We start from the raw sequence: 63,587 nt of genomic DNA, 5'->3' as shown, positions 1-63,587 counted from the left end.
ACAGACATTCACAGTAAGCTACATACACCGATACAGACATATGTTCAACATTGGAAGAGAAAGGATGGACAGTGAAGACAAGAGGAGGATAAAGGAACCTAAAGTAAATCTAAATTGATAAAATATGTCATAGTTGCTGTGATCCTTACATGTTCATAAAAACCTCCTTTTTGTGAGTTTGGGCGATTGCTTTTTGAACATTGTTCAATTTCAAATTACATAAAAACACTTTGACATGTTTTATCCTACATAAGATAATCAATAATTTGGCCTTCAAAGATCAACATGATTTACATTGTCCCAACGAGCACGGGTATGGTGCTAACAAACCTAGACACATAATCGGGCCGAACCGGGATTCGAACCCACAATCATATGTTTCTGGCGTGAACAAGGGACGCAACTCTGCACAGCTAATCGCGGCGCCATAGACGAGTGGGCCACCCGTGACCCCTGTACTGCAGGAAACTAATGTCAGACATGGTTAGGGGTTGACCATTTGATATTCCGGGGTGGGTCGGGGACTAGGATTTTATCGAAAAAATATATTGACGCTAAAAAAAAAAAGCCTGGCACAAAAATAACAAAGTTGCTCGTCTTGGTTGCCATGACGTCACAATCAAATGACATCACTAATGGCTCTGCTACTGAAGCTGTTAGCAGTACTTTTTACATTTAAGACACTGCTTATTACTGTCTAGAAACGGAAAAAGTTGGAAGAATGATGTTGGATGATAAATAAAATCTCACCCTCGTGTCTTTGGATATGAAATATATCAACACTTTTATCAACTCAACCCTCAGAGTTTTTCCACTTTTATCAACGAGTGTCGATATATTTGATATCGAAAGACACGAGGGTGAGATTCTCTATTTTGCTGTATATGGAAGATATTTCGAATATCCACTTGATTTGATATAGGACTGATGAACTGAGTTTGCACACATACAAAACGAATGAATGAATGAATGAATGAATGAATGAATGAATGAATGAATGAATGAATGAAAAGTACTTGAAATAAACCAAAGCTTTCCATTACAATACACAACTGATTGCTAAGCATCCTTTGAATATTCACTGTTAAAATACAACATATAATACACCGTTATCCAAAAGCACTTTACAATAAAATAAAAGGGGGCACTGAGCATAATCTATGCTGTACCACACTCAAATCCAAGCTGGTGTTCAAGAAAACTGATCCACCTTGCCTAAGGTGCAGTCAACTGGCTCACAAACAGAACTGAACACACTGTGTAACTCTCTGACCAGGACCTTGTTCCAGGAAGGGATCTTACATAGACAAATGACCTTACATAAACTAATAATCTTACATAGACTAATAATCTATCAGGTGAAATGGGCTTAACATTGTGGTCAAGATTATTCCACTTCTATTGTGACGTGTGTGGCTGCTTGTACTAGCCTGGACTAATACCATTCTTATAGTGCAAGCCCACGGTGATACCATCCCACAGTTTAACATGAATACCCTGCTCAGACACAGCATACCAACAAGTACCATTTTCTACAGCGATAGAAACTAACATTTTTAGTCCACTGGTCCTTATAATAACATATAGCAAACCCCTTAAAAATGGCGAATTTCTACTAGTCCTTATGATACGTTAGTGAGTGTGTGAGTTGGTTTAACGCCACTTTTAACAATATTCCAGTTATATCACGGCCTGTCAGCTTAATGTGGGAGGAAAGCCCGAAATGATGCAGGTCTCAGACATTTACCAATTCGGTGAAACCCATGAGCATGGGTATGGTGCTGACAAACCTAGAAACATAATCGGGTCGAACCGGGATTCCAACCAACAATCGTAGGTTCCTGGCGTGCCCAAGGGACGCAACTCTGCACAGCGAATCGCGGCACCTAAGACAACTGGGCCACCCGTGCCCCCTATGATACGTTAACTTTTTGGTAAATGTGGCAAGCACTATAGGACTAGTGCCAATTTCTATCGCTGTTTTAACGCCTTTTGGTATGATGTGGATGGATGGAACCACTGACCTGCCCTCCAGGCACTCTATCCACTACACCGTCAGTCACTTTGTGGAACTAGGCCCTAAACATCATCTGACTACCATAACCATACAAGTCTTCATCAACAGTTATAAGTGATGCTGACAAGGATGAACATAACAATATGATTACTATACAGAATAAATACAATAATGCATATAAATATTACATAAAAAGTTGTCAAAACCATAAGAATAAAAACATGCTATACCTTCTTCTCTGCCTACATGTCTAGTCACAACACAGTAAGCTCTTAGTGCTAAGACCAGTCTATCTCCTACACAGTCTTACAATACTTGTAGTGCTACCAATACCATCATTAGGTGTGCCGGATACGAGTGTACATCTTCCCGAGGCAAGAGAGTTAACTGTCTATAAAAGTCCAGTTTCCACCCTTGCCGAACTAGGCTGAAATTCCTGGGCTCGATCCTAGCGCCTAGTCAAGATGATCTGATTGATAATCAAGATCTATTGTGATAAAACTGGTCTTAGTCGCGAAATGCATTAAATTACGTGAGCATCTTGATTAAAAACATGAAAAGATTTGGAAAATATCTGTTGGTGGTGCACGTTTTGCAAATCCTGCAATCGACCGAAATCTGCATGACAGTTTACGAACCGGATGTCGATTTCATTGCACGATTTTGATTGGACTATGCATAGACTCGTTAGTCCAGCCAAAATGTATCTCCATAATACCAGCCTAGTTAGGCAAGGGTGGAAACAGGACTTTTATAGTCAGTTAACTCCCTTGCCTCGGTAAGATGACGACAGTAATGACTCCCTGAACATTCAGTGCACATGATACCTTGCTTAATACGAGTATAAAACAAACCGATACAACTATATATAATCATAAGCATGTACACATGACAGGCACAACATAGAAAATTGTACGAAAATAATTTGCAAAATACTTTTTCTACTGTACAAGGGGTCTCAGGCCCTTAGAAATATGAACTCAAATCTATTGTATGTTCAGGTTACCCCTTTCAGGTCTGTAGCCTAGCTTTCTGTTTGTTTGTTGTTTAACGATTCATTCAGCAATTTTCCGGCCATATGATGGTGGTCTGTAAATAATCGAGTCTGGACCAGACAATCCAGTGAATCACATCATCAGCATCGATCCACGCCTTTGGGATACGATGACATGAATTAACCAAGTCAGCAAGCCTGACCAGCCGATCCCGTTAGTCGCCTCTTAAGACAAACATAGTCGCCTTTTACAGCAAGCATGGGTTAATGAAGACCTATTATACCCCGGTTTCTGTATTGTTGGATTCAAGAACTCTGTATTCATGATAATCCTCCTCCTAAAGTTTCGTGTTCATCCTTTCAGTTTTGGAGAAGTGGTAAAAAATCAATTTCAAATAAAATGATAAATAAGGGCTCAAAGATATAAAAGAATCACTACGTAGGGTTAAATAGTACTGTACATACTCTTGTAGATACTCCCCTAGGCAAAACATGAGCACTATTAATAGATCACGGTCACATGTTAGGATGGATGAATCAGAAGTTCATTAACAACAGTAACCTCACCAGCAGAAAGAAGCACAACTCAATCTCATTAAAATCAGATCTTGTTCTTATAACTCAAAACAAAGATCTGAGGACATCCCATTTCGGGACAAGTCAGACCGAAGTTTTGCGACCTTTGACTGACCAGTGGAATGACTAACAAGAAGTTGACAATAGCCAATCAGAAGGCAGCTTAATTGAGCTTTACGGCACGGGTTTCTAACTGGCAACTACACTTCGAAACATATTTTGACATGTACTCTATTTAAAAATTAAAAACTGAACAAACGAACATTCTGGAAGGGCAAATAGATGGCCTTGATTGTATGAATACAGACATAAAACCCATAACTGTCATTCGGAATACTCTGTGTTTTTATCGAGGTTTCACGATCCAAAATCACATTCCAACTGTCACTTTTATGATCTGATAAGCGATGTTCTGATTGGTCAGATGAAAGGTTGTTTTGACATGACACGCAATGGGATGTCCTCAGATCTTTGCTTATAACATAGCGATAGCGAGAACTAAGATATGATTTTAATGAGATTGAAGCACAACTAAAAGATTTGATAAATAAGTCTGATTCCAACCAGGGACATCTCGACAAGTTCTCCATGAAGGGGGAGTTACAAATCAAGCCAGTAAGAATGGGACCTTCTAGTAATGCCACTTTGAACAGTATCCAGTTACATCACAATGTGTCAGCTTGACGTGGGAGGAAAGTCACAAGTGATGCAGGTCTCACACGTTTTACCAATTTAGTGGAACACCCTCCAGGAGATTTAGATTCCGAGATGTAACCCAGGTATACAGGCACTTCTGTGATAGTTTTACAGTGTTTCATTCATCAGCTTCTACTTCAAGTCCCGCTGTGAGGCAGAACGACTGGCTAGGTCCACGTAAGTGCTGCCGATCTGTCAATTACTGCTATCCACTGTGTTGGAAATATTGTCAAGAACGCTGACTCCAAGACCGTCTCTTTCATCTGGAAGGAATAAACATGTAACCATTATTAACCAAAATTTGACAGAAAGGTATCACAATGTGAAATGTTCAGTTTATGAAATTGACAAACCAGTAGCAAAAGTTTGTTTGTTGTTTAACGCCACACTCAGCAATATTCCAGCTATGTAAATAATCAAGTCTGGACCAGACAATCCAGTGATTGATATTATCAGCAGATCCACGCTATTGGGATGTGATGACATGGATGAACCAAGTCAGCGAGCCTGACCACCCGATTCTGCTAGTCCCTTCTTAGGACAAGCATAGTCGCCTTTTACAGCAAGCATGGGTTCCTGATGACCCATTCTACCCCAGAACTTCACTTAAACAATTGAAAAAAGCCTATATACATTATTTGGATTAGAAAAGAAAAAGTTACAAGTATCCACATCTAACTGAACATGCTATATGTAATAGTGAACTTTTTGAATAATAGAGAGTCCTGGCCAGGGATGGGGAAGAACTAGCCTCGGCTGTAACTCCCACAATGAAAGACTGTCTGAAGCCAAAAGTTCAGCCTGTTACACCGATTCAAAATATTACACCGATTCAAAATATTACACCGATTCAAGATGTTACACGTCAAGATGTTTCAATAGAGAGTCCTGGCCAGGGGTGGGGAAGAACTAGCCTCGGCTATAACTCCCACAATGAAAGACTGTCTGAAGCCAAAAGTTCAGCCTGTTACACTGGTTCAAGATGTTACACGGCAAGATGTTTCAATAGAGAGTCCTGGCCAGGGATGGGGAAGAACTAGCCTCGGCTGTAACTCCCACAATGAAAGACTGTCTGAAGCCAAAAGTTCAGCCTGTTACACTGGTTCAAGATGTTACACGTCAAGATGTTTCAATAGAGAGTCCTGGCCAGGGGTGGGGAAGAACTAGCCTCGGCTATAACTCCCACAATGAAAGACTGTCTGAAGCCAAAAGTTCAGCCTGTTACACTGGTTCAAGATGTTACACGGCAAGATGTTTCAATAGAGAGTCCTGGCCAGGGATGGGGAAGAACTAGCCTCGGCTATAACTCCCACAATGAAAGACTGTCTGAAGCCAAAAGTTCAGCCTGTTACACTGGTTCAAGATGTTACACGGCAAGATGTTTCAATAGAGAGTCCTGGCCAGGGATGGGGAAGAACTAGCCTCGGCTATAACTTCCACAATGAAAGACTGTCTGAAGCCAAAAGTTCAGCCTGTTACACTGGTTCAAGATGTTACACGGCAAGATGTTTCAATAGAGAGTCCTGGCCAGGGATGGGGAAGAACTAGCCTCGGCTATAACTCCCACAATGAAAGACTGTCTGAAGCCAAAAGTTCAGCCTGTTACACTGGTTCAAGATGTTACACGGCAAGATGTTTCAATAGAGAGTCCTGGCCAGGGATGGGGAAGAACTAGCCTCGGCTATAACTCCCACAATGAAAGACTGTCTGAAGCCAAAAGTTCAGCCTGTTACACTGGTTCAAGATATTACACCGATTCAAGATGTTACACGTCAAGATGTTTCAATCTGTGAAACTTCTAATACAAACTAAACCACCTTGCACTTTATAATAAGAATTACCCGGTACCAGGTCAAAGATACAGTAATGGTTAGTCAAAAGTGCAAATACAGAAATGTGAATAAATTGTTCACTGTAAGCATGCATATATAACTCAAACAATCAACGCAATCATGTTAAAAAGTAAACATTAGGCTGAAAAATAATAATCATAGTCTTGGTTTTCATGCACTGCCCGCATAAAGTCTGCTACATGTTTTGGTTTTACTTCAATTTAAAAAAAATTAAAATGATCTTATTACTTAAAAATAAGGTTGACGGTACACACTGTTTATTTGGTTACATACTAGTTTGAACAAGCAACAAAACAACAAAAAGGGTGCCTGCACTATATTTTCAAAAGTCATTGCCTGAGAACCAATTCTTTTATTCATTTTTTTTACAGACTTAAGCTTAAAGCCTGATATTAGACTAACAAGCAGGAGTGCATCTAATGTACTGTCATTCAGTTGTTTCACAATTCCTTGTTCTCTGAACAGTATTCCCGTTATATCACTGTGTCAGTTTAATGCTGGAGGAAAGATAAAAATCAGGGTTTTACGCAACACAGAAATGTGTATCCAGTAGGTCTGTTACAATTCACTCACCTATTCGGTGAATTGAACCATATCCCTTCATGAATTGAATTTGTAAATCGTGGTCACTAGAATCGAATGTTTACCAAAAAATAACTCCATCTGGGTTAAAAGGCTTACTGTCTATAACGCTCTTCAATTATTTGGACCCAAAAAGTAGCGTTGAAGCAAGCAATCACTGTATTTTCTGCAACCATGAATATGCAGTCATGTGCATTTACATACCCTGTACCTAAAAATATCCGTAAGAACTTATTATTTGCAAAGATTTCTTAAAAAAGACGACACTCCTATGGATTTAATTTGACAGTAATGTGTGCTCACATTTGAGCAGATACTAGTCCCTGGATAAGTGAAGAATATAAATGTTGTTGTTGTTTAACGCCGCACTCAGCAATATTCCGGCTATATGACGGCGGTCTGTAAATAATCAAGTCTGGACCAGACAATCCAGTGAGCCCGGATCTTCAAGAGGCTATTAACACCAACGTTGCAGTGGAGAAAGGGATGGAGATGATGATGTCAAAATGGAGCAATGGTGGTGAAAACGTGCAGGGTATTTATAACCCAATGGACAAATAATACACTAAACCGAAGATGATCTGACAAAAGGATTCATCTTTTTGGTAAATACCAAACTGCAGACGATTTGAGGATATGATGAGGATGGAGAATGAAGGTTACTTGTGACAGGATTTGAGGACATGAAAACATGCAGAGTTTTGCACCAACATGAACATAATGAAACAAAACAAACATTAACAGATTTGGTCACCATCATATTCCTTCTTAACTCTTTTCTTTGGGACTCCCGCTGCAGTAGGAACAATGACTCCAACATATTACATGATCACACTTCCTTTCTGAAAGTTTTTGTTTTGTTTGCTTAAGGCCGCACTCAGCAATATTCCAGCTATATGACGGCGGTCTGTAAATAATCGAGTCTGGACCAGACAATCCAGGGATTGACATCATGAGCACCGATCCACGCAATTGGGATCGATGACATGCATCAATCAAGTCAGTGAGCCTGACCACCCGATCCAGTTAGCTGCCTTTTACGGCAAGCATGGGTTGCCAAAGAACTATTCTACCCCGGATCTTCACGGGTCCTATCTGAAAGTGTTCTCTTCGTAGGTCATCTGTGTTAACAACTGGAGTAACTGTTCAATGTGAGACCCTATTTATGCCAGAGCAGTGTTTATAACGAAATCACCAGGATAAGCTTGAAGGAGTGGTTGGAGAAGGAAAATTTAGAGGTGAAATGGTGTTGCGCCCAATATTATTTGCAATATTCAGCTAAATGATGGCAGCTTGTAAATAATCAACTCTGGACTAGACGATCCAGTGATTGATATCATGAGCAACATTCAACGTCGTCAGGGTACAGCACCGATCTAGTGATTGATGTTGTGAGCAACGATCAACACCCTATACGTACATGACACACTATCAAAGAAGTCTGACGATCCGACCCATTAAGACCACTAATGAACAGCAGTGGTTGCTGGGAACCGAGGCTAACCTGCAATCCACACATGAAGACCCCGACACCAGAAGACCATGATAGCATCAAAAGTCAAAACAGTGTCAAAGTTCAATTCACAGGAATAAAACATATAGGTTTTACACTGTAGGCCAAGATCATTAGGTATAACCTGGAAAAGAAATAGTAGAAAGCTGAATTTTTCTGGAGACCTTGCCCCTGGCACAAAGTTCCCCAAATTGCCAATGGCGGCATTTAAAAAAATGGCTGCCATTATTTTGGAAAATGATATGAAATTTGTAGTGTTACATTCATGATATTATGCAATATATCAAATGAAAGCTCTTTTTATAAGCTTTCCCACACTACTTGATTCAACCTCGTGCTATAATAAGGATTTCTTTTATAAGCATTTGAAGTATTATTTATTGAAAATGCCAACGGGGCAGCTTGGGAAACTTTGTGCCAGGAACATCAGTATGACTGTCTGAAGGTCTCCAGACAAAATTTCAGCTTTCTACTATTTTTTCAAAGTTGTTATTTTTGTCTAATGTTCATGGCCTACTAGCAGACTATGCATATTTTCTACTTGCTATTTTGTGACAACAGTGGAACAATGAGTGCAAACAAATGGTCGTAATCAGGGATAATTCTTGGGTGGGGTCTTGTGCTTTTAGCCACAACATTTGAGAAACAAAAAGGTCCACATTTTCAAATACCATGGGACATTTTAACATTCTGTTGTATTGGCAAGTGTGGGTGTACCTCTGGAATATATGAAATTTTCACATAAAGGGCATATGTCAGAACATTCCTAGAGTGAACCCTGCTTAATTAATCCCTGAAATGCATGCGACTTACTTTTAGCTGCCTTGGGAGATTTGAACAGCTTCAGTGATGAGCTTGTGCAGTAGTGGGATGTGCCTGGATCCCCTCGACGAAGCTTCCTGAAACACAAAAGCAATTACAATACCAGAACACTACTTCCGTTGTTTATATAAAAAAAAATAAAAAAAATAAATAAAAAAAATGGAGATGATTCCATGGCATTTGATTAGCTAACCAAGCAATTTGAATAAAATAAGCAACACCTACTTATGGAGAACTGTTTCCTGATTGGTTGAAAGTAGGCAGAGTAGGCAGGGTTTTGCTGCATTAATGAGATATAATTGATTTTGTATCGTCTAAAGTTTTATTAGATTATTTAAGTTGCATGTGAAGTTATTATTTTTGACATATATTCATAATTAACTTTGATTGGCTACGTGGATTTACACCGTGCGTACACCATTTCTCTATTTTAATAGCTCCATAAACACACACAAAGAAATCCTCCAGTATGTCAGCTTAATTTGAGAAAGGTGCATAAATGATAAACATGATAATAGTTATAGATATTTACAACTTTGGTGAAGAAACAGTCAAACAGGTTTAGTGCTGGTGAAGATCATAAACAAAGATAATCAGGGTGATTCAGGGATTTGGTGCTTCAACCACATTATCTTGGCACAATGAAAGGATATGATCCTGTCCAGGTGCTGAGCCTCGGACAACAGGGATATCAGTATTCCCAGAACCAAAACAGAATCATATCAACAGAACAGAATCATATCAACAGAACAGCTACTATCCAACCTTCAACTCATGCTAGTCCGCTAGCCCAGACTACTAAATTGTGCTGATACAGCGGTAGAAACTAACAGTTTCAGTCCACTAGTCCTGATAATAACATATAGCAAAACCCTTAAAAATGGCAAATTTCTGCAAGTCCTTATGATACCATTACCATTGAGCAGTTTGGCAAGGACTACAGGACTAGTGCCAATTTCTAACGCTGTGAGAACAAGCAAATCCAACGACGGTAGACATCCTTGACTAGTAGCATTGGAAGGCTATAATCCTGAACCAATTCTCAATGCTTCAATTGGAAGGCTATAATCCTGAACCAATTCTCAATGCTTCAATTGGAAGGCTATAATCCTGAACCAATTCTCAATGCTTCAATTGGAAGGCTATAATCCTGAACCAATTCTCAATGCTTCAATTGGAAGGCTATAATCCTGAACCAATTCTCAATGCTTCAATTGGAAGGCTATAATCCTGAACCAATTCTCAATGCTTCAATTTTGCTACAAATTGGAAGTAAAGAAAACTGACAGACGACTGAATCCTTACAATCTAGACCAGCGATTAGCCATTCCAGAATGTCCTTTTTGTTCAGCTTTCAAATTTGTAATCGAGAATTTGTCAAAATATGTTTCGAAGCATGAGAAAGCTGCCTTCTGATTGGTCAGTCCATTGGTCGGTCAAAGTTTCGTGCAAGGTCGGTCTGACGTGACCCGTAATGGGATGTCCTCAGATCTTTGTATAGTGATAGCGAGAACTTAGATCTGATTTAAATGAGATTGCCCTCTGGAATAAACAATAACACAAGTTGCTGTAGCTACATCTGATCATGACAACAGACTTTCAGGAGACTCGGAGCCAAACAACTCCAGGATAGAAAGCATTACATGTTTTGCAACACAATTAAGAATTATGGTATTGAATTAGTTTTCTTATAAAGAAAATGTTGCACAGGTGGACAAAGTTGTACTCACGCGCTCATTGAAGGTTCCTTGTAACTGACTGCACCAGTTCTGCATGACCTCTTCATACCTCCTTCGCTGCAGGGGAAGTAAACATGGGTTGTTGTAGGAAGTAAACATGGGTTGTTGTAGGAAGTAAACATGGGTTGTTGTAGGAAGTAAACATACAACACATTCAATACAGCTGCCATGTTTTGTATTATTTTCAGCATTTTTAGACACTATCAGTAACAATTGATCAACACACAGTTGCAACTTTAGGCCTCCTAAATATTACCAGGAGAGATGTAAAAATGTTAATGTTTATGATAGAGGGACAGTACCCCAAGTCAAGGGCGAACTAGACATCTCAGTATTCTCTGTTGAAATCAAGGAGGATTTACCCATTTTCCTCGGACTCTCTCTTCCTCTTCAACTCTCCGTTCTCCTTCTCCGTCCCCGCGAGTGACATCCTCTCCGCAGGGTTGGGAAGCATGGACAACTTGCGCTTCAGCTCGTTGAACATAATCTTCAGCTCAGCCTAGAACCATGAACAAGTGATGAAGACACTAATCCAGCAATATAATGGTGGGTGAAACCAGTTATGGGCTTCACACATTGTTACCATGTGGGGAATCGAACCCGAGCCTTCGGCGTGATGAGCTAATGCTTTAACCACTAGGCTACCCCACTGTTCTGAGTGAGTGAGTGAGTGAGTGAGTGAGTGAGTGAGTGAGTGAGTAAGAGTGTTAAGTTGTATTTTCAGCCGCTTTAAGCAATATTTCAGCAATATCACAGTGGGGAGACACCAGAAATAGAATTCACATATTGTTCTCATGGCAGGAATCGAACCCAGGGGTTCAGCTTGACGAGCAAACGCTTTAACCACTAGGCTACCCCACTGCCCTGAGTGAATGAGTGAGTAGAGAATGGAGAATGTGAGATGCAAGAGATCTGTGTGTACACCTTATTTTCAGGAATAATATTTCAATCTATGCATGCTAGGAATGCCTTAATCTGTAATCATGAACAGTGTCTGAAATACTTTTTACTCAAAACACACCACTTGGGGTGAAAGATTCTCGCCTATGTTTTCTTTTCAGTCTCCTTTTCGTGAAATGTCTTTACTTTAAAAACAATAGCCAATTGCTTGATATATTTAAAAGAGGTTTCTGTTGCAAAAAGGAAACCTCTTTTTAACCAGTCAGATGAGCCCGACTTCAGTGATGTCAGGACATTGTTTTCGTGGCTTTTTGAAGGGACGAGTGTTTTCTGTTGGATTTTCAAATCCCCTCCGGCCAAATCCTTAGGGTGCTGGTTGACGGAGATGGCAAAGAATATCGAACACAAAAAGGGTTGTAAACAACATGTTATCATAACTAAAGTTTCTTCAAACATATTTATATAATGTCATATTTTACTTTCATTGTCGCTAGTCTGTCTATTAATTTCACGAGTTAGGGTCTATTAGAGTCCACACATGTAATAGAAGAAACATTGATACGTTTTACAGTTCTCAGTGGTGATTGATCGGCAGCCATTTTTGGGAATCAATATGTAGGCTAGCGATGTATTCATGCTCACGTGTTTTGTGTGAAAAGGCTTACTGTATTTAAAAGGGCTTTCCGTAGCAAAAAGGAACCCTCTTTTTAACCAATCAGAATCCAGCATTCATCAATGTCGTGGTAGAACACTAATTACACTGCACACTAACCTGTTGGCTTTCTTTGCTGCGGGCAGGTTTGTCAGCTACCACCTCTAACTTCTTCTTGGCTGATTTCTTCCCTGTTGACTTGGCATTTTTACTTCCAGATGATGGATTTGTTTTCTTATCTGTATTTGTTTTCTCCTCAGTCGGGTTCTGAGAGATCTCCTCATCTGATTTTCTTTTTTGTAGTTTCTTAACACTCCTCGTACCACCATCTTCTGGGGGCTCGGCATCAATTGTGATCTGAAGACTTTCTCTTCTTGAATGGGATTTTGAGTCATTCCCATTGTTTCTTTCGGGTGTTGCTGCCTTGTCAACTCCACGTTTTCTACTTTGACTGGAATCTTTCTCTACTCTTGACCGTGACTTGCTTCGGGATCTTGAGTCTTTCTTTTTTGGGACATCTGGACTTCCTTTTAAAGGCAAGGAATATGTCCCACTTTCTTCTACATTTTTTGTTTGTTTGTCAACCTTAGAATCAGAAATGCTGTTGGATTCTTTCAATTGTATTTCATCTTCATCATCAGAATCTACTTCAGTATGCTTCTTGCGTTGAACCTTACTCCTCTCTACTCTTGACCTTGACTTGCTTCGAGATCTTGAGTCTTTCTTTTTTGGTACATCTGGACTCCCTTTCAAAGGTAATGAATAAGTCTCACTACTTGACTTATTGCTGGGTTGTTCAATCTTTCCAGAACGTCCACTTGATTCTTCTAACTGTACTTCATCTTCATCATCAGAGTCTGCTTCAATATACTTCTTGCGTTGCCCTTTACCTCTCTCTACTCTTGACCTTGACCTACTCCGAGACCTTGAGTCCTTTTTCTTTGATTCATCTGGACTTCCTTTTAAAGGCAAGGAATATGTCCCACTTTCTTCTACATTTTTCTTTTGTTTATCAACTTTAGAATTAGGAGTGCTGCTTGATTCTTTCAATTGTATTTCATCTTCATCAGAATCTACTTTAGTATACTTCTTGCGTTGACTGTGATCTTTCTCAACTCTTGACCGTGACTTGCTTCGAGATCTTGAGTCTTTCTTTTTTAGGACATCTGGACTCCCTTTCAAAGGCAATGAATAAGTCTCACTACTTGACTTATTGCTGGGTTGTTCAATCTTTCCAGAACGTCCACTTGATTCTTCTAACTGTATTTCATCTTCATCATCAGAATCTACTTCAGTATATTTCTTTCGTTGACTGCGATCTTTCTCAACTCTTGACCTTGACTTACTTCGAGATCTTGAGTCCTTTTTCTTTGATTCATCCAGACTTCCTTTTAAAGGCAAGGAATATGTCCCATTTTCTTCTACATTTTTCTTTGGTTTATCAACCTTAGAATCAGAAATGCTGTTGGATTCTTTCAATTGTATTTCATCTTCATCATCAGAATCTACTTCAGTATGCTTCTTGCGTTGAACCTTACTCCTCCCTACTCTTGACCTTGACTTGCTGCGAGATCTTGAGTCCTTCTTTTTTGGTACATCTGGACTCCCTTTCAAAGGTAATGAATAAGTCTCACTACTTGACTTATTGCTGGGTTGTTCAATCTTTCCAGAACGTCCACTTGATTCTTCTAACTCTACTTCATTTACATCATCAGAATCTACTTCAGTATATTTCTTTCGTTGACTGCGATCTTTCTCAACTCTTGACCGTGACTTGCTTCTAGATCTTGAGTCTTTTCTTTTTGGTATATCTGGACTCCCTTTAAAAGGTAATGAATAAGTCTCACTTTCTGCCTTGTTGCCAGGCTCATGAACATTTTTAGAATGTTTGCTTGTCTCTTTTAACTTTAATTGTTTAGCTTTGTCAGCTGTAGAATCAATGCTGCTTGGTTTTCTTAATTCTATTTCATCTTCATCATCAGAATCTGCTTCAATATAGTTCTTGCGTTGACTGCAATCTCTCTCTACTTTGGACCTACTCTGAGATTTTGTGTCTTTTTTCTTAGGTTCCTCTGGACTTCCTTTCAAAGATGATGTCTCAATTTCAACATTTTTACCTTTGTCAACCTTAGTACTAGAAATGCTGCTTGAGTCTCCTGGCTGTACTTCATCATCAGAATCTACTTCAATATAGTTCTTGCGTTTACCACCTCTCTCTTCTCGTGACCTTGACTTACTCCGTGATCTGGATTCTTTTCTCTTTGTTTTATCAGGGCTTCCTTTCAAAGGTAATGAATACGTCCCACTTTCAACATTTTTAGATCCATCCTTTTTGTCCTTCTTTCCTTCTCTGCTGTTCTGCTTGACATCAAAGTCTTCAGATTCAGTCCTCTTCTTGCTACGACTACGACCTTTTGACCTGGACTGACCTTTTCCTTTTCCACTTTCTTTTGGGCTGCCTTTGAGAGGAAGATGATAAACTTCCTCTTCCTCCCCAGGATCTTCCATCTCATCCAAAGGCACAATGACTTTAGCACTCTTATCAGCAGAAGCAGAATAATTCTTGATCGATTCTGCTATTACAACACTGTCGTTTCTACAGGTTGCGTTTAACCGCAAACTGTGGTCAGGATCATCAAATTCAGTGAATGCTTGGAGGAGTTCCTTTACATCATATTTCTTACTTTTAGTCTGTTGTCTTTCAACCTTCTTCAGTTCCATAGATCTGCCCTTTGATGGTTCAGGCTTTCCCTTCAGGGGTAACTGATGTGCACTAACTGATGCAGCAGCATCTTCCTGTGTTGGCTTCCCATTCCGACTTTTAGCATCATCTCCGATATCATTTTTCAACGACTCCTTTTCTATGTCACTCTTTTGACCAACATCGGGTTGCTTCAGGGCCGAAGTTTCTTTCTTCTTCTGAAGCTTGTCTGTCTTCTTCATCACTGCATCCTCTTCACTATTGCCTTCATCATCTGTTGCTGGTACCACTTTGGTCTTGTTCCCAACATCATCATCTTCCAGTTCTTCATCTGTTGCAGAGGCCACACTCGTCTTGGCATCATCTGACTTGGTCTGTGTTGGAGGAATCACCTCATCGTCAGACTCTGACGGTAACCTCTGCCTTCTGCCTATGCTTCTCGAGGATTTCCTAATTGGTTGAATTTCTACAGTATCCTCCTCTTCCTCCTCTGATGTCTTAACCACAGGTCTAGACGAGCTGAGTTTTGCAATAAAATCTCGTGATGACACAGGCTGTAAGTCACCAATCATAGTGAGGCTTTCGTCCATTTCTGTCTCATCATCCTGCCAATCATCATCTGATTCCACAGCCTTCTTCTTCCTATCTGTAACAGACTCAGCTTCATCGTCACTGCAGCCATCAGCCTGGAGTTTGTTGATATGTTTGGCTTTAGTCTTGGCAGCTCGTGAAGCCCTGCCTACAGGTTGTATTGACTCTGGATCTGCATCTTTAGATTCTGCAGCCAAACACTTGCTACTTTTGTCTCCCAATTCCTGTTTGTCATTCTCATCCTCTTTACATTTTGCGGACTCTTCTGTCTGATCCTCTGGTTTGCGCTTCTTGCTCCTGCCATTTCGTGAGGATACAAATGTCGCTTTAGAAGAATCTATTACACAAACAGGTTGTGTTGATTCAGTTTTATTATTTGCAATCTTAGAGTTCTTTGGCTTCTCATGTGCTTTTTCTAGAACCTCTCCAGCTTCCGTCTTTGACACCTGTGCCTCTGACTCATCTGGACCCTCTTTGGCATCTTCTGAAACTGACTGGCCTTTCCCCTTCCCAGATGTCTGAACCTTTTCTCCCAAACAACCTTCCTCCCTTTGGTCTGGCATGGTTTCACCATTTGCATCACTCATTTCAACATCCTCATTAGCAGGCTGTCGTTTTCTACTTTGTGACCTTGACCTTGTCATCAGACCTCTTGACCTGGACCGACCTCTATCATTACACTTCTCATCTCCTTCATCAACATCCATCTCTTCATGACCTGCATCTTCTTTCCTGGCCCGACTGCGTGACCTCCCACGTCGACCTCTCGATCCTTCGTTGTCAGGCTCACCTTCAGGATCTGAAGTCGGCTTTCTACTTCGACTCTTTGACCTGGAAGTCGGTCCCCGGCTCCTTGATCGACTTCTAGCCCCAACTTTCTTCTCATCCGGGCTCCCTTTCAAAGGCATGTTATAAGTGACACTTACAGAATCACATTTTGGGTCACCTTTCTTTGTAGTTTCTCCATTTATCTGATTATCTTTCCCTTCAGGCTTGTCCACTGATGGCTGGACAGTCGAGTCATTTATGGAGATATCATACACCGATGGCTGGACCCTACTCTTCTCTGCAAGATGGACAGGTGTCTTGTCATGGAAGTCAAAGATGTTCTTTGGTGAAGGATAGTTTGCAGCGATGGAGTCCTTCATATCTTTCATCTCCTTCTTACTTTTAGTTCTCGGCCTTGAGGGCAACTTGGACGGAATAGCTTTCCTGCTACCATCGTAATCTTTCCGTGACGCAGTAAAAACAATCTTGCCTGGTTTCCGCAGCTGAAGGACAACAGCAGGTTTGCTGGAGTCATCCGACTCCTTACTAATATCAGAATCACTCTTGGACAATTTGACATCCTTCTTCTCTTTGGCTGATATTGATGTAAGAGAGGTTGATTTAGCAATCTTAGATTTTGATTTCTCGATGGTCTGTGTTGGTTTCCCACTCCCAGTTTTGGTCTTATCCTTTACCTCAGATTTAGGATTCTCATCTTCAGGAGGCAGAATGTCGGCTGGTCTGGCCACAGAAATCTGTTCTATGTTAATCACCTCTGTCAGCTCCATATCACTGTTCAGATACACAGTGACATCGTCAGGATCACAAACGGGGAGAGGGACTTTGAATACTTCCTGATCCGTCTTCACGGACTTAATCGACTGAGCTGGGGCTGCTGGGCTTCTGCTCAAGACAAATGTCTCTCTCTTCGGGTCCTTCTTTGGCTTTTCTTCGTTTTCTAGTAAAGGTTTGTTTACAACGAATGTACCTCTTCGATCCTGTTTACTACTGTCTTCCGTAGGCGCAGCTTCTAGTTGGGGCTGGGGAGCAGGAACGACAAATGTACCCCGGCGATCTCTTTTGAGCTCTGAAGTCTTCATACTTGACGCTTCTGCGCTCTTAATAAAATCTTGGTTAGAATTGGACACTGCCTTTTGCCTGCTTTTAGAACGCCCGTTTCTTTGGGCTTCTTCGATGATAAATTTGGGTGAGAGTTTATCCGAGATGCTGGAGGGACCTTTATCCTCAGATTCAGTCTCAGTTATCATTGGATCTTCTGAAACTGAAAAAGTGAAAACAAATTAATTAAATATTTCCTGAGACATCCATGCTTTATGTGTTACTCCTTTGCTGTGTCATATTACGTACAGAAATAGACTGATAGCCCAAAGAGGTGCAAGTCATAGATTTGTCATCTTCCCGAGGCAAGGGAGTTAACTGACTATAAAAGTCCAGTTTCCACCCTTGCCGAACTAGGCTGGTATTATGGAGTTACATTTTGGCTGGGCTAACGAGTCTATGCATAGTCCAATCACAATTGCACACCGAAATCGAAATCCGGTTTCGTAAACTTTCGTGCAGATTTCGGTCGATTGCAGGATTTGCAAAGCATGTACACCGCCAACTCGTTGTCACAGAAATTTTCCAAATCTTTTCATATTTTTAATCAAGGTGCTCACGAGATTTGATGCACTTGGCGATGTAAGACCCGATTTATCACAATGTAGATCTTGATTATCGATCAGATTGTCTTGACCGGGCGCCACCATTTTGTGTGAAGCAAACGCAAGTGATACGAGAGGTGAAATCTGATTGGTCCATAGGAGAGGCTTAGAAGAGACACAACTGGTAATAGCCACTGGTGGCGCTACGATTGAGCACAGTAATTCCAGCCTAGTTCGGCAAGGGTGGAAACTGGACTTTTTTAGTCAGTTAACTCTCTTGCCTCAGGAAGATGAGATTTGTGGACATTTTGAAGGCAGGGTCAGAAAGAGGAGAGCACCCATCAAGATTACCTAAAGAAGTCTGAGTAGTACATTAAACACCTGTTTATCACAGTTGGGGATTTACCTCCATCTGACTAATTCTGCACTGACCTGACTAAAGGTTTGGTAATAACTTTGGAACCCATGTTGAAGCCTTATTTTGAAAAAAAATAAACAAACAACACCCCCCCCAAAAAAAAAACCCAAACAAAACACTGCCCTGATAGGAAACAATAGTTGTGGTGTTAGAGATCTGGAATCCCCTTTTAAAGTTCACTTTTGTGGTAAAAAATAATTGATGAGGGGCTAGAGATTGCGAAGTTGAACAGGACACTGGTAAAGCTGAGTTGACATGGGGTTTATCGTCACATTTAATATTATTGCACTAATATAGCAATGACCATTCATGATCCGGACTAATGCTGTGTTTGTAGTGTAAGCCTATTGAGATACCATGCCTCAGGTTAACATGGATATTTAATTCAGGATACTCCCTCCAAGCAAAACCATTGTACCAGGCAGGGTAACAACAAGTACCATCTTTTGGTATGATGTAGCCAGGGATCAAACCTTCAACCACCGCGGTGGCAGGGATAGAACTAAACTCAAAAGCTTTACTATTTGTTTGTTTGTTTGTTAACAACGCACTCAGCAATATTCCAGCTATATGTCGGTGGTCTGTAAATAATCGAGTCTGGACCAGACAATCCAGTGATTGACATCATGAGCATCGATCCACACAATTGAGATACGATGGCATGCATCAACCAAGTCAGCAAGCCCGACTACCCAATCCCGTTAGTCGCCTCTTACGACAAGCATAGTCGCCTTTTACGGCAAGCATGGGTTTCTGAATTGTACCCCGGATAGAGTAAAGATAAAATGCTCCTGTAATGGCAAAACATTGGGGAAATTGCGAAATTTGTACTAGCCCACATAAAATTGTACTAGCCCCGAGCTAACGGGCTAGTGTTAAGTTCTAACCCTGGTCTGCAATATCAAAGCCTTGATCAGTGTTGACCACAGCGGACTCACCAGCAGGGAGGTCTTGACACTCGTCCTTGAGGTTGGCCTCCGCCAGCACAGACTGTTCCAGAATCATGGTCATTTCCTGCACCTGGCGGACAGTGTCCACACCCTGCAGCTGTAGGGCGTCGGCCTCCATGGGGGTGGGGTCCACGGTCTCCACGGGCTGGGGTCGGGTGACTGACACACGTGAAAATGTGTTCGGGTTGTAGTAGATCGAGCTGAAACACAGTTGGATTTTATTTTGTGAGCTATGGCCACAGAGTAGAGTAATGTTAATATGGGCTTGCTTGATGAATACATACATCATATGTCATATTAATGTTTTACATTGAACTGTCCATACTTTATATTTCTCACAAGAAATGTTAGCAATGCTTGGCAAAATCTTGTGTTGTGTGAGTGAGTGAGTGAGTGAGTGAGTGAGTGAGTGAGTGAGTGAGTGAGTGAGTGAGTGAGTGAGTGAGTGAGTGAGTGAGTGAGTGAGTGAGTGAGTGAGTGAGTGGGTTTAACACCGCTTTTAACAGTATTCCAGTTATACCGCAGAGTGTCAGCTTAATGTGGGAGGAAAGCCGGAAGTGATGCAGGTCTCAGACGTTTACCACTTCGGTGAAACCCACGAGCACAGGTATGGGTTCTGGCGTGCCCAAGGGACGCAACTCTGCACAGCGAATCGCAGCGCCTTAGACAACTGGGCCACCCGTGGCCCCGTGTTAACTTGAACATCAGTTAAAGGAATCAGACATTGATTAGAATGCTTGTTTACAGAACATTCAGCAATATTCCAGCCAATGGTTTAAAATAGTCCTGAGATGAACATATTCATAGTACAAATGATGAAAAGGTAAATTCCTGGATTTAGCCATTTTGTTGAGCATCAACATACCATTTCACCAGGAGGCAGACATGGTTTCAAACACTGATCTATCTTATGCACTCAGTTTTAAAATGTACTAATGTTTGACACCCTCCCCCTCTGAAAATTCTACATACAGTGAGATAAACTCATTATTAAGTTTTAACTTTAAAAGCTAAAAGTAAGAGGGCATAAAGTGTAGGAGTGTATCACTGAATGTTGAACGTGAGTCTCCTCCAGTGACACATGCATAATTTGGTTTGTTTGTTGTTAAACGCTGCACTTAGCAATATTCCAGCTATATGACGGCGGTCTGTAAATAATCAAGTCTGGACCAGAAAATCCAGTGATCAATATCATGAGCATCGATCCACGCAATTGAGATATGATGACATGCATCAACCAAGTCAGCGAGCCTGACCACCCGATCCCATTACTCGCCTCTTTCGACAAGCATAGTCGCCTTTTATGGCAAGCATGGGTTGCTGAAGACCTGTTCTATCCATGCTAACCTGGATCTTCACGGCTTTGAGCACAGGAAAGGGCTTGATGTGGCAAGGGTGGAAACAAGACTTTGATAAAAATTCTACTGGACATTCTTGCCACGGGAAGATGAGCATTCAGTCAGTAAGATTTGTGTATGTAAATTGAAAAAGCTACTTAGATTATTCTGCAGTGTTGCAACACCACTGGGTTATCAAGTTTCTTTATGGTGTACTTGTAGGCAAGCAACTGAACATTAATTTGGTATGGTTATTTATTCATATGTAAAGATATGGAGGGGTTGTGGTATGATACATAGCCCCATACTATGGATGCGATATGATTCGCTTCCCAATACAGCAATTATGTTTCACAAATTGATATTTGTTTCTTTTTGCTAGTGAATCACAACCCGGAATAATTTGTTCTTAAAATTGTGTATTTAATACTATTATAGCTGGTTGTTAAACAGTTCCATTCAGCATTTTAAATCTGATATTATTGACATGTTTTTCGACAAATATAACTTATAATAGACATATGGATCGAGATGTACATGACACAGAGTTTGTAAATCAATGTAATGTACCGTGGCCTTTGTATCGGGATACAATACTGTATCGCTGTATTGGTACACAGGTGATTTAGTTTACGTAATGTACACAAACATGCAGCTTATCTGGGGTCTTACCTTGTGGCTCCGCTGTTGATGGGAGAGAAGGCATCATCAGATGTGCCTAGGGAGGAGTTGCGGGCGCTGGAGGCCACTGACAGCCGACTGGGGTCCATACACTTGTCAAGGGCATCCTGCAGACAGCTGCCAGCATCCAGGAGATGGACACTCACTTTGCTCAGGATGTACTTCAGCTGCTGAGTCTTATCCTGCAAGCAGGTTATGGATCGGAGCTCCAGATAAGCTTTTGGTGTTGTGGGTATTTTACCCATGCTTTTTAAAATCATTGGGTATCAGTAATTCTATATGGGTATTCAAATTTCTGTTACCCACTAGTTTTTACACATGTGGGTATTTAAGTTAAATATTTAAAGACACTATTCATCTAGTCCCTGCAAACTGGTGTCGTGTGGGTTCAAGAGCTTTATAGGACTCAAAAATACCACGATTCTTCCACAAGAAAGTGTGATGGCAAATGATCGTGATGTAACTGTCATCGTGGAGTTTGGCAAGGTTGACGGAATGCCCGTTTATAATTTCAAAATAAGTTGCTGATTTGCTAATGGAATATGCAGGGTTACTTCACAATATTTTGATGATATGCACAAGTTTTATTTTTGTAGCTTATCTGTAATGTTCATTGCGTATTTGATACGCTTGGATTTAATTTTACTGCATATTTCTGAGTAAGTGAGTTGGGTTTAACGCCGCTTTTAACAGTATTCCAGCTATATCTTGGCGTGTCAGCTTAATGTGGGAGGAAAGCCCCAAGTGATGCAGGTCTTGGACGTTAACCACTTCGGTGAAACCCACAAGCACAGGCATGGTGCTGACAAACCTAGAAACATAATTGGGGCGAACCGGGATTCGAACCCACAATCATAGGTTTCTGGCGTGCCGAAGGGACGAAACTCTGCACAGCGAAGACAACTGGGCCATCTGAGCCCCCAGATGGTACAAGGTCCTAAGCACATTGTATGTCATAGCAACATGGGGTACAGACAAAGAGAAGTGATGCAGTATATCAGGGTTTGAAATTAACACAGGTCCACTCGTCTTAGACTGGTAAAATTCAGGAAGGACTAGTGACTTTTCCTTGAGGAGTACCACATTTACCATTAGGTAGATGGCAACTCTGTCACTGATCATGCTGATGGTTTTTGTGGACTGGTGATTTCTAACCCTGAACATCCTATTCACAGCCTCATGTTGATCCCAATGCTCCCCGTCATGTTACTATGGTTACCTCCATCCTGCGCTGGACCTCCTTCTCCAGACTGTCGTCCTTCAGTCCCGCAACTCGCTCCAGGTTCATGAGGCGCAACTGGAGGTCCTGGAACTCCTTCTTCATCTCGTTGTTCACCTCGTACGACACACGGAGGTCCTGACGAACCTTCTCCAGTGACTGGGCCAATGCCTTGTTGTTTGCCCGGAGGGACGCCTTGACCACAGACGAGTTGGCTGCTGTGTATAATAAACAGTTGTTTGTTGGAATAACGCCGAGCTATGCAATATTCCAGCTGTATGAAGATGGTCTCACATAATCAAGTCTGGGCCAGACAATCCTGTGATTGACATTATGAGCACTGACCAAGTCAACAAGCCTTGACCACCCAATCCCGATAGTTGTTGTTTTGTTGTTAAACACCGCACTCAGCAATATTCCAGCTATATGACAGCGTTCTGTAAATAATAGAGTCTGGACCAGACCATCCAGTGATTAACATCATGAGTATCGATCCACACAATTGGGATCGATGACATGCATCAACCAAATCATCGAGCCTGACCACCCAATCTCGTTAGTCGCCTCTTACGACAAGCATGGGTTGCTGGAGACTAATTCTAACCTCAATCTAAATGGGGTGTATTGTCATGATAATGAACAAGTCAGTGAGTTGGGGGAAAGCACAAAGTGATGTAGGCTGCAAATGTCCACCATTTTGGTGTAACCCACTATCACAGGTACCGTATTCGACGTAATAAGCGGCCAGGGTGCTCTCAAAATTAGAAATAGGGGTCTCTGATTGGAATATTATTTTGGTGAAAAAGACAGAGTTGAAAGATAAATTTCGTGGTTTATGCTGACAGCCTGAAATGTTTATATACGAAAGATACATTTTTCCAAAATTTAAATGCCCATAATTAAGGGTGCACATAACACCAGTACGTATTATGCGCGAATAAATAAGTGTTGTGTACATTGATCAATCGGAAGGGGTGCTAATTGGCATTGTTCACTAGACAATATATTAGCAAATATCGCGGTGGGCGTTTATTACGTCGAATACGGTAGGCCATATCTTAAATAAAAGCATAAGCACCTTAAATTTGCAATGATTTGTGTAAATGCATCCTTTCTTTTTTTACATGAAAAAATAATAAGATTTATTTATCATGTTTATCATGTTACTTTACACTGATCATGCTGATTTACCCATAAAATATCTTGATCATAGTTCATTTCTCAAATTTAAACACATCAGCAGAAAAGTTCAAGGACACATCTTTAATTTAGACACTGACGAACTAACAAAGTTAATACAAATTTCAAAGAATACCGGTAATATTCATTCTCGCTGAGAAGGACATCTTGTTATTTGTCGAGAGGTTCAGGTCAAACTTAGACTTCTTTTTCTTGATTCTCTTCAGTTTTAAACGTTTGTCACTGCCATCTTCCCGGGCACCACCCATGTTGTCATCCGGTGTGTCCTGAAAGTAATAGTGAGTGAGTTGGTTTTAACGCCATTTTTAACAGTATTCCAGTTATATCACGACGTGTCAGCTTAATGTAGGAGGAAAGCCCTAAGTGATGCAGGTCTCAAAAGGTTACCACTTCAACGAAACCCACGAGCATGAGTATGGTGCTGACAAACCTAGAAACATAATCGGGGCGAACCGGGATTCGAACCCACAATCATAGGTTTCTGGCGTGCCCAAGGGATGCAACTCTGCACAGCGAATTGCACCACCTTAGACAACTGGGCCACCCGTGTCCCCCTGAAAGTAATAACTGTTATAACACCACAAACCACATCAAACAGCTGCATTATCATGTAGGGACAACAGAGGTAGCCAAATGACCACCTTGAAAAATATCTTGTGCCGACTACATGGACTAAATTCTATTGCTTCACGTATGTGGACACAAAAATATATAACAGTTGATCTTGGATCATGCTAATAGTTGTACCTGCGAATAATTCCTCCAAAAGTCGACAATGAACCAAAGTACAAAAATATTAATGTAATTAGTATTTCGTTGACAATGCTCAATGGATAAGCAAGGATATACCTACATAATCTAGAAACATAAATTGCATCATTATTCAAGTCACAAATAACAAAAATCAAGTACAGTTTCCACTAATATACAATTCCAAGACCAGTGCAATGACTTGTACATGTTACAATAGCTATTTCATAAAAGATAATTTCAAATGCTTTTGGCTACCTAAAATATTGGCTTGATTTTGGTTTTTTCCCACTTGCTACCTGGAAAAAAATACTTTATATGGCTATGGTTAAAATTTAAACTTTGAGGCCTGCTGTTCATTGCAACAAGTGCGAGAAGACGTTGAGGAGAAATAGTGAGTGAGTGAGTGAGTGAGTGAGTGAGTTGGTTTTAATGCCATTTTTAACAGTATTCCAGTTATATCACGGCGTGTCAGCTTAATGTGGGAGGAAAGCCCGAAGTTATGCAGGTCTCAGACGTTTACCACTTCGGTGAAACCCACGAGCACAGGTATGGTGCTGACAAACCTAGAAACATAATCAGGGTGAACCGGGATTCGAACCCACAATCATAGGTTTCTAGCGTGTCCAGGGGACGCAACTCTGCACAGCGAATCGCGGCGCCTTAGACGACTGGGCCACCCGTGCCCCCTCACACTGTACAGACATGATCCAGTATTGGGAAGATGACAAGTTTCATGAATAGTGACTGAGTGCAGTGCCATCCATTATGTTAGCAAGAGTTGGAATTGGAGATAAACTTGGAAACCATCTGAAATTCCAGAATACCCTCTCATTAAGTAAACTAAATGCCTAAACAATAAATAAACTAAGTCAATACAGATATGTTAGTTTTGTTTCTCCAATATCTGGGTCCATTTTCTCCAAAAAATTGTGGTCATTTTCACAAAAATTGTGGTCTATTTTCTCCAAATTGTCTGGGGTCATTTTCTCCTGCACCCTTTGTATTGAGTTATAGCTCAGCTAAAACGTCACCTCAGCAAAACGTCACCTGGCGAGAACGGCACTAATTGGCGAAAACGTCACCTCGCCTCAAGCGAAAACGGCTACTATTGCCTGGCGAAAATGGCACCCTATTTTTTTTACCTTGGAAAATAAATTAAATTAAACTTACATGGTCGCTTGCAAACACCAATAATTGTGAAATGTTAAAACAAGTTTACATTAGAAATTAGCCTCTACTCCAACTATATTCCAAATTAACTTATACACAACTCAACTTATTGTGAAAGCAACATGCCTTGAAGTAAAACAAATGAAATTAAACTCACATCGTCTCTTACAAACATCAATAATTGTGGAAAGTTAAAACAAGTTTACATTAGAAATAAGCCCCCTGAGTCAGCTACTATCACAATGCTCGGTGGTACATGGGCCGATATTGTAAACTGTGACGAAGATGAAAACTGTGAAGAACTGTATATATGTGAATGTATGTAGTTATCTGTGAAAAAGTGGAAAACAGGAAATAACATGTAAATACATCAAATAATATGTAACAAATAACATAAATCAGATATACTACTACATAAATCATTCTTAAAAATAGAGGTGCCGTTTTCGCCCATCACATAATAGCCGTTTTCGCCAGAGAAATCGGTGACGGTTTGCTGAGGTGACGTTTTAGCCTGCACCCTTTGTATTGCGCCCTGACTACCTAATGTACATTCTTTAGCGTGTCCCTATGTTTATAATGACCTCAAAAGCATTATTTAGTAATATTTACCATGAATAAACCTGAAATATTGCTGCAGAGTTGACATGGTGTTCAAAAGTAATTGATCCTTGTATGAAATAGAAAGACATGGAGAGGTGAGATGCGATTTGTATGCAAATGGCCTTCCACAACAAAACAATTGTGATTTTTTTTCTATAGTTGACAGGTGACTGAAGATAATTGGAAAATGTACAATATAAATTTCAAACCAATGATTACATTTGAATCATTCGTTCGTGTGACACCGATTTAAACTGATGATCACTGACGATCTCAGTAACTAACGTGTTGACATTTCACTTTTCAATTCAAAACATTCTCCACGATTCGAACGTTGTCAGTCACCACTGAGACACCCTCGATCAGGCTAATACGCGTCCAAACCGCTAATTGTAAATGAATCTCTGTTAGATGGATCACAAACCATTTTTGTTATGTTGTTAAAAATCCGATGCTTTACAGTTCAACGATCGGGAATACAACCGATCACGGCATTCCTTCGTAACGGACATTGAACAACGCCATTTTACTTGAATCTGCCGCCCAGAATCTAGCAGTTCTACAGCTGAAATGCGCAAACGCCCCTTCCCTCATATCGTGGTTTACTCAGTTACATACAGAGCCAAGTTATTATTCGATAAATATTATTTTCATCTTAATTTTACAATTCATATCACAGATGATATTTATACAAATATTAGCGGATACTAGTGTCAAGTAATTTATTTACAGTAAATGATTTATATTTGCGCTCAGATTTAGTCACGTGATTTGTAGGTCACAACATGGCGTCTTCTGTCGTCGTGGAAATGTCAAACCTTGTTTAACAAAACGTTTCCCTCATAAAATAAACGGGAAATAGCGCTAGTCATGTGGAAAAAGCAAAAACATAAAGTGGAAGTTTAGAAAGAAGCAAAAAATCAAGATGACATTCACTCCAGGAGATCTGAAAGACGTGGCAAACCTTGTTGCTAGGAAGCTGTGAGTATCAACTGGGCTAAATGGCCATGTCGAAAACCTCTTCGTGTTTTTCTCTCATGTATTGAAGTTCATCGGTGACTGTTTTCCCTTTCCTGCTTCCCACTGCATCGTCAGTTAGCGGTGATTCTATTCTTTTGTTTGAAAATATTTCGAAAGTATCTGTTGAATTTTGTTCTTTTCGAATTCACGCACCTGTTTTGTGATTGAAAAAGGAATTTAAAAGACATGATGGGGATTTTAATGAATGGTCGTCCTTACTAAATTCTAATTAGAGCACATCACGATGTATATGTACGGTCCTCCTTACAAAATAATATTTATCTATATTTTAAAAAATGTGGAAATAATGCAAATCTGGAAAAAAAACTTCGTGTGAATTTTGATCTAGATTCTGTCTGTTTCTTTCTTTTTATTTTGACCTGAAGTATTTCATAACATTTCTTAACTATAAAAAAATACAATTTCAATCTAACAGATTGTCAGTGGAACAAGTGCAGACTTTATGAACCAATAACTTCCTGACGACCAGTCATTTGTCACTACAACAAATGCTACCATAATCACACATTTGACTGCTGCCTAACAATGGGGTATATATATATATATATACACTCACCCTGCTATTATCTGGAATGTAATGACCCTACCTCACTTAATGCAGATTTATGGGCCAGTATTGTAATGCGTAGCCGTTAATCTAATACCATCAACATAAAAAATATTGTGCAAGGCTTGTTTTAAAAAGAACTGTGATCTTGGTCTTTGATATTGTATGAAAAAAATGTCATTTATTGGGTTTGTCAAGTCTATTGTTAAGTCCTTTTTCAGAGGGTTTGCCAAACTGACTTGAGACATTTTTCTGAAGCTTGTGGTTCTTCTGTAGAGTCTTGAGATTGTAGCTACACCCTGTCCTCATGATTCCAGTAATCATTTTATTAGTTCATCGTTATACAAGATCTTTCTTTATCATGTTAATTGTCCAATTTTTTACATTATTATGATTTCTATTTTCCTATATCTAAAGTTCTTTTTTGCAGCTTGTTAAATGTCAATGTTGGATGCAATTGTATAACAGTAACTGTTCCCATATTGTTGGGGAAAAGAAAAGGGTGGTCAAATGGATTTTTGTCATATCATTAATAACCAGACAAACTATTTCAGTAAACATGGTCAAGCTTTGGTTTCATTGTGCGAACAATTACCTCCATAGTTCAAATGTTCAAACTTATCCTATCTCACACTATGCATTTCTTCTTATTCTTTGATACTGGTGTGGAAATGTCCCAGAACAGAATTTCTAGCTTTTAACAAAACAACCCACCCCGACACATCCCATACATCACTAAGTCAACACTGCAATCCCATGCGACACGACCCCTGCAACATCACCTGACATATCCAGCACCCACATTCTCAATTCTATTGTCTGGTGTTGTAGACGTTTACCTAACAGAGAATACTTTTTGTTTTTTTGTTTTACAAGGAAATCACTTCTGTCTACCATTGCCATGAACATACAATACGATATGGAGTCGTCACGCCCCCCTCTGCTCAGACTGTTTTCTCCACTTGACCCACTTCCTTTTTGTTGTGATTGTCGTGGAGTGTGTGATATCGATACACAATATGTGTTACCCTGTCTTAATCGGCTTTCAAAACTTACCTTCTCAAGTGTTCAAAATGGTCGGCGGGTCGTCGTGTAAAGATTCCGAGCCTGGTCCTTCCTCCGCAAAGAAACCCAAACAAATTGTGTTATTCCATGTGACTGCCTTCGTCTTCTTGCAAAAAGAAAAAGAAAATGTCCTCTTCGGCAACGGGTTACATCACTTTCCACTGAGGAGGACTTGCTCCCAAGTCATTTTTGCTTGCCGCCCTTCCCGCCTCTGTATGGACCAAGCCCTTGCAGGGGACAGCGTTGGGAAAGTCTCAGCCGTCAGCAGAGGGTTGGTTGCCTTTACCTCCTTCCTGCTCGTGAATCTGAACATCATTGCTCCCGGCAGCCCTCTGAGCATGTAGATTCATCTTTTTAGGATTTCTGTTTCTAATGGTGACAGCCCCACTGACCAAAAGGATGATCTTTCTCGAGCAAAGGATCATCGACGGGGATCGTCATCCTTCGTTAGAGAGTAAACGGCCGAGGGATTGACGGATTGCCAGATCGGCATGCTTCACCATTATTGACAGGTTGCTGTTCTTTTGTTGGACTACCGTGTCGACATTTCGCCAGATTGTACCTCTGAGGATCGGCAGATCGACATTTCAACAGATCCAACCCTGAGGGATCTCCACTCTTCTTTTCATCAACATATTGATACATCGACATATCAGCACATCGATACATCATCTGATCAAGAACTCAGCCGCTGACTTCGCCAGCTCGATACACGGAGATCGCCATTCTTCCTCAGATCAACGTTTCTCTCAGGATCGACAGACTTCTCAAGGTCGTGAGTTTCATATATCGGATCGTCAAAGTTCTCCAGACCGACGGCAGTCACGAGACCGTTGGGGGGATGTTGTTTGACTTAGCTCCCAGACTCGTTCAACTTCTTTTGACTGCTGGGATTCCTCTGACCACCATAACCAAAGGGATTTTCCTTTGTCCAAAGATACCAGAGCCCTTTTGATTTCGCAGATTGTTATTGGTCGGACACTTGACAGCATCTTTGCCCTTGGTCCAGAGCTCGTTACAGACAAGGATCCAGAATTTGTTCTACTTTAAGGACTGACCGTTCACCCATTCACCCGTTCCACCTTGACGACCTCAGTGCTCCCCTTCTACAACCCCCACTTTCTTCTCATGAGACGAGAGCAGTGGCTTCCACCTTGGCGTTGCACTGTAATTGCACTCTCTCAGCCATCATGGAAGGATATTTTTGGCGATCTGATACAGTCTTTGGTGAGTTAGTGATGTGTGGAATGTGTTGGGGTGTTTTGTTTTTTTTAAGCTGGAGGCGCTGTTCTAGGACGTTTCCACATCAGGATCGAAGAATAAGAAGAAATGCATAGTGTGAGATAGGATAAGTATATAATTTTACAATTTATTGTAAAATTTGCTTGTTTATTTATGATTAAGAAATTGAATAGAATGTTATTAATCGCAATGAAAAGGATGAAGGCGAACATTCCAGATTTCAGCTGCTGATTATCTAGTTCATGTTGAAGTGACATTCACTGGGAGGTGAACATTCTAGATTCTAGCTGCTGATTATCTAGCTTATGTTGAAGTGATATTCACCGAGTATGAAGGTTGATCAAAAGTATTCTATTCTTTTAAAATCCATAGGACACACCTAAACCTTCCTACTTGTATCCTGTGGCATGCTTGATAAAACAAATCTGTCTGAGACCTTGTCACTTTACAGCCCTGACTTCGGTGTATTGTTTGAGTTCGACCGTTAAGACGGGAATGTTGTCTGTGTTCACTATAGGGAGGTGTACATGAATAAAGAGAGAAGGGAGACAAGGTTCCAGCCGGCTGGGTGTTACAGAACCACGAAGAAAATGGTAGGCTGTTTTATACCCTGAACTTGCTGCTCTACATGTTACAAGTGACCGCCTCCGTGGTCTAGTGGTAGAGCGTCCGCCCGGAGAGCGGAAGGTCTGGGGTTTGAACCCTGGCCGCGTCATATGAAAAAGATGTTAAAAGATGGTACTTGTTTTTACCCTGTCTAAAGGGGCGAAAACAAGGACTGGTCGGCTCGGAGTCAGTATACTGTGTCTGAGTGAGGTATTCATGTTAAACTGCGGCATGGTATCTCAGTGGGCTTGCACTATAAATCGGCATCAGTCCGGACTAGTTCAAGCAGCCACACACACACATGCATGCACGTCGCTACATAAGTGCAATAATCTTGGATGGATGTTAGACCTAATTTCATCTAACCTCACCATCACGTTTCAATTTTTGCTTATTTGAAATCCTATGTTATTCTCTGCTATCATCTACCAGTTTGCCTGTTAGTGGCTCAGTTATTTACAGGTTGATATTGATAATATTGCAGAATGAGGCATACAACAATAATTGCCTCTCTCCAGTTTTCGAAATTAATTAAAACTTGTAAAAAGTCACAATTTTGAACAAAGTATCGATTTTTCCCAACTTTCTTGCCAATTATGCTTCGTTCTGAATCCTTGATAAAATCCAGCAATAGAAACTAACAGTTTTAATCCACTAGTCCTTTAATGATAACATGTAGTGAAACACTTAAAAATGGCAAATTTCTACTAGTCCTTATGATACCTCAACTATTGGGCAGTTTGGCAAGGTCTATAGGACTAGTGCCAATTTCTACAACTGAAATCCTTGATTTAGAGTTATAATAATAATAGGCCATTATATTTCCACACCACTCAGGGGCATGCTCAAAGCGCCATTACTTCCCTGGTCACTGGTTCAGTGTGCACTCAAGAATCGTTCTCAGCTCCCTGGGGAGTATACAACCCAAGCTGCCTGTTAAAGGCTAGAAGGTTAACAACCTCATTGCCATCTCATCCTACCTGGTACCCATTCACTTATGACAAGGTTCCCGTGACTAGTATCCTTAATTCCGACCTCCTAAAACAACTGTGTCGTTTACAGCAGAAGTATGACCTCCTACAGAGAGTAATGGAGACCTCGGACCTCGACCAAGTCCCAGCACCTCCTTCAAAAAGTCCGCAGAGAAAAAGCCTCCGGAGGAAGAGCCCTGATGGAAAGATGAAGGTGGACCACAAGTCCAGAAAACAAGACGCTTCCAAGGAAAGAAAAGTAGCCAAAGATAAGAAGTTTGACGTGTCACGCAGTGGCACAGACAAATGGAAGCCACAGTCTGATACGGACAGGAGGGGAGAGGTGGACAAGGGGAAGGACAAAGATGTGATGGTTTTGAATAGGGAGACATGGATGAGGCTTGTTGATGAGAAGGATGAGAGGTGAGACAGGGTGGAGTGAGTGAGTTTGGTTTTATGCCGCTTTTAGCAATATTCCAGGAATATCACGGCGAGGGACACCAGAAATGGGCTTCACACATTGTACCCAGGTTGGAAATCGAACCTGGGTCCTCGGTGTGATGAGCGAACGCTTTAACCACTAGGCTACCCGACCGTCCTGAGACAGGGTGGAACTGAAATGATGATCGATTACACAAATAAACCTGTACTGGTCACCGACCGGTTATGGCTATCTTTTTTCAGGTTATTTCTAAAATATTCCGTGTACAATGTCAGCTGTGCCAAAAACTTTGGTTTGTTTGAGACTATAAGCAAATGCATGTTTTTCTGTCCATAAAAAAAGTTCTAGTAGGTTTCTGTTATAACGCGACAATAGGGAATCAAAACAGTGGAAATAGAAATGTTGACTATGGATTTTGCGGTATTTTCAGGGCTATGCATTTATGAAAAGATAGCTGAAATAGGTTTTAAAATTGTAATGTAGGGAAGAAATAACACACAGATAGTAAGCTATGACAGAACTGAATGTGCATCATCGTGTTGCTGGATGTTTGTTATGCATGAATTAGTCACGTGACACCATCCGCATGTCTCTTCTAAAGTTGTATTTGAACAAGGTGATGATTTTTAAAAAAATATTTCTTCACAAGGGTCAGATTTGTTTATCATTTTTTATAAATATTTCTCTCTTCTAATGAAATTGAGCAAAAGTAAAACAAGATGAGATCATGTCAGATTCATGTGCATGCTACAAGGGGGATTTGGCGATAATTGGTCCTCAGCGATAACTGCTCGCTAGCCAGTAGAGAGATTAACTCTTAGCAAGCTCCTGCTCGTCGTAAGAGATGTACTCTTTGGGGATTATAGGTTAGAATCGGTCCCCAGCAACCTATGCTGGTTGTAAGGGGTGACCAAATGAATCGGGTGGTCAGTAGGGCTGCAATGAATGCACTATAAGGCGAATACGATTCGTATAATGAATATAGGGTAACGAATACGAATATTTATTCACGAATAATAATAAGTCAGCAGTTGATGTATTATTTATGATATTCAGTGAAACAATAACTAAATAAATTATTTGACATGGTTTGTTAATTATTAATTTATTATACATTAATATACTTCACTCATCCAGGTACTAGTGTCTGCTCAAATGCGACAAATGACCAGTGACTAAAATACTGTCACTCAAGAAATCTATGTATATAATATGTTCTTATGGATATTTTAAGGGTCAGGGTATGTAAATGCACATGAATGCATATTCATGAATATTTGATTCTAGTGACCACGAATAACTAATTCAATTCATGAATGGATGCGGTTCGATTCACCGAATATGCGAGTGAATCGTAACAGCCCTAGTGGTCAGGCTTGGTGTCTTGATTGATTATGTGTCCTCATTCCCTGACAGTGTGGACTATTGCTCACAATATCAATCACAGGATTGTCAGGTCCAAACTAGATTGTTAACAGGCCGCTGTCATATATAGTTGAAATATTGCTGAATTTGACATTAAACAACAAACAAAGCATATTGCTATACTTGGCTGATGCATTTCATCAATCCCAATTGCGTGGATTGATGCTCATGTTGTTAGTCACTGGATTGTCTGGTCCAGACTCGATTACTTACAGACCGCGGTCATATAGCTGGAATATTGCTGAATACGGCGTTAAACAAACAAACAAACAAACAACCTCTATGAAGGATCTTGCAATGTTAATGTCTCTGTTTCAGTACTTCTAGTTCCCCTGATATGAAGCTGTCCATCTCTCCCAAGCTTAAGAAAACATCCCGGTCTGTTGTGGCAAAGAAGGAAGCTGTTCGTCTCTCTGAATATGCCAGCAATGTCTTCGTAAGTACCTTCAGAATAGTCGTCCAGTGGCCTCACACTGACACCATGTACTGCATGTTTAACGGCAGTAGTTCTCTGTAGTATGGGCACTCGCATTTTTAAAATGCGCATTTATGTCTAAAATCAAGAGCTCGCATTATTTTCATGTCGCAATAAATTCCTGTTTTACAGTAACTGGAATACTGTTAAAAGCAGCGTTAAACCCAACTCACTCACTTATTCACCCTCCACATAACATTTTGAAGTTTTGATTCATAGCTACCATCAATTCATTACATTATTTCTTGAGCATAGTGAGCACCCAAGTATAATGCGCCGCCCCCTTTAGGTGATTCAGTATTTTGTTCAAGAGTATTTATTTTTAGTATCTTTTTATGTCTCTTCAGTGAATTCAGGTAAACGAACAGTTGATAACAAACTTGGTTGATACAAATTTGAAGTTTGAGATAAAATATCACCATATATTATAATTTCCCATTTAAATTGTATATCCTGTTCTGCTAGGCGTTGTTTTATATGCAGAGATTAAGATTACTGTGTGTATGAGAAACGGCCATCAGCTGAAGAGCCATTTTCTCCCAATCTATTGGTGATTGGGTTAAAAATAACCCAGTATTTTAACTTGAAGGAACGTTGATGCAATGATCAGAAGAATTGTATCTGAAACTATTATTTTATCAGGAATATTACATTCCAATTTCATGCTATTTTAGTTATTTTATATATTTAAAATAATAATAACTATAAGCATTGCACTTTGGTACAGCTGATCGCTATTGCTGGATATTTTTTACGTATTGAACAATTTGACCAGTCGCGTTGAGTCTTCTGTTTTCACGATCGCAAAACTTTTGTTGACATATAACAGGCAAACTACAGCAAATATGACATCTATGATCTATGCATCCATTCCCCGTCAACTAAAGATGTCAATAATGGTTATCTGTTGATGACGATAAGTTGTGCGATCTACCGATCACTTCCCACATGATTTGGCAGAAATTACACAACCATGATTTTTGGACGAAAAGTGCAAACTGTACTCTAGAAAATATGTTAATATCAGGTCTAGTTTATCTCCACATCTTTCTTTCATGGCTTTGAATTCTTGTGTATTGCAAGTTAACTAGTTGTCATCCTCACTGTAATGAAGGTGAGCTCCTGTACCCTGGGTACTCTGGTCGAATCCTGTGACATCACATTATGCTTTTGTGACAACTGAACCTGAGAAAAACCAACTTAATCAATGTTCTTCTAATAAATATTGTTAGTGGTCAGGCGTGTTAATTAAGGGTGTAAAGAGTTACCTCCCTTGAGTGATTCTCCACATTCAATGTTTGGGGCTCCAGGTTGTTAATGGTCTTACAGAGATGGATAAACCTGGTCCTTGTTTGATATTTTGTATTTTCTGTGCAGGGATAACATAAAACATTTCTACTTACCCTGACATATATTTGTTGTCAAAGTTTATGTATAATGAATGTGATGCCTGTCAGTAATCCATTTTTTCAAATTTAGGATTTATGTATATTTTAGATTCTAATCAAGAAAAGTATTCATTTGGTGTGAAAAGTTGAACTGATTTCCTGGTTTCAAATCCCATTTGCCGTGTTTGAACCAATCAAATTACAGCACTCTCATTCCTTTTACAATTTTTCTTGTTCATACTGTTACAGACAGGCTCCTATAACTTGAATATTGCTGTGTGTAGCATTAAACAACAAAGAAAAACAGTCACAATTTTAGCTGTTGACTTATAGATGATGGTTGTTGTTGATGTTGTGTCCAGGATGGTCAAGCCCTGGACAAGCTACAGGTCATCCACCGGTACCGCCCCAACAGCTCGGACATCCCCCACGTCACAGAGAACGGCAAGGTCCAGAACTACACCTGCCATGTCGGGTCAGCTCTGCACACCAAGAAATACGTGGATTATTACATCAAAGAGGGTAAGAGGACCACAGACATCTTGTGACTCAGTGGAGCCATGAGAAGTCCAAAACTCAATATGTTGTTTCCGACGATTATGATGCTACTTCATGATCCAAGCAGAAATGGTCATGGCGCTGAGTCTCAGATACTTGTAACTTGATATATCTTTTGGGAGTCACTCTCAGCATGATCAGGGGGCCCAGTCGTCTAAGGCTCCGCGATTCGCTGTGAAGAGTTGCGTCCCTTGGGCCCACCAGAAACCTATATGATTGTGGCTTCGAATCCCGGTTCGCCCAGATTATGATTTGAGGTTTGTCAGCACCATACCTGTGCTCATGGGTTTCACAGAAGTTGTAAACGTCGGAGACCTGCATCACTTCGGGCTTTCCTCCCACATTAAGCTGACACGCCGTGATATAACTGGAATACTGTAAAAGCGGCGTTAAACCCAACTCACTCACTCAGCATGATCAGCTGGCCGTCCCTAAACTTTAGAACATCACATCTTTGCAACATTAATTCAGTGATCCTTCTTAGGTTTATCAGATTATCTGGACCTGCACGGAACCAATATATTGGCAGATAAATTAGGAAAGAATAATCATTTCTTTATTCAAAATGGGTATCATAAAAGTTCTTATTTGGATAAATTCAGAGGTTTTTGACACTGCATTCAATGTAATAATGTAAAACTAAGAATTGAAGCCCCTTCCTTTTTATCGGTGCTGTGAAATACATGTCACATTAGTTGGAACTTTATAAACAGGATTTGGGAAATTTTGATTTCAAATTAGGAAAGGTTCACTGACATTTGCTGGAGACTTGGAGCAGAATATCGGCCTCTGACCATGCCCAGATAAATCCCAGATCAGCAGAAACTCATCTGTTTTGAGTTCTAACACAGTTCTATATTCTTTGTGTTGACCCAACTGTCATTTCAAGTGCCTTTCCTTGCAGGACTTCAGACAGGAAGAAAAGAATACTCCAAGAGACTTCAAGAGCTGAAACGGGTAAGGAGTAAAACTAAGAATTCTTAAGCTCGCCTTTGTATGAAAGATCCCAGCGTGTCTCTTAAAATTGCTCATAAAATTCCAATCTGATTTTAAACATACCGGTAGCGACCATATTGTAAATGTCAAGTTTTACATTATTCAACCATTTCTGCATGTATGATTATGGAATTTAATATGCAGCAGACCCTTGAAGATCCGGGGTTGAATAGGTCTTCAGCAACCCATGCTTGCCGCGAAAGGCGACTATGCTTGTCGTAGGAGGCAACTACCAGGATTGGGTGGTCAGACTTGGTGACTTGGTTGATGCATGTCATCGTATACCGATTGTGTAGAACTCTTGACCCCAGCAGTGATAACTCACCGCATGCCCATTGTTTAATTCCTATTCTTTGAATGACATTTGTATGTACCTGTTACAACTGCTGCTCAATAAACCGTGTTTATATATTCAAGTTGGTATTTCTACTATCCAAAGTGTGCAGTGAGGCCGTCTTATTGTTGATAGTCATTTTGTAGATATAAATGCAAAGTTAATTAATGCGAGCAAAGACCACTCACATTTAATTCACACTCGTGTTAATTTCAAGATTTTCGGTATTCAAAGTGGTGTTAACAGATTAAATTTTCAAAGAGGTGATAATCCCATCTCACTCACCCATCCTATCTCCACAGGGCACAACAACACCTTCTGAGAAAGGCTCGGAGAAGGGCTCTGTTCAATCGGTGAGAACTGCGGCGTCAGTGTCAACAGTGAGAAGTGAGGACTACAGAGACACCGTCGGTGGAAAGACGCGGTGAGTATAACTGTCATACATGACAAGTGCTTCCAATGTTGGTTTGGGGCTATGTGATCTTCAAACTATGGTGCACTGATCAAGAATTTGGGATCACTGTAAAGAGTCCTTATTGTAATCTGTGATTAAAATTACGTGTTCTTGTGCCCTTTGGTTAAAGTGCCAGTCAAAAATCTCATCCTGGGGCATTTTATTAATTTGGACATATTTTTGTTTACAGTGAAATACATCTTTAAAAAAACTAAATTTTAAATTATTAAATGGTATAAGATGGTGCCTTATTAATTTTTATTTTTATCATGATAACACATTGTTTTTTCGGCTTCGGTTGATGTTTTACTTATGATAGATGTAGTTCATCCTCAACATTCAATCAGATCTGTTAAACTGATGTGTAAAGTCAAAAGGTGAACACTTTATTATGTATGTGTTGGGATATGATAGATGTAGTTCATCCTCAACATTCAATCAGATCTGTTAAACTGATGTGTAAAGTAAAAGGTGAACACTTTATTATGTATGTGTTGGGACGTCTGGAATCCTATTTGCCTTTTTTGGCCAACTAAATAATGGGGTCTGGTCTGAAATTGGTCTTTAACTCCCATTTTTTATTTGGCTGAAAAAGGCCAAAATAAATTCAGACCCCATTATTTATTGATTTTGGACGTTATGAAGAAAAAGTTCCTAGTAAAGTAATAGTCTTGGTTCTCAGGCACCGCCTGCATCATCACAAAGTTCAGCGCACGTTTCGTTTTATTTCCATATTTTTAAAAAAACAAACCCAAAATCCTTAAATATTCCAAGGTATTCCAGTAATTTACTCATCAAGGAATACACATTGGGAGGGCCTTTCCCAGGTTGATTGTATTTGGTTACATACTAGTTTGAACAACTAAGAAAGAAAAAAACCACTGCCCGCCCGCACTATATTTTCAAAAGCCATGGAGCACCATACCTGTGCTCGTGGGTTTCACCGAAGTGGTAAACGTCTGAGACCTGCATCACTTCAGGCTTTCCTCCCACATTAAGCTGACTCGCCACGATGTAACTGCAATAATGTTAAAAGCGGTGTTAAACCCAACTCACTCACTCAAAAGCCATGGCCTGAGAACCAACTCTTTATTTTTGCAAGCCTTATTTCTGATTCTTGTAAACAGACATTGGTTTAAGTATTATGCTTTGTGAACATGGTAAACACTCTTTTCAGTGTTGTGTCAGAGTGCTACAGAGCAGTGTTGTGATATTTCTAGTATGTGTTGTCTATTTGAATGCCGTGTACTTCATCTCTGTTGGATGGGCTTCATTGTGAAAGAATTGTTTTCAAGTAGAAGTATTAATCATCCTCAATAATGTAGTGTATCATGTCTCCATTGTATGATGATTTATTTCATGTCAATGCACTCCTTCCCTACGACCCTGTGGGACACATGGAAAAACCTGCGTGGATCGATGCTCATGATATCAATCACTGGATTGTCTGGTCAGATTGATTATTTACACAGACCGCCGTCATATAGATGGAATATTGCTGAGTGCGGCGTTAAACAACAAAACAAACGAAACATGGAAAAACACAATTTCTGACAGACTGGCAACTCAAAAAGATTTACAGTCCCCACTAATTTTTGTCAGTCCCAACTTTAAACTTTAAAACACCATGAACATTACCTGGTTTTAATTCTTTCAATATCATATTCAATGTAATCTCTGAAGTAACTTAGTTAGATCTACATGTCATTCACACAAAGTTTAGGCACAATTTTCTATTTAAAAAAAAATATTTCGAGACTAAGTGGCTACAAATATATATTTAACCTCGAAGCAAAGGAAAATATTATTTCCTTGCACAAAAAATAGACAAAGGGAAACCCTGAGGGTAACAGATAAGCTGACATCGTTCAAAAAATATACTTCTTTAAATATCACTGATGTTTTGATCTACAAATATTTATAAGGTACTTAATTTCCCGATCCACAGGGACTGCCAGTCACAGAAATTACCGACCCAAGCCTAATTTTACTGTTGAAAGACTGGTAATTACTGGTAAACGGGAACATTGCTGTGTAAAGTTTCTGATGTGACATACAGAGATGGTAACTCTCCAATTGAAATTATAAGAGGGAATGAGTAATTGTATCATATCATGGAGATATTATACCCTGCATCATAGGGGATGGTTGTGAATGGTTTGAATATTCTTTTCATTCAAACATTTGGACTGTCTGTTTATCAATAAATGTTTATCATATGTATTAGAGATGGGTGTTGTCAATATCTATATGTAGTATGACTTTTCCTTGTTTTGTCATAGGAATATGTGTGACATGGAAAAGGTAGAAAGTGTTTTATTCTCTGAAATGGTGATGATAACAATGTTTTCAGGGTGAAGGAAACTCGTGGCTAGGTAAGACACAACGTGCCTCTAACCACGCATGGCTCCTAGATCTCATAGTCTACCCTATGCTGTTTTATTTCGATGAGGATAATCTTGTAGAGATTATTCATAATTTTTTCATTTTCACTTTATGCTTATTATAACCGGAGATGTAGATCTGGTCTATTGGCAACATTTATTTTCCTTTTATTAAAGCGTTACTGTAAATTATGAAATTAGTGAGCATCAAATAATTGGAGAAATGGGAGTGTCTCTTTATCTTTATCAGTGAGTGACATCAATCTCAGTAAAATCAGATCTTAGTTCTCACTACCTCTAAGTAAAGATTTGTTTAGCGGTACGAGAACTAAGATCGGATTTTAATGAGATTTAAAGTGACATTTTTATCTGTTGTCATGTCAGGCTTACTGCATTTGAGCCAAAAATAACATATACTACACAAAAGAAGTTAAGGACCACCCGATTTTTTCATATTAGTATAGTTAATCGGTCATGGCTCCCAATAAACAATGTAATTGAGTGCTAGATTTAGACAGACCTATGTCCACATCAGGTGTGGTCAGTTTGTGTACACAAGCTGGTCAAATTGTTGTGGCAATCGCTGTGGATGACGGCATCTTTGATTTGAATAACTTTGTCAAATAATCTGATGATCAAACACCAAACACTGCTCACCCACCCAGAGTTCCAGATAACTTTTTAAGCAATTGAGTTTTTACTCGAAGGTTTCTATTTTAATTGGGTTATTACATTTTTCATTGGGTAACCAATATCTTTTCATTCATCTTTTTATCACTCTGTTGGGTTTTTCCCAAAATGAGTAAACGTTTTGAGATTTAAAAAAAAATGAAATAATGTTTCAGATGTATGTAATGATGCTGTCGTTTGCTGAGTAGTTTTTTAGTATTGGAGAAAACACGCTCACGAGGTTTTGGTAGACAGAGCATGCCCTGGGGAGAGGGAAAAACCAAGGGGGCGAAGCCCCCGCGGTTTTTCCGACCCCCAGGGCATGCTCTGTCTACCAAAACCGAGGGAAAGTGTTTTACCATGCTTATAAACCGAAAAAAGAAACTTAAAACAACATTTATCAACATTTTTATGTTTCGAACATACTTTCCATGAACCTTAGGAAACGCGCGTAAAATATCTGTTGCTGGCATACGGATCTTGAAAAGGACATTCTAAAAACCAGTGAGGCTTATCAACACCTCTGTAGCCTCGTGGTACACTCACTGGGCTACAGATATGAATGTTGCGAGTTCGATCCTCGGGAATATAAAGAAAACATTTGTCATTTGATTTTACATTTCATTACATGTTATAATCTGAACGGAAGTTGTATTAATAAAATACCCAGGACATTATATAAAATCCCTGGGACATTACAACGTCCCTGTTTATGAGATTAACCCGACTGGAAAGTAAAACCTCACAATAGGTTTTAATGCCTATAGAAAGAAGTCTCTTACTTAATGGCGATCCCAATGAATAGGTTTATAAACACAGTTAAAAGACAGGGTTACTCTCATTAATTCCATGACAAGAACAGGGGTCGACACTCATAATAATTTGGTGATGCATTAATTTCATGATTAACGGTATGTATAATATTTGTTGAGCTTATGATTGTGCTTTTCATTCTAGCTTTTCATTCTAGCTTTGCTTTGCTTGCATTTAGAATGGTACTTACATTTTTCACTTTTTATATCAGCATGTGCTTTCACTTAGCTGCTTTCAGTATTGCTGCAGCTTCCTTGCTTGTAGGGGGCACGGGTGGCCCAGTTGTCTAAGGCGCCGCAATTCGCTGTGCAGAGTTGCGTCCCTTGGGCATGCCAGAAACCTATGATTGTGGGTTCGAATCCCAGTTCACCCCGAATATGTTTCTAGGTTTGTCAGCACAATACCCCTGCTCGTGAGTTTCACCGAAGTGGTAAACATCTGAGACCTGCATCACTCTGGGCTTTCCTCCCACATTAAGCTGACACGCCGCGATGTAACTGGAATAGTGTTAAAAGCGGCGTTAAACCCAACTCACTCACTCACACCTTGCTTGTAATGTCTTTGATATATGCTATGTGTAGTTATCATGAGATATTATTTATCTGAATCTGTATGGTGAAGCGTCCGCCCAGAGAGCGGAAGGTGCGGGGTTCGATCCCCGACCGCGTCATACCAAAAGACGTTATAAGATGGTACTTGTTGTTACCCCGTCTGGCGCTCGGCATTAAGGGGCTAAAACAAGAACTGATCGGCTCGGAGTCAGTATACTGTGTCTGAGTGGGGTATTCATGTTAAACTGCGGCATGGTATCTCAGTGAGCTAGCACTATAAATCGGCATCAGTCCGGACTAGTACAAGCAGCCATACACACACACACGTACATGCACGTCGCTATATAAGTGCAATAATCTTGGACGCGACATTAAACCCAATTTCACCATCACCTGTATGGTGAAAAAATGAAAACCCATGTACAATTGGAGGTGAACAGTGTTTTATTACAGGGATTTATATAGGCCTTCGCGGAGGCCAATGTTCGGCCACACATTAGCACAAATGTTTGGAAAGTTCCCAATTCATGTCACTCTAGTGACAACTGTTGTTACTGGCTTTGTAGTGTCTTGTGCTTTATTGATAATATGGACAATAAACATGATGTATAGGAAGAGGCTTTAGTTGTAGAGTCTTGCCTTGAATCAATCTCATTCAAATCAGACCTTAGTTCTCGCTACCGCTAAACAAAGATCTGAGGACATCCTATTATGGGTCATGTCAGACCGACCTTGCACAAACTTTGACCGACCAATGGAATGACCAATCAGAAACCAGCTTTCTCTTGCTTTACGGATAAATTTCAAATTGGCGACTACGCTTCGAAACATCTTTTGACAAATTCTCGATTACAAATTTGAAACCTGAACAAAAAAACATTCTAGAATGACTAATAGATGGTCTAGAATGTAAGGATTCAGTCGTTAAACCCGTAACTATTGTTCGGAATACCCCATGTTAAAGTTTTCGAGTCTGCATGATTAGAAATCACATTCCGACAGTCACTTTCATAATCTTGTAAGCGACGCACTGATTGGTCGGATGAAAGGTCTTTCCCCTAATGGGATGTCTTCAGATCTTTGTTTAGTGGTAGCGAAAACTAGGATCTGATTTTAATGAGATTGGCCTTGAATGCAATGCTGAGTATACATTGGTAAAATATCTCTGAATGTAAGAAACAAGAACTTGAGCAAAATACATGATTTTTTCCCCCAACTTGACCGCCAAGATCCTTAATAAATCCCTGTATTAACAATTTATCATGCATTGGTCTCCAGCAACCTGTGCCAGTCATAAGAGGTGATTAAATGGATCAGGTAGTTAGTTTGGTGACTTGGTTGACTCATCATCGTATTATCATCATAATAGTCACTTGTTTGTCTGGTCCAGACCCCTTTATTTACAACCACTGTCTTACAGCTGGAATATTGCTGAGTGTGGCGTTGAACAACAAACAAGGAAACAGAACAAGATTTCATGTCATTTTACCCTGACAGTTTGTTTTTGCATATGACATCAATTTTCTGGCCCTGATTATTACCAGGCTGCCGTGATGTAGCTGGAATATTGCTGAGTGCTGAGAAGCAACGAATAAGATGCCGATCTGGGTTAGAATAGCCCTTTAGCAACCCATGCTTGTAATAGTGGCGACTAACGGGATCAGGTGGTCAGGCTCACTAACTTTGTTGATGCATGTTATCGTATCCGAATTACGTGACTCGATGCTCATGACATCAATTACTGGATTGTCTGGTCCAGACTTAATTATTGACAGACCGCCATCATATGGCTGGACTATTGCTGAATGCTGCGTTAAACAACAAACAAACAAACATAAACAGAGATCCAGATAAGCTGCGTATCTGCGTAAAATACGCATCAGAAATTCAGAAATACGCAGTAAAATAATATCCAAGCGTATCAAATACGCAACGAACATTACAGATACGCTACAAAAATATAACTTGTGCGTATATTCAAAATATTGTGAAGTAACCCTGCGTATTCGATTGGCAAATCAGCAACTTATTTTGAAATTATAAACGGGCATTCCGTCAACCTTGCCAAACTTCACGATGACAGTTACATCATGATCATTTGCCATCACACTTACTTGTCGAAGTATCGTGGTATTTATGAGTCCTATAAAGCTCTCGAACCCACACAGCACCAGTTTGCAGGGACTAGATGAATAGTGTTTTTAAATATTTAACTTAATACCCACATGTGTAAAAATTAGTGGGTAACAGAAATTTGAATACCCAGATGGAATAGCTGATACACAGTGATTTTAAAATGCATAGGTAAAATACCCACAACACCAAAAGCTTATCTGGAGCTCTGATAAATTTGCTGGCCATTCTGATGTAGCAGCTGTTTCTCTGTCTGCAGTTTAATAACGTTCACTTAGACAATGTGCAGGTACATAGTTGGTTTGTTCTGATATCTGACATTGGATTCAGGATAATGTCCCCAGCAACCAATGCTGATCGTAAAGGGCGACTTAATGGATCGGGTGGTCAGACTTGGTGACTTTGTTGATTGTATGTTTCACGACGGTGTGGATGTCACTGCATTTTGTAGTCCAGATTTAATTACAGCCTGAAATCAAATAGCTGGTATATTACTGAGTGTGGTGTAAGGCAATAGCAAACAAACAAGGCTATGACTCGTGAGGAAGCACCTTAAGTATACAATCCACTGCTGTGGTACAAGAACACTAAAATGTTCATACCTGTTGGCTAGTCCTTAAACACATCCTTTCTGTTTTTTCAGAGGCATGCTTCCCCCAATCAGCTCAATGGATCTAGTCAGTCCTCGGTCAAATCATTCCATGCGGTCATCCGATTCATCCATGTCTAGCCGTTACTCTTCCTCCTCCTTCAACTCAGACTTGACCTCCACCTACAAGATCGTGTCCACTTCGCTGTGCCAAGCATCCACTCGCCAGCCCCATCCCCCTCCTCAGCAGTTGAGACACACCATGCAAGAAGCTCCTTGCATCCAGGCATTTATGTCTCAAGCAAGACCAGGGTCTGCCAGACTTGCTGAACATCGATATGTGCCTTTAGTCAGAAATGCCTTTCTTGTCGATGCTGACGATAAAGAAATGTATTCTCCGAGATCTCTGAAATTAGACAGAGCTAGTTCCACTACTGATCTTCTGCCCAGATTTGACAACTATACTCAGACACCAAGAGACTCTGCCACACAAACTCCTAGAAGGCATAGAGAACAGATGACTACTGATGCCACTACTACTTCCACCAGTGATGCCTTTGTTGATCAGGAAACCCAGACTCCTAGGTCCTCTCGGCATGGGATAAAGAAGAAGAGGAGGAAGAAATATGAAGACCTGGAGTTATCATTGCATGGCTCAGATACTACTGTGTCGGTGGACTCAGAAATGAATTATGAAGACAAAAATACCAGGAATCGAAACCGAAACATGGGAGTAAGCTCAACCAGTGAAAGTTACAGGTCAACCTCGATACAAGACCTGAAAACTAAAATCTGTCAAACAAGCTTTTCTATAGAATCAGAAGAGTCCTTCCCAAGCCTCCGGAGAAGGCACAGAAACAGAAGTGAAACTGTTACACTGAAATCTGTTGATGAAGATAATGCTGCATCTTCACTGCCAAACAGCACTGTCCATCTCTTCAAAGATGACAATATGTCTGACTCCGTGTTTGACTCTGAAGAACAAAATGGAAGATATGTTGGAAGTGCAATTGATTCAGAGAACAGAGCTGATGTTTTGAGCTCTGAAGAGTATGTTGCTTATGACAGAGCTGGTGAGGCTGAGAAGACCCAGGACACGAATGACACAGAACTACATGGAGCTCCTGGAACAGAGAAGCAGCTGGATGATAGCCCCAAAACTCTTGGGAATGAATCTAATGAGGATAGCTTCTGGGAGACTCGAGGAGACAAGGATTCCCCACTAGCTGCAGGGAGTGATGAGATTGTAGATGAAAACGCATGCAGTGATGGTCACAAAGATCAAACTACAACAGAGGACACTTCTCAGCTTGAATCAGCTCAAACAAAAGATCAAAAAGAGACTGAATCATCTTACACAAATGACCAACAACCGACTGAATCACTTCACACTGACAATCAACAAGAGACTGAATCACTTCACACTAACAATCAACAACAGACCGAATCACCTGACACGAATGATCAACCATCTGTGGTCTCCTCTGAGGTCTGGACAGTATCACCGGAGAATGTGACAGTTGAAGAGCCAGCTTCAGCTGATACTGCCATTGAGGTAGTGAAAAGTAATCCTGAAGTTGATGGAGAAGATGCAAAGAATAGCAACTTGTCTCAGAGTTTTGATGATGTATGCCGGGGAGCTGTGGAGTTGACTTGTTTTGAAGAGGACCCCAGAGGGGATAGAATTTTCTCTGACATGGATGGAACGACGGAAGAATACAGAGGCAATTTCCTTAACAACCTTTCTGAAACAAACAAAAGCGATCCTTCATCAAGGTACAAGAAGTTTACAAATGAGTACATGCATGTTCCAGAGGAGAGAGGATCAGATGGAGAGACCCTTGTTGACTCGGATACAGATCCTGAAGTTTACACCAAACCTGAGCAGATATTTACAAGGGAAGAAACTGATGAGCAGCATGAGGTGGATGAAGAGCTGTGCAGGGGGGCAGCTCCTGCTAAGAGGAAGAACAGTGACGCTTCTTCATATTGCAGTGCAACCAGAGCACTAGGAGAGACAAACACTACATACCAAGAGACCATTACAAGTCGAGCTAATTCTGTGACTAGCCAGGCCACCCTGTCCAGTGTCAGAGGTTCAAGAATAACTGCCTGGAAGACGAATCCTTCAGGTGGACCAGCTTCTGCTCAGAGTGATAAGTCAGAACAAACAGCTGTGTTGGATCTGACACAAGATCTTCTGGATGATGAAGATTTCTTTGAGGTAACTGAAGTTTATGAAGCTGATATGATGAATAGACCTACTGCTGTGACAACAGATGTGAATCCTATTACTGATGATAGGACCTCCTCCTGCTCACGAGGAAGTGGTGACAAAGTTCCTTCCCCTTCAGCAGAAATGCCATCAAGGGGAGAAGAAGAGTTTTTGAATCTTGAAACATTGGAAGTTGAAATGAAATGTGAGGTATTAGACAGACCAGTGGACACTGAAGACAGACAAAGCTCATGCAGTTTGAGCACTGGTACTGGAGATGGGAAGAGGATTGTCAGCGACGTTGATGCTCCAGTCGAAGCTGAGATTCATCTTGAAAATGATGGAAATAAGATTGGAGAAGACAGACTTGAAACTTCTCATTCTGGATCAAGAGGAAATGTGGATAAGAATCAGCATGATCTAACCATATCCTCTCGAGGTGGGGATGAAGCAAGCATTGAGCCTTTAAATACCACAAAGGATGACAATGATCAAATACAAGAGACTCATCACAACAGTGAGGTAGATGTAAAGTATGAACCAAATGAGGACAGAGAAGAATTTGACACAGCTGTTTCAGAAGGAGCTGAGTCAGACAGAAATCATGAGATCACAGCAGAAGCAGGAATTCCAAGACCAAACTCTTCCTGTTCAACTTCTAGAGGATTTGTTATGAATGATTCCTCTCTACAAGGATCGAGTCAAGCTGTGTCTTCTAGAGGCCATCATAATGATGAGACTGTTGCATCTATTGAGGAATCAACTGATGAGGGAAATGCTGAAGATGTTGTGGAAGTGAATAAGAATGCAACTGATTATGTCACTAATGATAATTTCAACAATGGAAAAAATCAGCTGCAAGAGTCCACAGTACCTACTGTAGATAGTGTAGAAGAGAGAGGTGATACTGAACATTACTTGAATGATAAAAAAGAATTAGGTGTCCTCAAAACGGATGAGATATGTGAAAAAGATAATGATTCCCAAAGAAACATGAAATCAGAAATGTCCCATGAGAAAACCTCTTTGAATTTACCAAGTGATGATGAAGTTTTTGATTCAGATCCAACTGTGTCAATGGGACCAGTATCTGCTCACTGCGTACGTAGGCCTTCTGTATCACCTCCAAGACCCATCTCCGCCTGTCGTGTGAAGGTTCCGCCACTGTTGATGGGCGATCCCAACATGAAACAAACGACTGCTGTGGCTGATGAGTTGCACATTGAGGCAGGGAGTTCAGATGATGAGGTCTTCCAGATGCAGACCAGTGATTGTAAGGATATCATCAGTCATGATGAGAGTCGAGGACAGATCGACACGACTCTGGGAACTGATGCCATTCTGTGCGAAGGTGAAGAACAGAAGACAGGACACCTTGAAGAACAGGGAGTTAACCAGGATGATCAAATTTCCCAGAATAACACTGTTAGCCCATCACCCACAAAAGATGAAAATGTCAAAAACAATATCAATATTGTTTTAGATTTAGGTGCCCCTGTCAAGCCTACTGCAGGGGAAAACAATCCAAGAAGGCCAGTCTCGGCTCACTGTGTGCGAAATAATCCGGTACCTAATCTGATACAAAGACCAGTCTCAGCACACCATAGACAGATGCCTGATATGACCGTGGAGGAGGCATTTGAAGAACAGTGTGCCACAGTGGCAGGGCCTGTTACCATGGGAGATGATGACTCGTCAAAGGGTAATGGTTGCGTGAATGAAGCTGGAACTGTTCTCCTCGATGAAAGCAGAGGACAGATGGATGTGACAATGGAGGCACAGTGTCAAGGAGATCTGACAGACAAAGTGACTACTTTCATGGAGAATGAGCCAAGAGAGTCTGGAGTTGATCTGCAAGAGGAGATGAAACCAGTGGTTCCTGAAATGTTCGAACAATCTGAGCATCAGGATATTACTAGTCAAGTTCTGACAACTGTGAATAGATGTGATGATGGCACTGAGACAAGCCAAAGCACAGAGCCCAAAACAGATTCAGAGGTGACAAAATCTCCTTTGAGTCAGGAGGCAACCGATCTGGACTTGCTAACAGAATACCCTGTCCACGCTGGATCGTCTTTGAGTATGGAAAGGGGTGAAACTACAAACTCACCAAGACCAGTTCAAAGTCCACCTTGGAAGAAGCTTGAGAGGTCTGCTTCTGTATGCAGTAGAGGTTCTGCAAGTGACGACAATGATAAGATATGTTCCCAAGAGATTGGGGAACAGATAGTTCAACTGTGTGAGAAAGAATCAGATGTAGTTCCCGGAAGTGTTTGTTTGGAACCAAATGCAGAGATAGTCCCTAAAGAATCAAAGCCTGGTAAAAAGTCACAGCCAGAAGGTGAATCATCAGATATCTATACACCTGTTGTTGATGCAAAATATGATGTCAAGGAAATGATTCAGGCACAAGCGTCTCACATTTCTGAAGGTCAGGATATGGAAGAAGAAAAGCAACCGTATGGAAGAGATGTTGCAGCTCGTAGAGGAAGTATCATACGCAGAGATGCTGCTCTGACTGGAGATGTTGTTACGGGTGTGTTATCGCCCACACCATCTGTTGATAGTGAGGTATCACATGTGCCCCCTGTCCTTGGAAACTCACACACTGATGACATCAATTGTGATTCCTCGCGTCAAAGAAAAATTCTTTCATTCCAAGATCATGATGTTATGACTAATTCAAAGACTAATGATCTGTGCTTACCTGATGACAAGTTGGAAGAAAAGCCAAAGCCAAACATTTTGATATCTAAGGAGTCCTTGAATTTCTTTTCCTTTGATGATCCTGATGAGAGTAAAGTAGGCCATTCCTTTATTTCAAGTGAAGAGTCTGTTACACTTCAAACTTCCAATGATACACTGATGAATGATTCCACTGAATCAAGCACTACTGGTATGAGTACGACAAACACAACTGACACATTGGAGGAGCATTACTCGAGGACTGACCAACTGATTCCAGCTAATATTTTGGCTGATATTTCGAGGCTTAGCTATAAAATGTTTGATAGCAACATTCAGAATCAAACAGTAAAAGATACCTTTGATGAAAAACTTGATCCTAAGTTTTCTGATGAAATTGATGATGAAGTTCCAGCAACTGGAACAAAAACAAATGTTCCAGTGCATCATGAAGAGTCCCCTGTATGTGAAGTAGATGCTGCTGCTGCTGCTGCTGATGGTGAAGAAGCTTCTAGGGAGGATGGGGCCAGTCCTGCAGGCATATTCAGACCACTGTCAGTATTAGGCCTGCCTCAGAAAGATCTGTCAAATAGACGGCTTTCTTTGGAGTCAAGAGGAAGTAGTGACTTTATCATTGAAACAGAAGAGGTACTGATAGCTTCATCAAGAGGGGATGAAGTCATGCCTGAAAACATTGTTGGTGAATTACCTACAAACAATAACATTCCTGAATCGGAGACTTTTACCACGGAGACTGGATATCATCAAACCGAGTCAATTGTTGTTGAACCACGAGGTGATGTAGAAGAGGAGACTTACTGTTCACTTGCACACCCATCAGGACCTTCAGAAGAACCACCTAACGCCAATAACACACATAAAGGACAAGGAGATATGAAAGTAATCAACTCTCTCAGTTGTACCAATCCTAGTCTAGAAAATCCAGAACTTTCTGCTTATTTGGGAAATGTAAAAATGAATGCCTTGATAGCTGTTGTGGATGATTCACCAGTGGATGTTGACTATACAAAGAGTGGGAAGTCCAAACAAACATCCTATCAACTTGTGTTGAATGAAGAACATGATGAGCCCAAAAGTAGGAATGCAGAGAATGGTAATGATGCAGACAGAGTGACCAAGGTTTCAGATGATAAGAAAGACAGAACTAAACGTGGAGTCACAGGTCTTGAGGACAAATGTGAGTTGAACATTCCTGCCTGCAGCATTGTTCCTGAGCTTCAAAATCTCAACATGAGTGCTGATGGTATGACTTGCTTGAATGAAGGCTACCCACTTTCTGAACAAACAGGAAATACAAAAACTGTCACCTTTGTTGATGGAGATCTGCCTGAAGAAGACATTCTTACTTCAGATTCGGCACCAAAAGAGGCTGGAAATGTTGTTGAACCACAAGGCAGTCATGGAGAAAACTTGACAAGAAAGGCTGTCTTGAAATCAGAAGTAATTATGCCTGAATTAAGCAATCATCAGAATAGTGACAAGCAGGAGGACTTGAACCCCCAAAAGTCAGAACACAAAGAAACATCTGTGAATTCATTACCATTGCAAGCAAATATTAATCGTGTTACAGAGACAGAGGCCCAGAGAGGAGTGTCTGAGAAGGTTGATGAGCCCGAAGTTACAAGAGCAGCGAATCCAAACCATGGCCATCGCAGACAGTCAACAAGTTTGCATGGGCCGACAGTCATCACAGTTGCAGAGGCCCAGAGAGGAGTGTCTGAGAAGGTTGATGAGTCTGAAGATGCAAGAGCAGCAAATCCAAACCATGGCCATCGCAGACAGTCAACAGATTTGCATTTACCGACAGTCATCACAGTTGCAGAGGCCAAGAGAGGAGTGTCTGAGAAAGTTGATGAGTCTGAAGTTACAAGAGCAGCGAATCCAAACCATGGCCATCGCAGAGAGTCAACAAGTTTGCATGGGCCGACAGTCATCACAGTTGCAGAGGCCCAGAGAGGAGTGTCTGAACAGGTTGATGAGCCCGAAGTTACAAAAGCAGCGAATCCAAACAATGGCCATCGCAGAATGTCAACAAGTTTGCATGGGCCGACAGTCATCACAGTTGCAGAGGCCCAGAGAGGAGTGTCTGAGAAGGTTGATGAGTCCGAAGTTACAAGAGCAGCGAATCCAAACCATGGCCATCGTAGACAGTCAACAGGTTTGCATGGGCCGACAGTCATCACAGTTGCAGAGGCCCAGAGGGGAGTGTCTGAACAGGTTGATGAGTCCGAAGTTACAAGAGCAGCGAATCCAAACCATGGCCATCGCAGAGAGTCAACAAGTTTGCATGGGCCGACAGTCATCACGGTTGCAGAGACAGGACAAGATTCAGGAGCTGTAGCCATCTTTCAAAGAAGCAATGAAGCAGTGGATGGGCAGGTTGAATTTACATCACAACACCAAGTGATTGTAGTGTCAGAACGTGAAGGGCTGCCTGATGAGGCAACCGATGAAGATGTGATGCAGGGGGAACAACAGAACAGGAGGAGTCCACCCCGAAATGAGGAGAAAGAGGAGAAGAAGGAGGTTGAGTCTGAGCAACATTCTATGGACACTGTAAATGCTCATGCAAAAGAAAGCAACGATCAATTGTCGGATGAAGCTTTTGTTCTGAAGCCTATGGCAATGTCGGAGACAGATGGTGTGTCAAGTGTTCAAGAGACTGTTTCTTCGTGTCTGAATGGTGATTTGACCGGTGGCAGGCCACAGACAAGCACAACTAAACATGGTGGAATGTCAGTGTCTGGTAACATGGCTGAGTCAGATGCGCAATCTCTGTCTGATTCTGAAAGAGGATTGCATTCGGATCAGATGTCTGGACATAGGATCATCCTTGTGTCTGAGAATATCCCAACCCCTGTTGCCAAGGCGAAGGTCATTGAGAGACACCCAGGTGGACCCAGAGTTATTCTAGTGTCGGAAAAGTCCCAAGTGTAAAACTGTCAACTTTGGCATATCATTATTATTTTACCTAAAGGTTAAGCTGAATAATTTTTGGCAGGATTTTACATATATGACCTGATGCATACCAAGCATTTATAGATAGATTTGACTTAATAATTTAAGTATAGTTTACTTTTTATTGTTTTCCATGTTTGGATGTGAAGTAAAAGAATTAGCCCACTGTTAAACAGGAAAACCTGGCTTTTGGAAGATTACATATTGAATTCTTTTTTTTTTATAAAGCCATACCCATCTTTTGAAGAAAAGAACAAAGGAGTAACCGTTCTTTCTGTGTTGACCGAATGCCATTTCAGCGATTAGTTAAAAGCAAAGTAAGACTAACCTAATTGTATTTTTATTCCACATATTTGAACATTTGAGTTGCTGTGTCCATAAACTAAGTAAGTGAAAAGAAAACCATCTTATGAAAGTCAGTTAAAGATGGTGCTGGATGCAAGCAAAACATTCAAAGTAAAATTTGTTTGGAGTAATAAACCATACATAATACAATAAACCTTGTGAATCCAAATGATGCCATTCACAGTGGAATTGACTGGATTGATAAATTTATAGACATTTGAAAAGCAATTTGTCAGAAGGCAGGATCCAGATTAACAAGGGTCTACTGTATTCAGGTTCCCAGAAGTAATCCTCCAGAAGGTGGTGTTTCTTGGCTAATTTCATAGTGTATGAAATGTCGTACATCCTACAGTCCACATAAACAAGGTCTTCTGTATTGAGTGCAGCAACCACTGCATGGTGACACTACCCTGTGTGTTTGTTCAGAGACCATATACAGTCAAGTCCCGTTAATCCGACATCGATGGTTGCATATGATTATGTCGGATTAACAAGTATGTCGGATAAACGAAATTTAGTAGTATAAACGTTCGAGATCGAAAATCGGACAACTACACGATAGATAAGTTTCAAACACGTAATAAAAAACATAAAATAAATATTCATATTGTTATGTTACATTCATCTCGCATCAAAACACGGGCTGTGTATTCGCAGGCAGATGACCACGGAGTACGCTGATCACTGTGTCGGATTAATGAGACTGATTAATGAGTGATTTCGGTTATTCGTTGCAAATTAGGTGTGTCGGAGTCGAAGTGCGAGACTGTCTGATTAACGGGTCTAAATAGCACTGATTTAATCAGTTCCCATCATTAGTGTCGGATAAAGCCGACTGTCGGATTAACGAGTGTCGGATAAACGAGACTTGACTGTACTGAAGGACTGGCCTCAGGGCTAATTAGTAACTGATCACCGCCGTATATGGTCTCTGGTTTGTTGCCCTTTCGTGTGTTTGATGTTGACACATTTTTGATTGATTGGGTTTTATGTTTTCAGTATGTCTTTTTCATTTACATTGACAACATTATTCTGTCTTTATCATGTTGTTTGTTGAATTGTTTTGGGACTGGGATTTCATTTTTTGTCTACCATATTGCATTTGATTCCATTGAGTACATACTAATTATTATGACTATTTTCTGTATACCTCTTATGGAAATTTATACTTATGTGTTGATATGAATTGTTCCATGGCATTATCGACTACGGTTTGTTCAAACAAGTCACTCACAGCCTGCACCTGGATACTCATGCCCTTCTCACCTTACTGTACCCCAAAGTGGATTCCACGTAGAATTTGGTCCCCAGCAACCTATGCTGTTCATTAGAGGCAATTTAGGACTGGTGGTCAGGCTTGGCAATCTCATTAAAATCATATCTTAGTTCTCGCCACCGCTAGAGGACATCCCATTGCAGGTCATGTCAGAAAGACCTTTAATCTGACCAATCAGAGCATTGCTTATCAGATCATGAAAGTGACAGTTGGAATGTGACATTGGATCGTGCAACCTCGAAAAAACACACACAGGGTATTCCGAATGACAGTTATGGACTCTATGTCTGTATTCATACAATCTAGACCATCTATTAGCCATTCCAGAATGTTCTTTTGTTCAGTTTTAATTCTTTAATTGAGTATATGTCCAAATATGTTTTGAAGGCGTAGTCGCCAGTTTGAAACTCGTGCCGTAAAGATCGATTAAGCTGCCTTCTGATTGGCTGTTGTCGACTTCTTGTTAGTCATTCCATTGGTCGGTCAAAGTTCACAAAAGGTTGTTCTGACGTGACCCGTAATGGGATGTCCTCAGATCTTTGTTTAGCAGTAGCGAGAACTAAGATCAGATTTTAATGAGATTGTCGGGCTCGGTGACTTGTTTGAAGGCGTGTCATCACTCCCTTGATGGAGAGGATCATTGCTCATGATATCAATCACTTGATTGTCTGGTCCATCATCATGTGGCTTGAATATTGTTGAGTACAGCATTAACGAACAAACAAACACGCATATTCCTTATCAAAAGTTGAGAAGTATGGTTTTGTTCTTCTGAACAGCGATGATAATCAAGGAATATTTTTTTACCTCCAATTTTACAAAGAATATTTACAACGAATGAAAACTTGCTCATACTGATTTAGTCATACGAAATATATGCAAGACAATATTCAGTCAAAACTTACCAAAATGAACTTCTTAGATTTGTGTGAAAACTGAACATACATGTATTATCACTAGCTATAATACTCTATATGTGATGGGAGTGATGTAGAGATGTAATGATACACTTTGTCACGATACAATACATATCTCGGAAGTAGGTTGCGATATATGTAAACTTGAAAACTGCCTTGCTCAGAGAAATGTTGAAATGTTCAGAATCAATAGAAGAAGGTAGAACTGTGTGGAGAATTTAGGTAGAAGGTCTTGAGACCTCCAGTAAGTACAAGAAGATACAACTTTGTACTGTACTCATATTTCATGAGTAACTTGCATGCAGTTTTTTACATCACTTGTATATAATTGTATTGTTTTGTATCAATTCATGAAATGATACTTGCATGTTTTACATGGTACTTGTATCGTGGGTAGAATAGGTCCTCAGCAGCCCATGCTTGCCGTAAGAGGCGACGAACGGAATCGGGTGGTCAGACTCGCTGACTTGGTTGATGCTTGTCATCGTTTTCCAATTGTGTGAATCGATGCACATGATGTCAATCACTGGATTATCTTGTCCAGACTCAATTATTTACAGACCGCCATCATATAGCTGGAATATTGCTGAGAGCAGCGTTAAACAACAAATAAACAAACAAACCTGGCGTAAAGTATTTGGATACACCAAACATTGGGTGAATCGTGACAGTAGGAATGCAGTGCTCCAAGAGTGGTGGTGTTTAATTTGTTCCTATAGTGTAGTTAATGTATTTAACTCATCAACAGCTGTATGCTATCTGTGATATGTAGAAGCCATGAATGTTGTTAAGACCAAAGAATGTATTGTGTAATAGATCACAGTGTCTTCTCACTCTGTGCTCACAGGGGGCACGGGTGGCCCAGTCGACTAAGGCAGCGCGATTCGTTGTGCAGAATTGCGTCCCTTGGGCACGCCAGAAACCTATGATTGTGGGTGTGAATCTCGGTTCGGCCCGATTACGTTTCTAGGTTTGTCAGCACCATACCTGTGCTCGTGGGTTTCACCAAAGTGGTAAACGTATGGACCTGCATCACATCGGGCTTTCCTCCCACATTAAGCTGACACGCAGCGATATAACTGGAATACTGTTAAAAGCAGCATTAAACCCAACTCACTCACTCACTCTGTGCTCACCAGCATCACTGTAATGTATGAGTGAGTCAGGTTGAAGGCCGCTTGGACAGTAATTCAGCTTTATCATGGCATGTCCTTCATGTGGGAGGGAAGCCCCAAACTGCTGGTATCTGATGTTCATCCTTTTGGTGAAACCAACAAGTGTGTGAATGGTGCTGACAAACCAAGGATCAACTTAGGGGCAAATCTGGAGTTTGGACTATTTTAACATATTCCACCAGAAGGTGTTCCTCAAATGGTACCTGGATTGGGAACCCAACCCAGCTATTCAGCCAATGATTTAAGCACACAGTGGAAGAAAACAGTGTTGGAATTATTTGGATGAGGTGGTCCTGCTACCTTGATGTCCTGAGAGTTGAGGATCCGATGGTTACAGTGGTTGTCCTATCTGACTGTGTGACATCCTACCCAGGCAGTGTGGACTGCAGACAACATGACCCAGACTTGGATAGTTATTGGCAGACAACCTGACCCAGACATCAATTTTGGCTGCTGTGATATAGCTGAAATATTGCTGACTTAGTTTATTGGGGTGTGGTATTTCATGCTATCAGACCATCTGCTGTGGAATATTTTGACCAGGACATCTGCTACTTCAATTTGTTTGTTTATTATCCTGAGTGTTTGCTGTCAACCCTTCTATCAACCCATTCAGAAGGATTAAAAGCAGACATTTATTTAACAAATCCTAACTTATGGCTGCTTGTTTGAAATCGAAAGTGGGCAAAAATGTTGTGGGTGATATGCAATTTTCCAAGACTAGAAAATGATTTTCAATGTCATTTTTACCATTATTGTCTCCAATCGAACTCCAAGGCCCCTCTACCACATATTAAATGACTATCTGTCCCTTACCTGTTTGTTTCCCTCTTCTCCCCTATGAGGATCAACGATTGGTTATAATGCCAAGAAAACATTGATATTGATCTGTATCTGTTTTCTTCTGTGAATACCAAAGATGTATGGAAATGGGGACTATTCCTGGGGTAAAGACCCGTGAAGACCTGGAATAGAATAGGTCTTCAGCAACCCATGCTTGCCGTAAAAGGTGACTATGTTGTCGTAAGAGTTGACTACCGGGATCGGGTGGTCAGGCTCGTGGACTTGGTTGATGCATGTCATCATATCCCAATTGTGTTGATCGATGCTCATGATATCAATCACTGGATTGTCTGGTCCAGACTCGATTACTCACAGCCCACTGTCATAGCTGGAATATTGCTGAGTGCAGCGTTAAACAACAAATAAACAAACAAACCTGCCTAAAGCAAGAACGTATTGAAGGAGGGAACACTTATTTCATAGAATAGAATCTGATCAATGCACCTATGTGTTTGGTCATTTTCAAATTTTTATGTAAGTATAGATCTGGGGATTGTTGTAATTGTCTTAAAACACGTACAGTGTTTCTCCAGCATGGGAGATATTAGACAGGTTTTTCGTTGAGGCTGAGGTTTGATGTTTGCCTTTTATAATGCATTCCATTATTGTTGGATACAAATGTGATATTTTAATAAGAAATATTTCAAATATTGTGTTGTTTATGAGAAAGTATTGTGATGTTCATGAAAAATGTTTTGTGATGTTTATGGGAAAATATTTCGGTGTTCATGAGAAAGTCTTTTTGTTTATAAGAAAGTATTGTGATTTCCACGAGAAATTATTTTGTTTATGGATAATTATTGCGATGTTTATGAAAACATTGCGATTTGATGGGAAAGTGTAATGTTTCTCAGAAGTTACAGAAATGTTTTTTATGACACATTGTTTTGTTCATGAGAAAGCATAGAGATCGACATGGGAGAATGTATTGTGATGATTATGAGAAACTATTGTGATGTTCATGAGAAAGGATTGTAATGCTCACGAGAAAGGATTGTGATGTTCGTGAGAAAGGTTTGTAATGTTCATGAGAAAGGATTGTAATGTTCACGATAAGGGACGTAATGACAGAAGCGTCTTTCATCAATCTCATTAAAATCAGATCTTAGGTCTCACTGCTAAACAAAGATCTGAGGACATCCCATTATGGGTCACGTCAGAACGACCTTTCATCCGACCAATCAGAGCGTCGCTTACCAGATCATGAAAGTGACAGTCGGAATGTGATTTCTCATCATGCAGCCCCGAAAACTTTAAAACGGGACATCCTGAACGAGTTACGGGCTTAACGACTGAATCTATACAATCTAGACCATATATTTAGCCATTCGAGAATGTTCTTTTGTTCAGGTTTCAAATTTTTAATCGAGAATTTGTCAAAATATGTTTCGAAGCGTAGTCGCCAATTTGAAATTAGTATTGTAAAGCACGAGATAGCTGCCTTCTGATTCTAATGTCGACTTCTTGTCAGTAATTCCATTGGTCGGTCAGAGTTCGTGAAAGGTCGGTCTGACGTGACCTGTAATGGGATGTCCTCAGATCTTTGTTTAGCGGCTGCGAGAACTAAGATCTGAGTTTAATGAGATTGTGTCTTTCATCGGGTGTGATCATATCACTAAAAGTGTGAGTACTAAGGGGTGATGGTAACTAGGGCACAAGTGTTGTTATCCTGTGGTGATTCACATTGTTTTCAGTGTTGGGTATTACCTTCCACAAAAGAGTACTCACTTGTTTCACTGATAGTACAACACAGTGGTCACTTGTTTGTTTTAACATGTCATTAATTGTTGATGTTTGCTGTCTGCTGTCTGCTGTGATACAAATAAAACCTTTTCAATATCTGCCATAGTTAGTGTGCAGTTAATACCAGAGGAGGGGCTGGGGTGGGGTGGGGCGGGGTGGGGTGAAAATAGCAAAAAGGTCGTTTTGGAAGTAGTCTGTCTCCCAGACTACAGAGATTAAATTACAAAAGGAGCTCAACTCAAGTCTAGAATGGTTGGGCAAGTCTAGATTGCCTCAGCTGTAAGAATAAAATTAAGCTTTCTTCTAGGCTCGATTTTGATTCCATTTTGTTCATATATATCTTTAGATAAGATGACTTTATTTTTGGGTACGTAAAGTAAAAGTTTTGGAAAGTAAAAGTGCTTTAACAAGCAAAATAAAGAGTATATGCTAAAGAAGGTGGAGTTATGCTCAAGAAGGGTGAGTTTATGCAAGAAAAGGTCAAGTTATGCTGAAGGGGTGAGGTTATGCAAGAGAAGGTGTAGTTATGAAAAAGAAGGGGGAGTTTATGCAAGAGAAGGTCAAGTTATGCAAAAGAAGGGGGAGTTTATGCAGGAGAAGGTATAGTTATGAAAAAGAAGGGGGAGTTTATGCAAGAGAAGGTCAAGTTATGCAAAAGAAGGGGGAGTTTATGCAGGAGAAGGTCAAGTTATGCAAAAGAAGGGGGAGTTTATGCAGGAGAAGGTCAAGTAATGCAAAAGAAGGGGGAGTTTATGCAAGAGAAGGTCAAGTTATGCAAAAGAAGAGGGAGTTTATGCAGGAGAAGGTATAGTTATGCAAAAGAAGGGGGAGTTTATGCAAGAAAAGGTCAAGTTATGCTGAAGGGGTGAGATTATGCAGGAGAAGGTCAAGTTATGCAAAAGAAGAGGGAGTTTATGCAAGAGAAGGTATAGTTATGAAAAAGAAGGGGGAGTTTATGCAAGAGAAGGTCAAGTTATGCAAAAGAAGGGGGAGTTTATGCAAGAGAAGGTCAAGTTATGCAAAAGAAGGGGGAGTTTATGCAGAAGGTCAAGTTATGCAAAAGAAGGGGGAGTTTATGCGAGGAAAGGTCAAGTTATGCTGAAGGGGTGAGATTATGCAAGAGAAGGTATAGTTATGCAAAAGAAGAGGGAGTTTATGCAGGAGAAGTTATAGTTATGAAAAAAAAGGGGGAGTTTATGCAGGAGAAGGTCAAGTTATGAAAAAGAAGGGGGAGTTTATGCAGGAGAAGGTCAAGTTATGGAAAAGAAGGAGGAGTTTATGCAGGAGAAGGTCAAGTTATGCAAAAGAAGAGGGAGTTTATGCAAGAAAAGGTCAAGTTATGCAAAAGAAGGAGGAGTTTATGCAGGAGAAGGTCAAGTTATGCAAAAGAAGAGGGAGTTTATGCAGGAGAAGGTCATGTTATGCAAAATAAGAGGGAGTTTATGCAGGAGAAGGTCAAGTTATGCAAGAGAAGGGGGAGTTTATGCAGGAGAAGGTCAAGTTATGCAAAAAAGGTTGAGTTTATGCAGGAGAAGGTATAGTTATGCTGAAGAAGGGGGAGTTTATGCAGGAGAAGGTCAAGTTATGCAAAAGAAGGGGGAGTTTATGCAAGAGAAGGTCAAGTTATGCAAAAGAAGGGGGAGTTTATGCAAGAGAAGGTACAGTTATGAAAAAGAAGGGGGAGTTTATGCAAGAGAAGGTCAAGTTATGCAAAAGAAGAAGGTGTTTATGCAAGAGAAGGTATAGTTATGCAAAAGAAGGGGGAGTTTATGCAAGAGAAGGTCAAGTTATGCAAAAGAAGGGGGAGTTTATGCAGGAGAAGGTATAGTTATGAAAAAGAAGGGGGAGTTTATGCAGGAGAAGGTCAAGTTATGCAAAAGAAGGAGGGGTTTATGTAGGAGAAGGTCATGTTATGCAAAAGAAGAGGGAGTTTATGCAGGAGAAAGTATAGTTATGAAAAAGAAGGGGGAGTTTATGCAAGAGAAGGTCAAGTTATGCAAAAGAAGGAGTTTATGCAAGAGAAGGTCAAGTTATACAAAAGAAGGGAACAGTTTGTGCAAGAGATTTTTGGGCTATGCAATTAAGGTTATGCAAGAGAATGAGGAGTTTATGCAAGGGGAGAGGATGTTTATGGAAGCAAAAGGAGACATTGGTCCATGCGAGTGTTTAATACAGGGTAGCATGTCAACCACTGGTTTGTCTGCTCCAAACTCCCTATGTTTTGTGTGCAAAGTAGATGTGAACACTTAATTGAATAATGAATATTTACATCTAATAAAATAAGTAAGGCCCTACATTAATAGTTTGGTTCATGGACCAGCCTATCCATAAAAATAAAATAATTCTGAATGTCAAGGCTTGTTTTCGCCGACGATAAAGATCGCTTGACAATAAAAATGACAATGAATTGCCGCTGTCAGATTGATACTATTTACACGGTGGGGTGAAATGGGGTTCAACGTCGCGTCCAAGATTATTGCACTTATATAGCGACGTGCATGTACGTGTGTGTGTTTGTATGGCTGCTTGTACTAGTCCGGACTGATGCTGATTTATAGTGCTAGCTCACTGAGATACCATGCCGCAGTTTAACATGAATACCCAACTCAGACACAGTATACTGACTCCGAGCCGACCAGTCCTTGTTTTAGCCCCTTAATGCCGAGCACCAGACAGGGTAACAACAAGTACCATCTTTTAACGTCTTCTGGTATGACGCGGCCGGGATTCGAACCCCGGACCTTCCGCTCTCCGGGCGGACGCTCTACCACTAGACCACGGAGGCGGTCACTATTTACAAGGATCCAAACCAGGGCAAGATGTTTTACATTTTACCACCTACCGATCAAAATACAATTTAAGATGATTAAAAACAATCCTGTAAAATCCATTTTTGTCAACCGACGACATAAAAACGGTCTGAACTAAATGTAAGAATGAAATCTATAGAATCACTCCTTATGTGATGAACAATCCAAGACAGATAAGAACATATGTGTCTCAGATATGTCGCCTTACATTTTACATGTTTTATTTTTGAAGTGAACTAGTTCGTTTAACAGGACAACGTAGTCGCATAAAAAATTCGATGTTTATGAAACACAAGAGTTAGCCTTGACAAAGGAAGTCCCAAACTTTAAATTAAGAATTGAATATATGCTATAGTGCAGATTTTAAGACATCAAAAGAAGTTATGATAACATATAATTAACTTAATAATCATTACAATTTGAAACAACTTAAAGAAATATGGAATATTAATACATAACGAGCATTGTAATATTCAAACCGATATTCCAATAAATGTTATAATAATTACAATAAGGTTAACCACAGGGCTGTTCAACAATGGCAGTTTGTCCCTCCTTTAATCAGATTGTAAAGATACCGGTTCTGTGTCGAGAAGAGGGGACTTAATATAGAAGACCATGAATGGTCGTACAACTGACCCGGCTGTATCCGGCTGATAAGAGGAACCGGATCTCTGTAACCGGAACTGACCGAGCAAACGTTCAGCCTCATTCAAAAGGTCAAGCATTGTGGGCGGATCTGCAAACTGTCCAAAAGTTTGTAAACTTTACTTCAAGAAGCAGTGTTGTGCTGGGTGATAATCATGAATATTTGGATAGTTCTTTCGTTGTGTATCGTAAGTATTTCTTTGTTGTTGTTGTTTTCGTGTTGTTTCTATCTGGTAAACCTGTGTTACTCTTTCGTCTTGGAATCTAACTAAGAAACAAATACACATTGCATTGATTGTCAAGACACTTCTTTACATTTCAACTTCAGATCTCTTAAAAATGTTTTCCATCACAAGTATGATTTCATATTTACGGTAATTCATGTTAATTTCAAAGAAAGTTGGTGTTACTAGTGGGATAACATTCACCATTCATTTGTGATACATACGACATTAAATCCTTTGTTCTTTGACGTTCTATTTAAACCATATATGCCCTAGATAAAGTTCTTTTCACCAGCATCCATTTCACTGTCTGTTCATCAGAGATGTTAGGTGATCTCGGTGAGCATTGAGAGGAATCCATTTTGGATTTACTAGTTCACGTGACTATCACATTTAACTACAAAACCGTGCGGTTATCTCGACCCTTGTTTAAATGTTGCTCGCTGTCAAATTGTGGTTTGCACGACGACACTATTTCTACCCATAAGGTGTCAACTATAACTGGAGGACTGTTCACAAGGGACCGCCTCCGTGGTCTAGTGGTAGATCGTCCGCCCGGAGAGCGGAAGGTCCGGGGTTCGAATCCCGGCCGCGTCATACCAAAAGACGTATAAAGATGGTACTTGTTGTTTCCCTGTCTGGCGC

General features: G+C 40.4%; 4 protein-coding genes across 5 annotated transcripts in view; 3 read left to right on the top strand and 1 right to left on the bottom strand.

The window, feature by feature from the left end:
- Nucleotides 1-3,050: 3,050 nt before the first annotated feature.
- On the bottom strand, nucleotides 3,051-26,940 carry LOC124145465 (serine/arginine repetitive matrix protein 2-like). 2 transcript variants are annotated; one of them, XM_046515234.2, is made up of 11 exons: nucleotides 26,824-26,940; nucleotides 23,989-24,139; nucleotides 22,674-22,891; nucleotides 21,446-21,636; nucleotides 19,425-19,636; nucleotides 12,465-17,686; nucleotides 11,155-11,291; nucleotides 10,784-10,849; nucleotides 9,045-9,130; nucleotides 7,473-7,511; nucleotides 3,051-4,546 (listed from the first exon to the last, which is right to left on the bottom strand). In XM_046515234.2, the coding sequence occupies exons 1-11, from the start codon at nucleotides 26,824-26,826 to the stop codon at nucleotides 4,479-4,481; spliced, it is 6,393 nt and encodes a 2,130-aa protein (XP_046371190.2). In that variant the 5' UTR covers nucleotides 26,827-26,940; the 3' UTR covers nucleotides 3,051-4,478. The 2 variants fall into 2 exon arrangements, with proteins under 2 accessions (XP_046371190.2, XP_046371191.2); XM_046515235.2 differs by lacking the exon at nucleotides 7,473-7,511.
- Nucleotides 26,941-27,190: 250 nt separating this feature from the next.
- LOC124145470 lies at nucleotides 27,191-40,606 on the top strand. Its single transcript, XM_046515245.2, has 8 exons — nucleotides 27,191-27,380; nucleotides 30,812-30,887; nucleotides 31,963-32,294; nucleotides 34,057-34,174; nucleotides 35,964-36,123; nucleotides 37,064-37,116; nucleotides 37,792-37,913; nucleotides 40,297-40,606. The coding sequence occupies exons 1-8, from the start codon at nucleotides 27,325-27,327 to the stop codon at nucleotides 40,316-40,318; spliced, it is 939 nt and encodes a 312-aa protein (XP_046371201.1). The 5' UTR covers nucleotides 27,191-27,324; the 3' UTR covers nucleotides 40,319-40,606.
- Nucleotides 40,607-45,007: 4,401 nt separating this feature from the next.
- On the top strand, nucleotides 45,008-53,431 carry LOC124145469. The gene is made up of 2 exons (XM_048386321.1): nucleotides 45,008-48,648; nucleotides 48,679-53,431. The coding sequence occupies exons 1-2, from the start codon at nucleotides 45,141-45,143 to the stop codon at nucleotides 52,938-52,940; spliced, it is 7,770 nt and encodes a 2,589-aa protein (XP_048242278.1). The 5' UTR covers nucleotides 45,008-45,140; the 3' UTR covers nucleotides 52,941-53,431.
- A 9,344-nt stretch (nucleotides 53,432-62,775) lies between these two features.
- LOC124145471 overlaps nucleotides 62,776-63,587 on the top strand; it is a 10,904-nt gene continuing 10,092 nt past the window's right edge. The window contains exon 1 of the mRNA XM_046515246.2: nucleotides 62,776-62,906. Within this exon, the coding sequence (XP_046371202.1) occupies nucleotides 62,874-62,906 (33 nt within the window). The 5' untranslated portion in view covers nucleotides 62,776-62,873. The remainder of the gene's footprint in view (nucleotides 62,907-63,587) is intronic.

Source organism: Haliotis rufescens, unplaced genomic scaffold (genome assembly GCF_023055435.1).
Source record: "Haliotis rufescens isolate VD_foot unplaced genomic scaffold, xgHalRufe1.0.p SCAF_10, whole genome shotgun sequence".
Lineage (NCBI taxonomy): Eukaryota > Metazoa > Mollusca > Gastropoda > Lepetellida > Haliotidae > Haliotis > Haliotis rufescens.
The sequence above is the reverse complement of the archived record's forward strand: the minus strand, read 5'-3'. Positions and strand labels throughout refer to the sequence as shown.

Coding starts and splice junctions, on each gene's coding strand:
- LOC124145465 (XM_046515234.2), bottom strand. Junction 21,637..22,673: donor AGGTCCAGCGCAGGATGGAG/GTAACCATAGTA, acceptor ACCTGCTTGCAG/GATAAGACTCAGCAGCTGAA. Junction 9,131..10,783: donor AAGGAACCTTCAATGAGCGC/GTGAGTACAACT, acceptor TTTGTGTTTCAG/GAAGCTTCGTCGAGGGGATC.
- LOC124145470 (XM_046515245.2), top strand. CDS start 27,325: ATGACATTCACTCCAGGAGATCTGAAAGACGTGGCAAACCTTGTTGCT. Junction 32,295..34,056: donor GTTGATGAGAAGGATGAGAG/GTGAGACAGGGT, acceptor TCTCTGTTTCAG/TACTTCTAGTTCCCCTGATA. Junction 36,124..37,063: donor GGATTATTACATCAAAGAGG/GTAAGAGGACCA, acceptor CTTTCCTTGCAG/GACTTCAGACAGGAAGAAAA.
- LOC124145469 (XM_048386321.1), top strand. CDS start 45,141: ATGCTTCCCCCAATCAGCTCAATGGATCTAGTCAGTCCTCGGTCAAAT. Junction 48,649..48,678: donor TGATGCCATTCTGTGCGAAG/GTGAAGAACAGA, acceptor GACACCTTGAAG/AACAGGGAGTTAACCAGGAT.